This window comes from Astatotilapia calliptera, chromosome 3, assembly GCF_900246225.1.
Source record: "Astatotilapia calliptera chromosome 3, fAstCal1.2, whole genome shotgun sequence".
NCBI lineage: Eukaryota > Metazoa > Chordata > Actinopteri > Cichliformes > Cichlidae > Astatotilapia > Astatotilapia calliptera.
The window spans coordinates 27445769-27517857 of record NC_039304.1 but is presented as its reverse complement, the minus strand read 5'-3'; the positions used below and the strand labels follow the sequence as shown (position 1 = coordinate 27517857).

Here is a 72089-nt window from a genome sequence, read left to right as displayed (position 1 = left end):
TGAGCAGCCCTATCTCGATTTGTCACTATATGCAGGGATTAAAGACTGTGTGGAAAATGTAGAGGCTTTTGACTGTTGCCAAGTTACTAAAAGCAAAATAACAAAGTGTATGAACGGATGGAAATTACCCAAAAGAGCCTGAAGAACGCAAAGAGGACGAGACAGGAAAATAAACAGGATACTAAGGCAAGGACTGAGGGAAAGACGTCATTATTCATACAAAAAACAGTAATCATGGAGACAACAACAATGGGATAGAAGGAGAAGTAAAATTAAATGCAAAAGACAGGAAACAAATGTCTACCCATGTAAATCGGGGAATGAATAACAACGCACTGAAAAAGAGACAGACAGGACATAAGTGAACTTAGCAGAGGGGAAGACAGAAGGATGAGATGGGGGGAGCTCTGTTAATGCTAATTAAACTCTATAAACACAACTGGTAACTAGTAACAAAGTATAATAAGAACTGATACTACAGAATACATCACAATCAAATCTATATATTAAACAAAAGGAGAGGCTAATGATAAACAAGAATTCAAACTGAACAGCAACAAGCACATATGTAACCCGTTCATGTGTTACGCCCGTCAATGCGTTGTGTTCTGGCATGAAAGTAAGAGGCAGGAGACAGTAAGGCAAGGCAAGGCAAGGCAAGGCAAGTTTATTTGTATAGCACAATTCAACAACAAGGTGATTACAGCAGTTTTTAGTGATTCTGGAAACACACCTGATAATAAAGAAAAGTTGACGATCTGTAACAGGTCTGACTCTAAAGTCTTTGAGACCTTTTTGAAAAAACTTGTTGGCAGGACATCTAAATAGCAGGAGGAGGAGTTCAGTTGACCTAAGATGTCCTCCAGGTCTTTGCTGTTAATAGGGTGAAACTGTTTCATGGTGTTTAAACAGTTTTTTGGTGGACACAGTACATATCCTGGATCTGCTGTTGATGTACCAATTGCTTGTCTAATTTTTTGGATTTTTTCTGTGAAGAATTTGGCAAAGTCATTGCAGGCCATGGTCGAATGAAGTTCAGCTGCCACTGGCACAGGAGGGTTTGTTAGCCTGTCAACTGTAGAAAATAAGACCCGAGCATTATGGCTGTTTTTAGTGATGATGTCAGAGAAGTAGGACCTCCTTGCACTCCTCAGTTGTAAATTATAATTGTGAAGTTTCTCTTTATAAATGTCATAATGAACCTGGAGGTTTGTTTTTCTCCATCTGCGCTCAGCTTTCCTACACTCTCTTTTTTCATTTTTCACCAGTGTGGAGTTTCTCCATGGAGACTTTTTCCTTCCAGAGATAACCTTCACCTTAATGGGAGCAATAGTGTCCATTACATTTAACATGTTAGCATTGAAGCTATTGACGAGCTCATTGACTGACCCTCTGGGCAGGTCAGGTGTTAATGGGAAGACCTGGTTAAAAATTGCACTACTGTGTTCAGTTATACACCGTTTTGTGATCACTGTTGTTGATATATTTGTGTGGGCTGAGATTTTACTTTCAAAGAAAACACAGTAATGATCAGACAGGCCCACATCAGACACAGTAACCTTTGAAATGCTCAGGCCTTTGGAGATCAGTAGGTCAAGGGTGTGTCCTCTATTATGTGTGGCCTCTGTTACATGCTGGGTCTTTGGCTCTTTACTGCACATCTGCAACACAGAAATACCGTATTTTCACGACCATAAGGTGCACTGTGCTAAAAGGCACAGTCTCAGTTATGTGTGCCATTACTGTATTTAACACACACATAAGGCGCACTGGACCATAGGGCGCATACAAGTACCGTATGCGTATTTAAAAATAAAGCGGGAGCAAACCTGAGTTCGGTACCTTACTCACATTTTTATTACCAATAATCGTCATCATCAACAACACACAAGCATACAAGTGTGCGTATTTAAAAATAAAGCAGGAGCAAAACAAAGTTTGGTACTCACATTTTTATCATCAATCAAACCCATCGAAGTCCTCATCCTCTGTGTCTGAATTGAACAGCTGCGCTAAATCTCCATCAAACATGCCAGGTTCACTGTCTTCACCGTCAGAGTCGCTTTCCGTGCCGTGCGGCTCCTCGGAAACGATGCCGGCTTTTGCGAAAGCTCGAACAACAGTGCCAGCAGACATGTTAGCCCAAGCATCTACAATCCATTGGCAAATTGTGGCGTAACTCGCCCGGCGCTGCCTTCCACTCTTAGTGAAACTGTGGTCTCCACCGGTCATCCATCGCTCCCAGGCCGCTCGCAGCCTTACTTTGAACGGGCGGTTCACACCGATGTCCAGCGGTTGGAGTTCCTTTGTCAGGCCTCCCGGAATGACAGCAAGCTCACAGTGCATTTGCTTCACAAGTTTTTTCACATCGGCTGTGAGATGGGCACGCATAGAGTCACAGATCAACAGCGATGGTGATGCGTGGAAAAAACCACCTGGTCTCCTTACATACACCTCCCTCAGCCACTCTTTCATCATTTCCTCATCCATCCAGCCCTTTTCATTTGCCTTAATGATGATTTCTGCTGGAAACTTCTCTTTAGGCAAAGTCTTTCGCTTAAAAATCACCATAGGCGGCAGTTTCTGACCATTAGCATGGCAGCCAAGCACAACAGTAAAAGAAGACTTTTCATACCCCGTTGTGCGTATCGCTACCGTGCTGGTCCCCTTCTTCTCCACAGTGTGACTCACCGGGATGTCAAAAGTGAGCGGGACCTCGTCCATGTTAGTGATGTGGCTGGGCTGGATGTTTTTGTCGCCGATGTGTTTGCTGCAGTAGGAGCGGAAGATGGCCAGCTTTTCGTAGTCCAGCTACCGTAGTCCTGGTCCTACCGTAGTCCTGGTCCGGATGGAAAAATGGCACCGTTTCATAAAACGAAAGCACCAAGACGGACCTCCTTGGAAATGTTCAATGTTCATCTCTTCAGCTAGTGAAACTGCTTTTAGCCGAATGGTGACCGTCGAAACGCTTCTCCCGCTCGCTCTTTGCTCGATGATCCACCGCTCGAGTCTTTCCTCCAACTCGGGCCACCTCGCCTTATGTCCGCGGAAACTCAGCTGCGTTTTCTTGACCTGCCGGAGCTTGTTTTCCAGCTTCCTCCATTTGCGAACCATCGATTCGTTAATCTTAAATTCTCTCGCCGCTGCTCGATTTCCATGTTCCTCCGCGTAGCTGATGGCCTTCAGTTTAAACTGTGCTTCGTAAGCGTGTCTCTTTGCCATTTTCAGGGTTGTTAAAACAACGATGTCCTGCATAATGCACATACCTGTTCTTTTATACAGGTATGTGCGATTGTCCCGGTATATACGATCAACGCCCACACTTCACCCTTTAACGTTCTCATGGTGTTCTCTACTACGTCCTCCTTACAACACATAGGGCGCACCGCGCTATAGGGCGCGCCGCACTTTTTGAAGAAAATCTAAGACTTTTAAGTGCGCCTTATGGTCGTGAAAATACGGTATGTGTCTGTTCTGTGTGTCACGCGACTGCCAGTACACCTCTCCTGACGAAGGAAAAAAAGAGTGCCGCGAGTACACTCACAAGCCTCTAGCGATCAGGCTAACTTAGCATGCTAGCATTTCAGCTGCGTTCTCGGCTAAAACTCATTATAAGTGTATATTAGCGAACTCCGCCCTCCACAAAACTTATCCCGAATGAGTCTCTTAATGACAAACAAAAACGCGGCGGTTCGGCTGTATTCACATGGCAGCTTGGGATCTGAACAAACTTTAATTAGCTGAGAGCAACGTGGCAGTGACTTACCTCCGGCCATGCTGAAAGGAGCTGTGACCGGGGCACACATGCACGCGCCTACGTCACCACGCAGCGCACACACACACACGAACGCACACAGACTCAGATCACACAGGTAGGAGATTGAGATGCAAAATGACATATTTAATCCAAAAAAATGTGTTTTGGGTGAAATTCAAAAGTATTTAACACATATGTTACACATACACAGTCATACAGTGTACAACATGTAGTGAAATGCTTGTGTCCAAGCTGCACACGTAGACGCACCGCTCCAGAGTTCGGCTTTTAGCATGGGGGGGTCAAGCCAGGACCCTTATTGGATACCGGGCGGGAATCGAACTTTTCATTACACTATCCAGCTCGGACCACCCACCAGTCATGACAGGGTTGGCCTAATTTCCAAATGAGCAAGTAAATTTTAATTATTTTACTTACCACATGATATGACTGTGTGATTAACCATGAACCCTTATACATTAACCTTGTAATAGGTGGAAATTGAATGTGTTTAAAAATGTGATTTTGTCACGGTTCTGGGTCGGTTCGACCCAGTAGTTTGAGTTCTGATGTTTTGGTTTATTTTTGTATGATCGTTGTGTTTTCGGGTGCTATTATTATTATTGTTATTAGATTTCTTTGTGTCTGTTTGTTCTTGTTTAAGGATTTGTTCTTCGGTCGTGTCTGCTTAGTATAGGTCTAGTTCCATGTGTCATTTTTTTTAAGTCGTGTCTTCTGTCTTTGTAGTTGCTGGTCCGTCTGTGTATCTACCATGTTCCTTTCGTGTGTTCTCCCTGCTGTCGCCGTCATATACCATCTTCCGTCTTCCTTCATGTTCAGGTTCGTGTTCTTGTTCAGGTTCAGTAGTTTAGTTGTCCCAGTATAGTTTAGTTCTCCGTTTGCCGTTTGCCCATTCTTATTTTTGTGTTCACTATTTACATATTTACATAGCTGCGGGGAGACAAATTGCAAACAAGAAAAAAATATAAAGACGGTGTATGTTTTTGTGTTCTGCCAACACTTCCCCTACATTTTTCACTTATATTTGAATATCCTATAGATACTGACAGTTAACCATATTACACAATGTTCAACTTTTTTAATTCAGCTGATGTTTGCTGTTAATATTTTATGCACATTAGTCCAATAATAGTTTTACGCGTGCTGAGGTGTTTTCGTAGTGTTTTATTGTTTCTTTTCTAAAGGGAATGGTTTGAAAATGCTTCCACCACTTGTTATTTTCAGCTCTGTGTTTGCGTGTGTACTGGGAAAAATTCACCGCATGCCACTGTGTCAATTTCCAATATCCACTGTCAATGTCCACGCACAGCCAATCACATAGTTTTCCTTTTTGAGTCATTTAGTTAATCAGTAATCAAAAACAGTAATTTAATTTTCTACTGATGCTTTTTACCTGATGGAGAGCTTTTATTTAAAAAGTCAGTGTCCTCAAAGACTGGTACGTTCTTTGATTTGGTATATTGTTTGTGATGGGAAGGTCACACATCAGCCTGTGGGTGTCACAAACAAGGATGCAGTGGACTCAAGAGCAGACTCAATTGCTCGTACTATGTACAATTTATTGAAAGGAAAAGGAACTTAAACAAGACTGGGTCTAACAGAAATCATTCGCAGGAACTGAGGGAGGCCCGAGGGCGGAGAAACGGACGTAGAACACAGGGAGAACACGGGCGGGAACTTCTGCAAACACAGGAGAAGGGTTTTACTGAATGGGAACCAATTAAAGGGCAGAGGTGAGTGGTACTAGAGGAGAGTCTTGTGCTTACTTGAAAACACCGGCTATTAGGCGGGGAAGGGGTTGCCGTGGGAGCGTTCCAGGGATGGTTGAGAGTGTGGGGAGGCTGGTCCAGGTTCCAAGGTGTCCAGGGAAGTTGAAGTATGGGCTGGAGGGCAGGCTGAGAAGAAGATGTGGTCCTAGGGTTCTGGGCAGACTGTACAACGGGACGGAAACAGAACCAGCGCTGCTGGTGAGTACGACGGGTGATGAATCTGGAGAATACAGGAGACGGAGAACACATTAACCCACGATCCAGGCACACAGAGTCCGAGCACAGAGGAGGCCAAGTTTACCACGGGTGGTAGCAGGACGAACTGGCGAGGAGTGGCAGGCAGTGCTGGCTTAAAAACCCTCTAGATGGAGCCCGGGAAATTGGAAGCAGGTGATGAGCAGGCCAACTCCACCCCAGGGGACGGACAACAGGAACCTGGACCACACCCGACCCGACACTCCCACAGCATATGACAGTGGGTGGAGCTTGGCATGTGGTTATTTGAATTTAATAAGTCAAATTAAATCAGGTGTGGTTAGAAATGGCTCTCCAACTGTTTGTCTCCTGTTTCTCTGTGGTAACTATTCTTTTATGCAAAGGTGAGAAAGAAGTTTTATTTTTATTTAATATTTTCTCATTGTGTCGTTTATTACAAGTTCAACTGCACCTCTTTAAAGACTATTGCAGATAAAAATGTGTTCTTTAGATACAAACAAACTTGTGAACCTGCTTGTAGGCTGACACAACATGGGAATGTGAGTCAAAATGGATCAAAGAAGGAACTCTCATTTAAATCCACCTGACCAGGTCAAAGAATTAAATACATTATTATTACAATGCATTAATTTTCTTTTACGTAGTCTAAGTTAAAGTCAAATTTATTTATATAGCTCATTTAAAACAACTATTGACCAAGGTGCAGTACATTTAAGATAACAAAAAGAGGAAGGAAGACATGATTTAAAAAAAAAACATTGAAATTTGAAAAATTAAGAAAAATAAGCATTAAATGAGAAGATTTGAGTAGGAAATAAGACAAATAAAAGCGGTACAAGCTCATTGTGATTTAAAGGCCAAGGAAAAAAAGTAATACATATTACTTTAAAAAGACAAAATAAAACAAGTAATAGTGTTTTTATACTGACAAATAGAAAGTCAGTAGAAAGCAACTACCTTGTGACTGGCAGTGCTGAATTCAATAACACTTTATTAATCAATAGTAACAATAATGAGGACGTTTTAGTTTACCTTTAACAATATCTACTAAACTGGTTAATAACAGGTTTGTTGGCCAGTGAAATTATCTGGATCATAACTGTAAAGTTGTCCCTGGTGTTTATAAAACTTTCTCAATGGTTACTAATGTTCACTGCAGCTATAATATTGTTATAATGTTGAAACTGGTCATTATAGTACTACATGTTTTAAACTTAGTGTACACAGTCAGGTGGTGTAAATCATAAAACTCCTTTTTCACTAAATGTTTAGATTTGTTTCCTCTTGCTGTTTGGTTAGTAAGAAACCAAAATGTGTTGACAAATTCCACATCACTATACCGTATTTTCACGACCATAAGACGCACTGTGCTAAAAGGCGCAGTCTCAGTTATGTGTGCCATTACTGTATTTAACACACACATAAGGCGCACTGGATCATAGGGCGCATACAAGTACCGTATGCGTATTTAAAAATAAAGCGGGAGCAAACCTGAGTTCGGTACCTTACTCACATTTTTATTACCAGTAATCGTCATCATCAACAACACACAAGCATACAAGTGTGCGTATTTAAAAATAAAGCAGGAGCAAAACAAAGTTTGGTACTCACATTTTTATCATCAATCAAACCCATCGAAGTCCTCATCCTCTGTGTCTGAATTGAACAGCTGCGCTAAATCTTCATCAAACATGCCAGGTTCACTTTCTTCACTGTCAGAGTCACTTTCCGTGCCGTGCGGCTCCTCGGAAATGATGCCGGCTTTTGCGAAAGCTCGAACAACAGTGCCAGCAGACATGTTAGCCCAAGCATCTACAATCCATTGGCAAATTGTGGCGTAACTCGCCCGGCGCTGGTTTCCACTCTTGGTTAAATTGTGGTCTCCATCGGTCATCCATCGCTGGATGTGTTTGTCGCCGATGTGTTTGCTGCAGTAGGAGCGGAAGATGGCCAGCTTTTCCTTATAATCCGCTGGAAGTTGCTGCGCTACCGTAGTCCTGGTCCGGATGGAAAAATGGCACCGTTTCATAAAAAGTGAAAGTGAAACTGCTTTTAGCCGAATGGTGACCGTCAAAACGCTTCTCCCGCTCGTTCTTTGCTTGATGATCGCCTTATGTCCGCGGAAACTCAGCTGCGTCTTCTTGACCTGCCGGAGCTTGTTTTCCAGCTTCCTCCACTTGCGAACCATCGATTCATTAATCTTAAATTCTCTCGCCGCTGCTCGATTTCCATGTTCCTCCGCGTAGCTGATGGCCTTCAGTTTAAACTGTGCTTAGTAAGCGTGTCTCTTTGCCATTTTCAGGGTTGTTAAAACAACGATGTCCTGCATAACGCACATACCTGTTCTTTTATACAGGTATGTGCAATAAAGTCAACGCACACACTTCACCCTTTAGCGTTCTCATGGTGTTCTCTACTACGTCCTCCTTACAACACACAGGGCGCACTGCGCTATAGGGCGCGCCGCACTTTTTGAAGAAAATCTAAGACTTTTAAGTGCGCCTTATGGTCGTGAAAATACGGTAATCTGAACCTTTCACCAAAATGTTCACATCAGCAATTCTGAAAGTGCCGAGACATAAATGATTAGAGAACAGATCCAAGTTGAACTTTCACATATTTCCGTTCTCTTTGAAACACGCTTCCTAATGCAAACCAGTCCCTGGTTTAACATATTTATTTTATGTTCCACTTTGCAGATGGTCATTCACAGCTGTTTGGTAAGTATCCAAGAACAATTTAACAACTTCAAGTTTCAAGTTTGATTTCAACCCTGTTTGTTTCCTCTGAGCTACACAATAAATAGATTCAGTTTGACTCAATTCTATTTTATTCATATAGTGCTAAATCCCAACAACAGTTGGCTCGAGACACTTTTATATATAAGCTATATATAAAAAAGCTATTATAAAGGTAATAGATAGCACTGTCCTCATTTGTGCCACGCATTGCTTATTTAAATTTCTGTACTACTTGGAAAAGAAGAAAACTTTTCTCTCCTCCTTTTGTGTTTCTCTCTCACACACACACACACGTTTTCTTAGTTCTCTCCAGGTTTGCATTTAAGCATGCGATTAAAGTACACATGAAAAACTTATAAGCTAATTTACATCATGGACCCTTGTAACACTGTCTGCATAAATGGATTTAAGAAATAAGTCTTTAAACTTGAAGTTTTTAGAACATGTTCGGCACCATCTTCTGTCAGTGCAGAATGTAACGTCACCATATTCGTTGGTCAGCTGTGGTCAATAGGTCTACATTTGTTTATGATAGCTAATAGCAGAACCAATAACTCCAAAATAAGAGAGTGAAAGTAGACACTACATCCTTGTTTTTTGACAGAAAAACTGTTATGTCTTAAATCCAGGTTCACAGACAGAATTGCATCCATGTCAGTTTTTGAGGGCAGGGCTCAATGGCGTAAATTAGCCTTTATACATGTAGTGTTTTAAGTCCACTTTGAATCATCTGTCATAATTCAGATTTAGAAGTTTTCGGTTTTGTGATTCAGAATTAAACTCTTTTTCTGTCTGACTTAGTTTTTAGGGCTATTTTTAAAATGTTGCTTTTAAATAAAAAATATCAATAAAATTACTTTTAATTTTATGATAAAACAAATAAATAATTTGTAAATCTAATACACCCAAATTGTATTTACAATAGAATGTAGAAAACGCATGAGTGGTGTGATTTGGCCCTAACATTGCATTAAATTGAATTGAAGTGTGGATTCGTCTCTGATTCATACAGCTTTAACTCGCATTTGTGGATGGAGAACTCTGTTCACAGAGAAAGATGTCAAAGTTCAAATATTTCTGAGCTCATGAAGTGTTTTCCATGATCCCTGCTTTTAATGAAGCGCTGCCTGAAGGACCTAAGATTACAGGCATTGTTAAATTGCATTTTCATTTACATTTTACACAGGATCTTTGCTGGAATTGGATTAGCAACAAGTATTAATAATCTGTCAGACTATAGTTTTTATCAGTCATCACCAGCCACAATTACTGTAAATCTTCTCCTTTTCATAGATGTTATAGTAGGGACATGTTTAAATTACCAAACATTACAGAAAAATCATGTAAAGTTACCTGATAGTGATGGGTGACGTTTGTAGCTAAACAGGTCCTGTAGCAGCACCGTTTCCAAAACACTAGTTTTGGGAGTGTCACCTGCAGAGATGGGCAGTAACGCGTTACTTGTAATGCATTACTGTAATCTGATTACTTTTTTCAAGTAACGAGTAAAGTAAGGGATTACTATTGCAAAATCGGTAATTAGATTACCGTTACTTTCCCGTAGGAACGCTGCGTTACTGCGTTACTAAAACTGTGATTTTTTGCGAGAATGTCTCATGACAGTGATGTAACCGAGTGCGCCGTTGGTGACAACAGCTGTGTGCAGATCAACAATGGATCATATATCGATTGTGGGAGAGAGTATGAGCATGCAACGTTTAAAGCGTGGAAGTACTGACCTTACTTTGAGTTTGATTCCATAAAAAGTGACAAAAACATTAGCGTCCGTTGTGCGTGGGAAGAAAACTTATTTTTACAGCGAAAAAAACCCCTAAACATCTGTAACGCAATCTGTACTTACGCCAAACCTTTAATGCGTGGAAATCAGGACTGTTGACCTTGGGCAGTTCACTAGGTGTCAGTGTCATCAATTTCACCCCGATGTTTAACCCAGAATCACAGTTTCTCTAAAAATAGGTTACAAGAAATCAAATGTATCCCAAATACCTGTATCCTGTCAGAAGCTAGTTTCGTAAAGGAGATTGGTAGTAGCTGCTCCACCACAGGAACAATAAGGCTTCCAGCACACAATGGACACCACACTTACTTAGCATAAACACATTTATTTGACACAATTTTAAATAATAAACCCCTTTTTTTGTAGTGTCTTTCCACTCAGTGTCATAAGAAAAATAAAACAAATAAATAAACAAATATGTATCCTTTAAGGTCCTTTGGCCAAAAGAAAATCACCTGAGCTCAGGGAAAAATAAAGCGCATCGTTGGGGCCCTTTGAATTGTTCCTACCGCTCTGTTGGAACGGTGTAGCATCCAATAATAGCATCCAGCAAGCAGCAACGACCATCTATTTGCCAGGACGGTTCGGCAGAGTCATCAGATGAGGACTTCCACAAGGCAGTTCATCCAGTAGGATCCAGGGCACCAAAAGGGCAAACAAACCAGCCTACACACAAGTGTGCAGAAGAATTAACTGAAATGTTCATAAGTCTCAGTACCACTGACTCAGTGTCCATGTCACTAACGGCTTATTTAACAGACTTACCATTATAATAATACAGGTTTGTCAAAATAAAAATATAACAGAACATAAATGCAGTTAACAATGCTTATTAATGCTGTTCTCTTAGGCATAACATAATAACACTGTAACTGACCTCGTGTCGGCCGCCATTTCAGGACATTAGCTAGGCTCACTTAACGGCTAGCTTGCTAACAGTCAGCCAATAACACACGTTATGCAATATTTAGCCTCTTTCTTAACAACATGACAGCGGTAGATTTGATACCTCGCTGCAGTATAATAAGGCACAAAACATTTCATACGAACATGAGCTGCACGCTAACTCACCAGAGGAGTTCGTGTAATGGCGAATGCTGTCGGACTCAGCTCCGCTTCACGTTTGTAACCGCTACAAGACTTTTTCCTAACAACATATTAAATCATTAGCTTCACATATAAAGGTTTTTTAAAACTATTTACAGCAACTCAAATGTCTACTGTACCCGAATTTCCAGCTCGTAGAGGGCACGAGAGCAGCATGCGCCTCATCGGACGAACGGAAGGAAAAACTCTGTAGCTGGACTAGAGAGTGGCTATGCGCACGGCACAGTGGTGCGTTCAGTGACCACAAATAATCAGAAATCCCATACTCAAACAATGATCTGGGTTACACATCCAAGCAAGCACCGAGTGCGCAACGACGTAATGGGAAATTCACAGAGAAACTCGCGGATTCTTCAACTGACCGCGGCACACCTGCACCAGGGTAAACCTCCGCCTACTCCAGTCCTGCTGTCCAGGTGAAAATAGAGCAACAGGACCGCTAGTCTGTGACTTTATTTATTTTCTGCTGTGTTTTACTTGCATCTATTTGAAAGAGTGAGTGTAAACACAAAAAATATTTTATTTTATGTGCTGGAATGTGCAGAAAATAAGTTTAAATGTTAAACTAATTTATTCAAGTCAGAGAATGTTGCATATAATTAAATTTTTGCTTGATGCATAAAGTTAAAAGATTACAACTGATAAAACAAGTTAAAAAAAGAGACTTTTCCATTTGATTACATTTTGTATGATGGATTATGCAGAAAAAGTAGAATTGGGCTGAAAGATCTATCGCTTTATCACCTCTTCAGATTGTAAATCGTGTTTTTAAAAAGTAACTAAGTAATTAATTACTTTTGAAAATAAGTAATCAGTAAAGAAACAGGATTACTTTTTTGGGGAAGTAATCAGTAATTAGTTACTGATTACTTTTTTCAAGTAACTTGACCAACACTGGTCACCTGTACCGAAGTTTAGGTGTTGCATTATTATTTAGTTTTGCTTTGTGATCTATGGCTCCTTAAAAAAATCTTCAACACAGGACACTTTCATTTGTATAACAAATTGTTAGAAAATGCATACAAATTTAGTTTTGTCATCAAGGATGCTGAGAAGTAAATGTTTTCTTTCTTTTTTTTCTAATTGTGTGGTTGTGGTTTGTTAACAGAATTAAATGTTGACAACAGGAAATTAGGGTGTCCTGATTGTTTAAGAGTTGTCATTGTGAAATTTTAAGTCTTAACATTTTATCATTTGTATGATATAAACATAGTTACAGAGGACAAATAATTCCCAGTGTAATCCTGTGTTAAAGCTGTTTGTAACATTTTTTTTAAAGAAAAAGCTAATATCTCAATGAGTGTAAATGTTTCGATGTTTCTATTCATAAAAATGTGTGATTTAACATTAAATCACATCTGAATCCTCAGTTTGTACTTGACAGAATTTATGATACATGCAATAAGGATTGTCTGGAGATTGTTTTACCACTTTAACAATAAAGGCGTGTTAGCTATACAAAATATGCACATTAAACAAAATGCCATCAAAATTATGGGTAGACTGTTGTACTTTTAAAAACTTCATACTGTTAGAAACGTTCGCTTTTAGAGTGTGATTTTCCTTTTCTATAATTCAGTTATGTGTCCTGTATGTTCTCTCAACAATCTGTGGTCTCTGTGTTTTGTTTTCAGACATCAGATTAGCCGGGTCTGGATTGACTCAGTGCTCTGGCAGAGTTGAAATCTATCACAATAACATCTGGGGAACAGTCTGTGATGATCGCTGGGACTTAAATGATACTGAGGTGGTTTGCAGACAGTTAAACTGTGGACCGGCACTAGCAGCTCCTCAGAAGGCTTACTTTGGTGCAGGAAGTGGACAGATTTGGCTTGATGAAGTGACCTGTTCAGGCAGTGAAGACTTTCTGACTGACTGTCCCAACAGTGGATTTGGCAACCACAACTGTGACCATTCTGAGGACGCTAGTGTCATCTGTTCAGGTGAGATATATTCTTGGTCATTCACAAGATGTCAAATACTGTAAAGAAAACTTATTTTTACATCAAACGATACAGACTTAAAATGTAAAGGGCAAATGAGTTAAAACAGGTACAAACAGAAGGTTAAATAGTTTGTGTTAAATAGCCAAGAACGGCATCTAACTTTAAATCTGTGACAAATCAATTACATGCATATCTGTCTTCGGTGGAAACTCTTTGAGTCGTTAAAAGTAGCTGCAGTTATATTATAATATACTATAGTAGTGCAACCAATATATATGTAGCCTGGCTAAATTAACCAGCCCAGAACACAGATTATCTTTTAATCTGAATGATAAAGTAAGCGCTCAGAAGAAAATAAAAAAGGTTGTAAAAATAAAGAAATAAAATTGTTACAGACAGTTCTTATCCAGTAACAGCTTTGTGCACTGGTAACCCACTGCTACTGCAGGTTATTTCCCCAACTTTATCAGCATCTGGAACTCAAGGACGTCTAGCGTCATTTTGTGTCTGATATAAACCCATACATAAATAAAACAAACTTAGCAGTGCAAAAATAACTGTAGTGGCTTCTCAGTGCATTAATTCAGCAGAAAGCGGAATATAGATCCCTCTGAGATGAACGGCGAAGTTGGTTGCAGCAACTCCTGGTGTCTTAACTGTTCCACACTTTGCATTTAAAACAGATCACGCAGCGAAAAAAGGCATTGCACACCCACATAAAACCAATGCAAGCTAGCACTCCCGTGAATGTCTCTGTAGATCCCCATGATCCCTTGAGCTCTCAGGGGTACCCCAAAAGAAACAGCGCCATCCAGTGGCATGTCCCACAATATCGACCTTCCACCTGGCTACATTCTCCCCTGCTTAAGAGTCAACGTCCCCGGTGACTCAATTGGTATATCTCAACTCATGCACTGCTTCTTTAAAGAGGGCAGTACCCATATTAGTCAACAACTGAGACAGTATCTCCGGGCTCAAAGTGATGGCATGACATGCTGATACAGGGACATGTTAAGGGTTTGAATGCACTCCAGCATTAGCTCTTTGACTCCGACGGGGCACTGGTGTTGGTGTAATGACCCCAATATCCCTGTTGGTTTCAGTAGCAACTGTCTCTGGTGTGGACACCTGCTCAGAGGCAGACGGTGCAGTAACACGAGCATCATCAGTGTTTACAGACTCTGAAATGCCACTGCTTTGAACTGCTTCCCTGTCTTCATCAGACCCCTGCTCTGCAATTGGGTATGAGGTTTCTTCGAACAACACATACTCAGGATCTGAATCTGAACAGCCTGTTTTCTCTTCTGTCATAGGACCCGCTACCACAGGGGATTCATTATTTTTCTTTTTCCTGGGTGCAGGAATTGGGCCAATACAAGGTCTAAGGTTAGCTCTGTGAACCCGTTTTACTGGCCCACCCTCCACAGGCTCCACCGCATGTGTGCTGCCCTGGACTTCGACAACCCTATAAACCCCAGGGCTCCAGGCGTCTTGAATTTTGTTCCTGCCTTGGGGCCAGTGTTGCAGATAAACTAACTGACCTACTTCAACAGGGGGGCAATAGACCCGGGTTTTGTCCAGCTCAAGCCTTTCTGCTGCTTTCTGCTCCGTGTACTGCCTTGCTCTGTTATGTGCTTCATTTAAGCGCTGCTGATGCACAACCAGCCAGTCATGTCTCTCATCAAGCACCTGCTCCTGACCTAGTAAAGCATCTACAGGAAGGTGGGGGTGCACTCCAAACATGAGGTAATACGGCGAGTGACCTGTGGTGGCATGGGGAGTCACATTGTATGCATAGACCAACTCTGCCAAATACTCAGGCCAACGGCGTTTCTTGTCTGGTGGGAGGGTACGCAATAGGTCATGAAGTGTCCTATTGAAACGTTCACATTGTGCATTACCTTGGGGATGATGTGGTGTAGTACGGCTTTTTTAACCCCATATAACTTGCACAGTTCATGAATCACATCACTTTCAAAATTTCTGCCCTGATCAGAATGTAACCTCTCTGGTACACCATACCTCATGAACCACTCTCTGAGCAAAATCTTAGTAGTTGTATCAGCTTTCTGGTCGCGTGTGGGGAAAGCTTGTGTGAACTTGGTGAAAACATCTGTAACCACCAACACATTTTCCCGTCCATCTGAGGCTGGCTCCAACACGCTAAAATCTACTGCAACCACTTCAAGAGGTCTAGTGGCCAGAAAGGACTTGACAGGGGCATGAATCTTGGGTTGTGGCAACTTAGTAAGCACACATCTGTAGCATTTCTTAATCCACTGGTCCACTTCTTCATACATACCAACCCAAAAACATCTCTGTCATAACAGATTCTGGGTCCGCTCCACCCCCTGATGCCCCATCTGATCATGCACACTCCCCAGTACAGCTTCTCTTAAACAAGCTGGCAAAAGGAGCTGCTGACACCTCCCCAAATGTCCATCCTCAATGACCCGATACAACAATCCAATAAACTCTATGATACGTGACCACTGCCGGAGCAGAGAAATCACAGACTTAGCCAAACCTTTCCTCTGCTGGTGTGTGGGTTTCTTCTTTTTGTCCCAAAACTGCCTAAAGGACTTGATAGTAGGGTCAGAGCTCTGAAACTGTCGCAACTCTTCCTTAGAATACCCTGGCAGAGTGGGTGTATTCCCTTGGGAATCAGTAAAATGGGTGTCTTGCTCAATTGCTGTGACCCGGGCCTGCCTCACCTGACAACATTTTACACCTGCACTTACTAAGTCCAGGCCTAGCGTTGTCCCTCTGATGACTAGGTTACAGATGCATATGCATCCATCAAACTCCTCCTCACCTCCTGCAGGCTGGGGCTCCCCTGCTAATGGCTGTCTAGAGAGGGTATCGGCTGCTGTGTTACACCGACCAGGACGATACTGCACCTCAAAGTCAAATGGCGCTAACTGGGCAACCCAGCGCTGTTCAATGGCTCCCAGCTTTGCTGAGTTCAGGTGGCAGAGGGGGTTGTTATCTGTCACAACTGTGAATTTGGAGCCTAAGAGATACCCCCTAAACTTCTCAGACAAAGCCCATTTAAGGGCGAGGAGCTCTAATTTCATAATTTCTGTCATTTCTCTCTGCATTTCTCAACCTTCGGCTGGCGTATGCTATAACACGTTTCCTGCCACCCTGCAGCTGATAAAGAACTACTCCCAGTCCTAAACTGCTGGCATCTGTCTCAACAACAAATGGCAGTGAGAAATCAGCATAAGCAAGTAGGGGGGCACTTGTGAGCTTCTCTTTCAGCTGTTCAAATGACTCTTGACAAGATGGCGTCCACACACTTTCAAGCAATTTTTTATATTTAGCTAGACTGTCCTCCTTGGCCCATGCATTAATCAGATCGTGCAAAGGACCTGCCAGCTGCGAAAATCCATGGAGAAATCTCCTGTAATAACTGCAAAATCCCAGGAAGGATCTCAGCTCTTTAACTGTGGTGGGTACTGGCCACTGCCTCACTGCAGCTATCTTGTCTGGGTCCATACCCTTCAGCTGAGATCTGGTGACCCAAAAAGCGTACACTAGATTGGAGAAAACGACATTTCTCCACCTTAACCTTCAGCCCAGTTTCCCTGAGTCTCTGCAACAGTGTCTGAAGATGTGCCAAATGGTCTTCAAAAGTTGATGAGTAGACTAATATGTCATCTAGGTACACAAACATAATCTGAAGGATTAAGTCACTCATAGTGGCCTGCATGAGTCTTTGGAAAGTGGCTGGACCATTACACACACCAAAGGGCAATCTGGTATATTCAAACAACCCAAATGGGGTTGTAAAAGCAGTCTTGTGCCTCTTCCTTTCGTGAACTGCCACTTGATGATAGCCACATGCCAGGTCGATAGTCGAGAAAAACCTTGCACCATGTAATGCATCAAAGGATTAATCTCTTTAGAGTGTGATTTTCCTTTTCTATAATTCAGTTATGTGTCCTGTATGTTCTCTCAACAATCTGTGGTCTCTGTGTTTTGTTTTCAGACATCAGATTAGCCGGGTCTGGATTGACTCAGTGCTCTGGCAGAGTAGAAATCTATCACAATAACATCTGGGGAACAATCTGCGGTGATGGCTGGGACTTAAATGATGCTGAGGTGGTTTGCAGACAGTTAAACTGTGGACCGGCACTAGGAGCTCCTCAGATGGCTTACTTTGGTGCAGGAAGTGGACAGATTTGGCTTGATAATGTGGGCTGTTCAGGAAGTGAAAGTTCTCTAACTGAGTGTCAAAACAGTGGATGGGGAACAAACACCTGTGCACACGATCAGGATGCTGGTGTCATCTGTACAGGTGAGAAACTTTTAGATGCTGAAGATATTTTAGGTCATTATGTTTTTGTGTCTCATGCAAGAGTTATATGCCGCACAACACTGTGAACATAATCAGGATATTTTTGGTCATCAACAAGATGTCAGATACTGTAAATAAAACTTCTTTTTACAACTACTGATACAGTCTTCAAATGCAAAGGCCAAATGAGTTCAAAAAGATAAAACAGAAGTTAAATGGTTTGTGTTTGAGACTGGGAGGGCAGATAAATCCATGTTTGTAGTCCTGGTGTCCACTCCAAGCCCAGAGAAAAAGGGCAGGATGAAATCCTCCCACTTTACTACAACAACCTCACATAATTTGAAGTTTTGTCATTAAAAATGTTGATAAAAGGGGGCCATTGTTTTCTGTTGTTGTCTGTTTATTAACTTAATCCAGCGTTAACAAAAGTAAGGAAGCGTGTCAACCATAGTGTAAGAGGACAAACATTTCCTTGTAGTTTTACATTTTTGGAGGAATGCTAGCTGATAAGTATTGCCAGACAGGTAAATCATACCTGTCTGATCGCACTCAGTTTATTCAACTCAAATCCTTTACTTCTCAGCCCTTTCCTCTGACCAGGCGTGCCCCAGGGATCTGTCCTGGGGCCCCTTCTTTTCATTATCTACCTTCTTCCGCTTGGACACATTTTCCATAAATACAATATCCAGTTTCACTGTTATGCCGATGACACCCAGCTTTATCTGTCCACTAAACCTGATTCTGCTCTTCCCCCATCCTCCCTCACCCTCTGCTTAGCCAAACTAAATTCATGGTTCTCTTCTAATTTTCTCAAACTCAACAGTAACAAATCCGAGCTCCTCATGGTAGGCACTAAGTCAACATTATCCAGAAACCAACAGTTTCTCTGTTACTATCAATAACTCGCCGGTCTTCGTTTCTTCCTCTGTGAAAAGTTTGGGTGTCATCCTCCACAGTACTCTATCTTTCAATTCACACATTAATAATGTCACTCGGTCTGCATATTTTTAATTGTGCAACATTAATCGTCTCCGTCCTTTTCTCACCCCACATGCCACTGCCATTCTTGTCCACAGCCTTGTTACGTCCCGGATCGATTACTGTAATTCATTTCTTTTTGGTCTTACTCAAAAGTCCATCCACAAGCTTCAACGCGTCCAGAACTCTGCGGCCTGTATCATCTCCAGGACCCCTTCTATCCACCACATCACTCCTGTCTTGCAGCAGCTTCATTGGCTCCCGGTCGAATATCGTATCAATTTCAAAATACTCTTGTACACATTTAAGGCTATTCATCATCTCTCTCCTCCATATCTCTCTCATCTGGTTCAGATCACCAGCCCATCTCGGTGTCTCAGATCTTCTTCTTCCCTTTCTCTCTTTGTCCCCTCCCCCTGTCTTGCCACCATGGGGAGCAGGGCTTTCAGCTGCTCTGCTCCTCGACTCTGGAATTCCCTACCTCCTGATTTAAGAAATATCACTTCCTTCTCTCTCTTTAAGTCCCAACTCAGAACTCACTTGTTCAAAATGGCTTATCCCACATAACCTCTCCACTCTGCTATTTTAAATTTGTTTTATGTCTTATGCTTTTATGATTGTGTATGACTGTTTGTTTTTATGTTGCTTTTATTTTTCTACTGTGTACAGTGTCCTTGAGTGTTCTGAAAGGCGTGATTTAACATTAAATCACATCTGAATCCTCAGTTTGTACTTGACAGAATTTATGATACATGCAATAAGGATTGTCTGGAGATTGTTTTACCACTTTAACAATAAAGGCGTGTTAGCTATACAAAATATGCACATTAAACAAAATGCCATCAAAATTATGGGTAGACTGTTGTACTTTTAAAAACTTCATACTGTTAGAAACGTTCGCTTTTAGAGTGTGATTTTCCTTTTCTATAATTCAGTTATGTGTCCTGTATGTTCTCTCAACAATCTGTGGTCTCTGTGTTTTGTTTTCAGACATCAGATTAGCCGGGTCTGGATTGACTCAGTGCTCTGGCAGAGTTGAAATCTATCACAATAACATCTGGGGAACAGTCTGTGATGATGGCTGGGACTTAAATGCTGCTGAGGTGGTTTGCAGACAGTTAAACTGTGGACCGGCACTGGAAGCTCCTCAGAACGCTTCCTTTGGTGAAGGAACTGGAGAAATATGGCTTGATGAAGTGACCTGTTCAGGCAGTGAAGACTTTCTGACTGACTGTCCCAACAGTGGATTTGGCAACCACGACTGTGACCATTCTGAGGACGCTAGTGTCATCTGTTCAGGTGAGATATATTCTTGGTCATTCACAAGATGTCAAATACTGTAAAGAAAACTTATTTTTACATCAAACGATACAGACTTAAAATGTAAAGGGCAAATGAGTTAAAACAGGTACAATCAGAAGGTTAAATAGTTTGTGTTAAATAGCCAAGAACGGCATCTAACTTTAAATCTGTGACAAATCAATTACATGCATATCTGTCTTCGGTGGAAACTCTTTGAGTCGTTAAAAGTAGCTGCAGTTATATTACAATATACTATAGTAGTGCAACCAAATATATAGAACAAGTGCAAAACAAAATGCACACACTTTATTGTTATTTTAAAATGACTGGTTGCTAGTTTTGAGTCTGAGGCATCCACATTTATGATCATCGCTGTTAGAACTCGAAGTGGCCGTGTTTTGGTGTTCATGATGATGATGGAAATGATGATGGGAATGTTTACAGATATTAACTAAAATTAAAGAGGACTCCATAATATTACCAGCTCTGTCGGAAAGTAAAGTAAATTAAGGTTCGAATGTGATGGAATTTTCTACGTTAGGATTAACACAGAAAAGAAAATGTAACGAAGTGATTTTGAAGTTTAAAGTTTGTTTTAAATTATGGATGTGGAAAAGTCAGACAGCTAGAGAGAGGAGGATAAAGTGTGAGAGGGCATGGGCTGATTAGATGTTAACAGTGTGATTGGATGTCCCCATGTTTGAGGCCAGATGCCCTCTCCGAAGGTGTGACACCCAGTGAGAAAGTAGGAAGTTGGAGGAAGCTCTTGGTGAAAGTGAATCTGGCTGCTGTCGACTCCTCCGTGGACATGAAAGACCCAGCTGTGATGGAGTCCATCATGAATTCGGTAACTTATGTTAAGAAATCTTAGTAAAGTGTCTTTACTGTTTTTTAAGGAAAAAACCTTCCAGATGTTTTTAAGACAGTCTTAGATGATTAATATTCCCAGAAAAAAATGCTTTATTTGCATTTTTCTGTGTCTCTTTCATGTCAAATTTCATTTAAAATGTAACTATAACAGTCTATAATTTGTGGTGTAATCAGTAAATTCTCTTTTCTGTTGTGCAGATCAAAAATGAGTTGGGAAGTACGGCTGACGACCTAAAAATGAGCTGGTGGAAACGTCCAGAAAAGAAAGATATCAAAAAACAAGAGGCGTGTACTCCATAGTTCACACTGTTTGTTTCAATAGCTGGATAAAGGCGGCTTACGGCCTGTAAAACTGATGTGATTCATTTAATCTTTACTTTTCACATGATATCTGTGTGACTGCTTGCTTTCTGTTGTGGTTCATAATCTCTCTTGTTTGATGACTTATTTCTCTGATGATTTTCCAAAGAAGACGAGCTCTGTTGGTGCCTTCAGAGAAATATTACAGTCAAATATGAAATTTAACATTTGCTTTGAATTGAGGTCAAGTGAAGTGATTTTCAAGGTAAGGAAGTTATATTTCCCTGTGGTTTGCATCATGAAAAACAATATGGAAATATATCTTCCTTGACCTTCCTTGCCCATAATGAATTGTTCTTTGTCTCTCACAAAGTTAAATTCAAACCAATTTATCTGAGATGTTTTGAAGTGATTGATAAATTTCATCCGTGTGTTTTACCAGGACGCATTTCACATCAAACCTGCATATTAACTGAAGCTTCAAATATTTTTGTCTATGTTAGTGAAAAAAGCATTTCTTTTTAATTCTTGGTTTTATTGCATAATGAATTTACATTGCATGATCGCTTGAGTTAACCTACTCTTCCCTTTTCCGTGGTTTTATTTCATGAGTGTTCTGAGATGTGCATTACTGCGCAAAAGTCTTTGGCCATCCCTTCTTTTTTATATTTTGTGTGAGAAATGGAAGATAGAATCATTTAATTAAAACGTGCAAAACTCTATATATAGATGTATTTTTGCTTGAATAATTCATACCAGTGTTATGTGGCTTATCAAATAAAAAAATCAAAAGCATTCCACTGGAAATGGTCTGGTTGAAGGGCTGGATTGAAAATAAATGAAAAAGCAGCCAATTTCCAGAGAATAACTCAGAAAGCCTTGAAAACTGTTGCTCAAGAGCACTTTAAAAATTAGAAGAAAGTCTGTTTCCTTGGAAGTAATATATAGAGAAATGAGGGATGACTACACTTTTTTCACAGTACTGTAATTATGTTTTGTTTAGTTGGTTGAATTTATATGTGTCTTGAATGCTGTAGCCATGTTACTAACACTATTATAAATCATCAATAATGTATCATTATTATGTGTGAGAATAAAAGGTTCTTGATTCAAAAATACTCGGTGAGCCTTTTGTGTTACTCCAGTTGCAGCCTGCGACCACTAGAAGCAACAGTCTTGTTTCCCCGCTTAAGACGGTTGTACGCATGCTCGTACGTCAGGAAGGAAGGAGTATCCTCTCTCCAAGATGGCAGCGATCATAGACAACAGCAATGCCGTAGGGGCGACAAAGAGAAAGCACCTCGGTATCCCAGAAGCGGTTTTTGTGGTGGGTAAACCCGGACATTTCTCGCTGTGTCGCTGGTTTGACTTGTTATTACTCCGCTGAAGACACACTTGTAGCTGTAGCTTCCGGTGTGCGGGTGCAGCATGCTGGCTAACAGCTAAGCTAACAGATAATCCTGCTGTGTGTGCAGGCTGGGCGGCAGCTCGTTTCCATCTATGGACATCACTGCATTATTGTCACTATGCCTCGTTTCCTCTTTAGGCTTTAGGTCAGTTCATCCAGCCACACATCAGTCTAACTGGAGGCTGCTTTGGTGACATTAGCCTCATCCGTGCATAATCAGACAGTAAGATAAGCACATTTAGATTTAAGGTGTATAGTGAATACGTCCGAACATGTATGAGCTACTGCTCTCAGGTGTCCTGTCTCCTGACAGTTGCAAATACAGCAGAAAGTTAAGCGTCACGTGATCTGCAGGTTATTTTTCTCCTTTAGGATGGGCATTATATCACAGGGCCCACTGCCGTGTCTTCAACGTGTTTGTTTCATGAGGTCAGCAGTTCAAAGCTCCACCGAAACTAGAAAATATTGATCTTCATTTACTTAGAAGCACCTTAGGTGATTCGTTTTCAGTAATTCATCACTTATTTCACTGCTAATCTTCACTCATGTATGTCCTTTGGCCTTTGCTGAGCAAATACATACAATTAAAACTAGAGTTGGTCTGTCGCTTACAGGTTGAGTCACACATATACCTACATGCATGTGCATGTCAGAGCACAGTGCAGATTAATGTAGTCTCCATCGCCACCTGTCAGCCACCACGTCCAGCTTTGCTTCCTGGATGTGTAATCTCTCTGTTTCTGCTCCCTCTATCCCTCACTCACCTGTAAGGAGCACATGTACATTTCTAATCAAAAGCTGAACATCAGATTCACAGATATTATAAATGTGATTTTAAAATGTGTTTGTTTCAGATTTTTATGGTAGAAACAGTTTGAGCTGTTGCAAGTCCCAACAGATCTTTGACAATAAAAGCCTCGTCAAGAAATGAAGTGTTTCTGACCAGTAAGAGTCTAAGAGGCCTTTAATTTGAAAGATATGGTACTATGAGATCTTTAAGATACATGGGCCCCGATTATTAAACATCTTGACAGTGTAATAAAGTAATTTCTAAAGTTATAATGTTGTTCTTTCTGTAGAGTTGCCTTTTATTTGTCCTCATTGACGTCCAAATCACCAGCTATTCCATAACGTACAATGTTTTTTGTTACAGAAGAGTTGACGTCATAAGTTTCTTAACATTAACTTACTGAAAACGTGGCACGAAGATGCCGTTCGAAAAATTTATTCTGAAATGATTCTGCAATTTGTAGACTGTTGAGCCTCTGCCTGTATTTAACCCTGAGGAAATCTGCCTCTCCAAAATGCTTCTTTTATACCCAATCTTGTGACTGACGTGTTGCCAGTAAACCTAATTAGTTGGAAAACTTTCTTTCTAGTAGAGCAGGGCGATATGGCCAAAAATATTTATCACGATATATATTTGAAAATTTGCGATAACGATATAACCGACGATATAATTGATGCGAGACAAAATACAACTCCACAACATTACTAGTGCAAAAAGACAACCTTCCATTTATTTTCACATAAACAAGAAGCTGGTTTTTATGTACATTAAAGCTTTATAAAAATGTAACAATGCAAATGCAAATTCCTTGCTGAAAGTTTAACCAAAAGGCATTTCCAGTAGAAATGGGCTGACATATCCTGAGCATAACCATGTATAATATCCACTGAAGTTAAAAAGAGGTGCTTTGCAACATTAAACTGCAGTGTGCAGTACGCATTTTTCGGACCATAAGGTGCACAGGATTATAAGGCACATTAAGCGAAACAAAGCAGTCAGATAAATCAAACTTTATTAAACTCATTCTTCTTGCTTCCTCCACTTCTGTACCATTGATTCATTAATGTTGAATTCTCTGGCAGCTGCTCTATTCCCATGTTGTTGCAGTATATTAATGACTAACCTCGTATTGTGGATGGATTATCTCAGTTGTTCTCCTGACTGAAGTTTGGTCCGTTTACAGCATCCTGCCATGCGATTGCATTTGTCTCTAACCATGAAGAACCTTCACGTTAACTTTTATAAGTGGAAAAGTGTTAGTGTTCGTCCTCCAGCTTCACTGTTTATGTTATGCTAACATAGCTGTGTCGCTAGCGATCACGTAGCACATCATTATATACCAGCTAGCCCAACTTCAGTAACCCTACAAACATCACTGCTGTTTAGTTTCCTGTCTTCATTTATGTTGGAAGTGATAGCAGAGCTGTACGTTTGATTTTTTTCAGAAATCTCTCAGTCAGGACATGCAAGATCATGCTTAGGTAACTAGCGAAACTAGCGAGCTAACTTCCGCTAGCTTCCTGCTAACTTCTAACTCCGTTAAATGTAATAACTTTTGTTTTCATGGATGCCTGGAATTTAAACTTTATAGTTACACCTGGTAAAGCAGCAATGCTGATCGTTTTATTAAAGATGAAAGAATTTAGAGAGTTTTTAACTCTCAGTGATGCTGCAGTGTTGTTTGACCTGAAGCATACGGAGTTTAGGACCCAGATTACTCCCAGATTTAAGAGCATCTTAGTCCGACAAATATGACAATAACGACGGCCGCTTGCATGTTCTGCAAAAAAATGTGCTTTGTTGTGTATCTGACGGACAAACACCAAACCAGTTCCACATCACGGAAGTTGCACCATTTTTACAAACCAATTCTGGTTCATCTGTTTCACTCAACAATCGGCCATGTGCGTATGAAAACAAAGGCACTGCGCATGTGCGTTTTACTCATATTCTATCGCGATATTTCATTTTCCTATCGTTGCCTAACATTATACCGGTATTACCGTGAACGGTATAATATGGCCCAGCCCTACTTTCTAGTACCACTATTGTTGCCCTCATCCCAACTGTTTTGGAATTGAGGTAGTACATAATCTCTCCAGCGTGTGCTGGTGCCCAAATCACCTCGCTAATGAGGCATCCCAATCTGATGCCTAAACCAGCTCAACTATTTGCTTTCTGGTTTATTGTTATAGTTTAGTTCATTGTTAGTTAATCTTGCTTAATGCTTTCTTTCTCTCTTGCCTGGATTTTCAGGAGGATGTCGACTCTTTTATGAAGCAACCCGGCAATGAGACGGCGGACGCGGTGCTGAGGAGGCTGGACGAACAGTACCAGAAATATAAATACATGGAGCTCAACCTGTCTCAGAAGAAACTCAGGTGACACCAGTGAAGGAACACTTAACCTTGTTGTTATTGGCTTATACAGAGTTTGACAGAGGTCATTAGAGTTTGGTGCTAATATGGGACATCATCAGCTGGTGGACATAATTTCTGAGTGATAATCAAAGATTTGGACAGATATCCGGTCGTTAAGTAATGACGTGACGAATCCTACTTCCGGGCCTAAAGTAGTCTGCGTGTCTTGTCTGGCTTTTGTGTTGTTAACATGTTTAATGTTTTGTGTTTTCTTCTATTTGATCTCAAAAAGCTCCTAAAACAGTCAGTGATCACTGTTGACCTCCCTCGGCTTTTATTACCGCTAATCATTTATTTAAGCTCAGTTTTTAAAACCTTAGGATGTAACTACAGCCCAGCCCATGCAGCAGTATATGAATGACTAACCTCGTATTGTGGATGGATTATCTCAGTTGTTGTCCTGGCTGAAGTTTGGTCCTTTTACAGCATCCTGCCATGCGATTACATTTTTTCCTGACCACCGAGAACACTCACGTTAACTTTTATCGAGTGGAAAAAAAGTTAGCTTGTTTATATTATGCTAACATAGCTGTGTCGCTAGCGGTCACGTAGCACATCATTATATACCAGCTAGCCCAACTTCAGTAACCCTACAAACGTCACTGCTGTTTAGTTTTCTGTCTTCATTTATGTTGGAAGTGATAGCAGAGCTGTACGTTTTAATTTGTTTCCAAAACCCTGCAGTCAGGACATGCTATATTGTATTTAGATAGAAGCTAGCGAGCTAACTCCCTGCTAACTTCTAACTCCGTTAAATGTCATAAATTCCGTTTTCATGGATGCCTGGATATTAAACTCAATTGTTACACCTGGTAGAGCAGAACGCTGATCATTTTATTAAAGATGAAAGACTTTAGACAGTTTTTCAACTCTCAGTAATGCCATAGTGATTGTTTGATATATGGACCTGCAGCGGAGTTTAGGCCCAGACACGGCTAGTGACGTCAGACTTAACGACGGATTAAAGACATGTAGTGAGCTATTTAAAGGAGAGCATCAGCAGAATTTAGAAGAATAAGGACACACTCCACGCATGCTTCATAATAACATCCAAATCACATCTCTTTGCTCGCAGGTTGAAAAACCAGATCCCTCAAATCAGACAAACGCTAGAAATCCTACGACACATGCAGAAGAAGAAGGTGCGTACGGTTGTTGTGAACAACTTTAAAATGTTACCATTGTGTGACACCAGTGTAATTATGTGTTGAGCCTGTTGTAATTTGACTTGATGTTAAGTGAATCAAACAAATAATGGTTTGAATTCATTTATAGGGATGCCTGTCAGGTCAAAGGTTATTTCTGTAGCACATTTTAAACAACCTCAGTTGACCAAAGTGCTGTACAATTTATATAAAATGTACACTGTATACAACAGTCGCAAAATCAACAATAAGTATACACAGAAAAAATCTAAAACAAGTAAATTAGACTGCGTTTGCATGATTAAAGACGGAGTACTCTGCTCAACTAGACTCAAAAGCAAGTGAGAACAAATGGGTTTTTAAAAATGATGGGCAGCTAAAAGTTCTGTATCCACTGAGACTCTTAAAGCAACTGGATACTGAAATCGACTGGAAGCCGGTTTAAGGCGGCTAGTACAGGTGTAATGTGATCGATCAAAGTGAGCTGCTGCATTTTGTACAGCTTGTTTGATCAGAGCTAACATATAAGAGTTACAACAGTCTAGACGAGAGGTAATAGAAATGTCAAATATCACACCAAGGTTCCTTACAGGTTAGAGGTTAAGAGACCAATGGCACTGTCATACCCATCTTACAGGTTGGACTGTCCAATTAAAATAATTTCTGTTTCGCTTTTGTTCAGATTAATGAAGTTTCTCCAACCATGATTGTATAGCTGAGACAGTTCACCAGTGCCTGAATAGAAGCGTAGCTGCTGGTTTGTATAGGCGATGACCTACATAGCTGTAGGTTATCTGCAAAGCAATGAATAGAGATGTGGAAATGAAAGAAGATAGTGGGCCCCAGCACAGAACCCTGAGGTACCCGACAACTAAGTGTGGACACAGAGGAAACTCCCGTGTTGCAGATGTGACTGTATCCATTTAAGGGCTGTACGTTTAATACCAACACACAATTCAAGCCGTGACAGAAGAAATGCCATCATCTACAGAGACGCATCATATCGTCCATGATAACAACAGCATAGATTTTTATGCAATACAAAAATATTATCCTAGGATATCGTTGCTATAGCAACGCAATGCTTTTAAGTCCCCTAGTGAAAACGAGAATTGAGTGTCAGCATATATAAATTTTAAAAAGATCTACTTCAACAATAGAATAAAATAGAATAGCCCTTTATTGTATGTGTACAACGAAACTGTGGAAACCTCAAACAAAGCACAATACTGTGCAGAGTACGCAAGAAAACTGTCGCTGCTGAAGGTGGAAACCACAAACATGTTTCATCACTTCATGCAAAATCATACTATTGAGTACAGACATGTTACAAAGAAGGAGATACTATATATAAACAAATGGCTCAACCAAGTGTTGCTAACTGCTCTCCATATGAAAAAGGCAGAGGAAGCAGTGGCTGGAAATGACTGATGTTGTAACTTTGTGGAAAAGCAGAGCTTTAAGCAGCTGGTGAAAACGCTTGATCCAAGTCAAAAAGTCCCATGTAGAAAGTATTTTTAGCTTTACTGTGTGACAATGTTGTGCAGCTGCTGGAAATATTACACGGCTAAGTTACTTTAATTATTGTTAAACTAAAGATTGAAGCAATCATACTGCACTTTACATCCTTACATCACACATCAGCTCTACTGTTTACAAATGATCCAACGTGGTATTGATTATGTAAATTTCAAAGCCAAAATCTTAGCTGTTTAAAACATGACTTCATCAGTTCAAAAATTATGTAATTCAGTGTATAAAAATGTATCTTGTTAAAAAAATAATACTGTTTTTTTTTTTAAAGGACCAATCTGCACATATTTTATTACACTTGGTTAAATAATGAGCCAATAACTTAATATTTTATCACATTATCAATCAGGCCACTTAACACAGAAATAACTAAATCTTTTAGTGTTTGTCTGACTAAACCACAGAGACTTCTTCATTTAACTGTGAGATTGTCGAGTTCAAAGCGGTGGTGATGCTTGAAGGTCGGCCAAAGTTAAAGTGTGTGGCAGAGAAATTGATAGTGAAGCACCTTTAACCAGGTTTGCTTTCCTTCAGGAAACCACAGAGCCAATGGAGACACACTTCCTGTTGGCTGACAATGTTTACTGCAAGGCGTCAGTGCCACCCACTGACAAAGTCTGCCTATGGTTAGGGGTAAGTATTCTCAGTGAGCATTTTATTTCAAGGATAAAGCCAAAAAGTAATGAATCAAAAAGGGCTGTCTTGTGGACCTTATTCATAGAAGAGTTAATTAGATGAAGCTTAGCGTTTTCTTCCCACCCTGACGTTTTCTCCTCACAGGCAAACGTCATGTTAGAGTACGACATCGATGAAGCTCAGGCTCTGCTAGAGAAGAACCTCTCCACGGCGTCTCGCAACCTGGAGACGCTCGAGGAGGATCTGGACTTCCTGCGAGACCAGTTCACCACCACTGAAGTCAGTATCCTTCCGCAGCGTAGCCCGCCCAGACGGAGGTTACACCACTGATGGCACTGACAAAGCTCTCTGAAGCAAATATGGTTCACTTTTCAGTGAAAAACAGCGACATCTAGTGGCCAAACTACTGGTTTTCCATTTGTGTGAGTGGAGGGCATGACCTCACACTGTACTGCTGGTGTTGTTTCAGTGCAGCTTATTACACACAGGATTTCAGTTGTTATTTGGAAATGACTTAATGAGTATAAATGATTCACTGTTTAGAAGAAAAAGCATCGATTCTTGAGGTGCATTCACCATAAAGTGAAAGTAAGTTGCCTCTGTCAGCTTTCACTTAAAAAATAATGTCCAGACTTAAGACGGAGTGTAACAAACAAATCAACCCAGAGGTTTATTTGTTTGTTACACCAGAGCTGCAAAGATAATTTAATATACAGCTTAGGCTGCTCAGGCATGAGTCACTGCTCTCCGGTGTTTTTTAGACCAGACGATTCATTGAGTAACTTGTTTGAGTGATAAGCCAATGATTTAAAAAAAGAAAATAAATATTGGTTGATAAGAAACACAGCATGAAGTGGACCATGATAGATGATAAACTGCAGTTTTGCCCATTAAAAACTGAAAATAACCTTCAAGATGATCCTTTAAGGGAGTAAACCCATATGAATCGCTCCCTGGAAGTCCCTGCTGGTCACCAGCATCACTTCACTGGGTTCACTGATTTCTCTATCAAACTTTAATGAGAGGATAATGAGAGCTGGGTCTCTGGTTATGACCTTCAGTACACTTGAAGGAAGATCATCAGCTCATGACTGGAAGCTCCAGCTGTGTGAGTCAGACCAAAAAATGTATCCGGTTATTCGAGGTCTAACAGAAGTGTACAACACGACTGTTTACTGCTACTTGTAGTGATGGAAAACCCTGTTTGGTGCTGGGCCAGTCCCAGAGTCACAGCCTCTGAGACACAATCATAGTGAGTCTGTGCGTCTGGACGTTCCTGATGTTGCACTGTAAAGTGCACGGCCGACAGACGTTTAGATCTGCATCTCTGCAGACTTCGCTAAAGGCAATCAGCCACAGTTCATAGAGTGGAAGTTAAATGCCGTTATAGAGGACGCCTGCGATAAATATTACAAAATAATATTGTTCAAAATGAGCAACCAACCAAGCGGTAATAATTACATGAAGTCGAATGAGGGCAAGATGTACCTCTCATCTCCTCAGTTTACAGTCGACCTGACACAGCAGGTAAGGGTGACAATGTTTTGTAATGTTGGTTAACTATTTCACGACTCCAGATCAAAACATCAATCCAGACGAGCCCTCTGTTGCTCCTTAACTCGCTGCTCCCTCCAGATATGGCGCGAGTCTACAACTGGGACGTGAAGAGAAGGAGCAAAGAAAACCTCCTCAAATCAGCAGACAAGTCTTAATATCGACGGGACGGCGTCCACACCACCTTCTGCTGAATATCTCTCCTTAGTCAGTACTAAAAAGAAAAAAACTTTAAAAAAAACAAACCCCGTCCCCCAGACTCACGTGTATGTTCACCCCGGAGCTCGGCGCGTAGAGGGCGTGTTGGAAATCTTTCCTCGAGCTGCGGCTTTGAGTTGATTTCTGTGCCCTCTATGCAGCCAGCCTCCAACTTCCACCAGTACTGTTTTCTGTTGATTTGTTACTTTTTAAAGTATTTTTTCAAGTAAAAACTAACAAAAGCAACGAGGCAATTTTTGTATTCTTTTTAAAGATTTGAGTATGTTCCTGTCATTTTATTTGATTGTTTTTGGCAGATTGTGAGCGAGGGCTCTCTCACGTCATTTTCTCTTTGCATTTTCCCTCCTTACTGACCGGACTCTCCTGTTTTTTAGTTATTCTTTTTTGTTCCTCCTTCAGCAACATCTACATGCAGGACTTTAAGTTTCTAAAACCACGCTGTGAGTAGAATAAAGCTCTAAGAAAACCATCGTCTCCACAGGAGACGAACAACACAATAAAGTTAGTTTGGACTGTAGTCCTGCTTCACACCCACCACTGCTCCTCCTCCGTCCTTTGACCTTCCACACTCACCCATCTCCTCCTCCTCCTTTTTACCACTGTTCTGTCTGTATTTATTTGTCTCTCACTGTATTCATTAAACGATGAATGAAGTAAAAGGAGAACACTTGGGCAAAGAGATGAGACCTTGACCTGGTGCTGTGTGTATTTTTTCAGCAGAGAAAGAAAGTGTGTAAATAAGTGCAGTGAAACATGTACGGAGGCCAGCAGGAAGTGATGCAGGGAAACAAATGAGTGTCTGCGTTTATTATAGTGAGCTGCTTCTGTTAAAAGAAGCTTCAGGTAGACAATAGCTGCTCAAATAGTAGAGATCTTTTTAAATGGGGCTCATGTTGAATATGCGATAAACCTATAAGAAAGAACTCGAACAAAAACTAGTTGAAAATTGAGTTTTATGGATTTTTAGTGTGTGTAAACTTCCTGCATTGATATACCAGCATAAGTAGCCCCTCCCCCAAAATAATGTAGCATCTGCGCTGAAGCACAAGATTTAATGGAAAGGAAACAGAGCTGATAACATGCAGTCTGCTTACAACAAAAATATTTCACGTCACTGTTGGAATAAATAAGCTCTCACATACAGTGGGGCAAAATAGTATTTAGTCAGCCACCGATTGTGCAAGTTCCCCCACTTAAAATGATGACAGAGGTCAGTAATTTGCACCAGAGGTACACTTCAACTGTGAGAGACAGAATGTGAAAAAAAATCCATGAATTCACATGGTAGGATTTATAAAGAATTTATTCGTAAATCAGGGTGGAAAATAAGTATTTGGTCACCTCAAACATGGAAAATCTCTGGCTCTCACAGACCTGTAACGTCTTCTGTAAGACGCTTTTCTGTCCTGCACTCATTACCTGTATGAATGGCACCTGTTTGAACTCATCATCTGTATAAAAGACACCTGTCCACAGCCTCAAACAGTCAGACTCCAAACTCCGCCATGGCCAAGACCAAAGAGCTTTCGAAGGACACCAGGAAAAGTATGGTAGACCTGCACCAGACTGGGAAGAGTGAATCTACAATAGGCAAGCAGCTTGGTGTGAAAAAATCAACTGTGGGAGCAATCATCAGAAAATGGAAGACATACAAGACCACTGATAATCTCTCACGATCCGGGGCTCCACGCAAGATCTCATCCCGTGGGGTCAAAATGATCATGAGAACGGTGAGCAAAGATCCCAGAACCACACGGGGGGACCTGGTGAATGACCTGCAGAGAGCTGGGACCAAAGTAACAAAGGTCACCATCAGTAACACACTACAACGGCAGGGAATCAAATCCCGCAGTGCCAGACGTGTTTCGCTGCTGAAGCCAGTGCATGTCCAGGCCCGTCTGAAGTTTGCCAGAGAGCACATGGATGATACAGCAGAGGATTGGGAGAATGTCATGTGGTCAGATGAAACCAAAGTAGAACTTTTTGGTATAAACTCAACTCGTCGTGTTTGGAGGACGAAGAATACTGAGTTGCATCCCAAGAACACTATACCTACTGTGAAGCATGGGGGTGGAAACATCATGCTATGGGGCTGTTTTTCTGCCAAGGGGACAGGACGACTGATCCGTGTTAAGGACAGAATGAATGGGGCCATGTATCGTGAGATTTTGAGCCAAAACCTCCTTCCATCAGTGAGAACTTTGAAGATGAAACGAGGCTGGGTCTTCCAACATGACAATGATCCAAAACACACCGCCCGGGCAACAAAGGAGTGGCTCCGTAAGAAGCATTTGAAAGTCCTGGAGTGGCCTAGCCAGTCTCCAGACCTCAACCCCATAGAAAATCTGTGGCGGGAGTTGAAAGTCCGTGTTGCTCGGCGACAGCCCCAAAACATCACTGCTCTCGAGAAGATCTGCATGGAGGAATGGGCCAAAATACCAGCTACTGTGTGTGCAAACCTGGTAAAGACCTATAGTAAACGTTTGACCTCTGTTATTGCCAACAAAGGTTATGTTACAAAGTATTGAGTTGTATTTGTGTTATTGACCAAATACTTATTTTCCACCCTGATTTATGAATAAATTCTTTACAAATCCTACCATGTGGATTCATGGATTTGTTTTTCACATTCTGTCTCTCACAGTTGAAGTGTACCTCTGGTGCAAATTACTGACCTCTGTCATCATTTTAGGTGGGGGAACTTGCACAATCGGTGGCTGACTAAATACTTTTTTGCCCCACTGTAAATTGTTTACACTTCTCGAAGTACAGGACTGAGAGCAGTAGATGGTGGACGAATCCACAATGAGATACATGAGGTTGTTTTCTGTCTGTAGATAAACCAGTAGCTTACACTGCTGTATACCAGTGCATAGTCTTTCAGTCTCATCCACAAGACAAGGCAGGTAAGGCTTTCCAAGTTCCAAAATTATTTACCTCAGATGAATGAAAACAGATGACACGTTACATGGTGTAATCACAAATAGTCTATTAAAGTATTTAACAACTAAGAACTCTTCGCTCCCTCTATAGGCGTTGAGAGGTAGGTGCTGCTAAATTAAATACACTTTATAAATGCAGATGTCTCAGCAGGTTGCTGGTCTGGAGCATTATTCCTGACAATGAAACGCGTCAATAATCTTTAAAAAAAGCAAATGTTGCTGCCTATCAGTCTGGTAAAGCTTTTAAGGCCAATTCCAAACTGTTTGAAGTTCATCATTCTGCAGTGAGAAAGGTTATTCACAAATGCAAAACATTAAAGAGTTGCCACAATCATTCAGGAGTGGACATCCGTGCAGTTTCACCTCAAAGTTAGACCGTGCAATGCTCAGAGAAACTGCAGAAAACACCAGCCCTACATTTCAGTCTCTAAATTTCATGACGGCACAATTAGAAAAAGACTGACAGAGAATGGCCTGTTTGGAAGGGTCTTCTCTCTGAAAAGAAGCAGCACACCTGCTAGTGGACAGATGAGCCCAAGGTGGAGATGTCTGGCTCTAAAGCACAGCTACATGTGAGTCAACCGTGAACTTTTGTGTACAAAGTGTTCGAGAGTCAAATGTGAGGCCATCCGTCTAACTGAGTGATGCAACACGGCAATGATCCCGAGCACAGCAGCAAACAGATGAATGCCTGCAAACCTCAATGGACTGAAGCAGCAGTGCAAAGAAGAGTGGGTTAAAAGTCCCACAATGATGTGAGACAGACAAAGTCATACTTCAAGTTACTGCTACCAAAGGTGGTTTTACTACTGTATCAAAGGGTTTATGTAGTATATCACACTGATTAGGTTTTGTGACATAAACGATGATATGCCGTGTTAATCTTAAGACCTCAATGTTTTTTAATGTCCTGATATATTATTTTTTAGAATTAAAAGATGGTGTGTTTTGTTTTTAAGACTGTAGTTTCATAAGTGCACAGAGACACTGAAGGGGTTAAACCAGTTTTTCACTGATTTGTATCGACGTCATCGCCATCGATTATATGTTGCTGACAAAAATCAGTTACCATCCACATCCTTGTAGTAATAAAATAAAACATTGTAGAAAGATCTGACTTTTAGGTGTAACTGTTCAAACCCTGTAAAATAAACCCTGTTAAAAAATTCAGATTTGTGTATCATGCGTAGCAATGAATTTCTTGTTGCTTTTCTTTGCTATTGCCCTCCTGCACTGGCTTCACTTTTCACCTCTTTTATGCATCTATATATTGTCTGTGTACAACACATGTTCTGTCCTTGCAATACAAGGTTGAAAACAACAAGGTTGCAACAAAATGACAGTGGAGATAAAAAGCTTTCAGCCCCTGTAAGGCTACAGCCGTGGTGACATCAGTGTTTTGTATTCAGTGTGAAAGCAGCCTCAGTGAAACCAAAGCCAAGGATCCTGGCAGAAAACGGTGCAGTGTTTCCTCTTGGATAAGAGCCCTAAAGGAGATTGCTTTGCTGTCAGCATGAACCTACTTTCCATCATATGAAAGACATCTCACAAAATACTTTCCCTTGGTCACTTCACAGGTCCTGAGGTGACTTTGTCGGCACCCTTGAATGTTTCTTTTTGTTTCCTGCCGAGTCAAGATTCAGAGCCTTTCAAGGCCAAGGAGGTTTTTCTGTAAGGGGGGAAAGGACCAGTTGACAGAGTGTATCTTTCGAGATCAGCAAGTTCATGTGACTTTCTGTGGAGTGTGTGTCGGAGCCGGAAAAGGAAAGTAAATTACTTCACTCACAGGCTGCAGGTCAAACTAGCACTGAAACATTAAAAAACACTTCCAGACCACAAGAGCCTTGTGGACTTCTAGGAAAGAAGAGGCTACTAACATAAAGCCTGTGTTACTGCTTATTTCACACACTAGCGTATGTTTTACCGGAAAATGACTTCTCTTTGGGAGTAATGACTAAATTTGAACGTGCCTTTTTGGTCTTTATTACACATTTTTGTCCTTCTATTGAAAAGAAACAGTTTTAGAGGTAAAGAGCGTCGATGCTCTTTTCAGCTGTAAGCCTACAATAACCTTCAACATTTAGAAAGTCTCACATGTTAAAAGACCACAAATGTGGAGCATGAAAAAGAAATTACAGTAGATTTCACACTTTCTGCAAGTTAAGAATGAAAAAAATGAATTTTATTGTAAAAGGTTTTGTCCAGCATAGGAAGTGAGAAAAATTTGTCCACCCAGGAGGGTTTGGTTGTATTTTTGAAGACACATTGATTAAACTGGACAGTGAAGATGATCTTAAAGGGTTCCCCCATAAAGACTGGAAACAGGATGGGCTGAGTTGGTAAGAAGAGGGTGTGTTTTGTCACCAGGCGTATCAAAGTCAGGCCAAATTTAATCTTAAGAGGTCCAGACAGCTAAAACTATGTCTAATAAGTTTACTGGGAAGAAGTTCAGCTGTACATTAAATATAATAAACCACCTATTTAAAAACTGATTGTGAACAGCATGAAGCTTCTTAAGAAAAATGTGCACAGCTTCAAAAATGCATCACAGTTGTTCCACAGTTATAACGCTGCTGTTGTAAAAGTCAGAGCCACTCTTTTGGCTTAATTGTAGAAAAAGTGCAGGCAGCTCTTATCCAGACTTTGTCCTATAATTACAAAATATAAAATTTATTTTATTTTGCAAAATAACTTGTGCTGTGAATCTACAGAAAACCGTAATAAAATTCAATAGTATATAGTGAAAAAACTGGATGTTTTTTGTTATATAACAGAATAGTGTTTTTTCTTCAATGAGAACTGCAAATCTGAGGAAAATATAGCTAAAAGTCCAAAATGTATGCTCTCTCTCTTTTTTCTTTCTTTCTTTGGAAATTTTCACATTTTCACAAAGCTTGGGCTCTTTTTGGCTCCCAGGCTATCAGACATTATTCAGTAAAGCCCAGCAACATTTGTATTATATATAATTGATTTAATTGACATGTTTCATCTTCATGAAGATCATCGTGAGAGTATAAGACAAACTGTGCTGGAGCTGTAACCTGCAGACTTTATGCTCTTCTTCATGTGGAAGTAGATGAAAACCTGTACTCTGTCTCTCCAGTCATGCCGGTCTAAAAGCTAGACAGCATCTGCTGACGAAGCTTTCGGCACCCATGAGGAGGAGCAGCACACACAGGAGACTAAAACCCACGAAAACCTTCTAAACTGTCGACTCAATGAAATCCTCTTGGGAACTTTGAGCATAATACAACACAAACTCTCGTAGAGGATACAAAGGCAGAGCGATACATGTTTTGAAATGACAAGTAGCGGGCGCATCTAGTACACGCAGAGCCTCCACAAAAAAATACATACAAGCAAAGCACAGCGGCCAGTGCCACGCTAATTTTGGCGCAGTGCATGCATGTCCGATGTGAAAGGGCCTTTACTCTGTAAAGAGTAAAGGTCTTAATGATGATGTAATAACATAAGAGTAGACCCCACATACCAACACAAATCCCTAATGAGGACACACATCTCTAAGATCTTTCTCTTAGTAGAAGAGAAAAGATCTGCGAACAGGAATCAGCTGATCATGGCAAGAGTGCAAGAACCAATATGTGGGAACGATAGAAAGGCAGACTTGGACTACTGGGAACCAGTTTTCTACAAGAACCGGTTCTCAATTCCAGTCCCTAATGATTCAGCAAGGCAGAGGAAGGAAACACTTCTTAAAGCGGTTGTGAGATGAAACATTTCAAAAACAGGAGGACATCAGGGAGAGAGCGCTCAGGCGTTTTTTATTATTCCTGTAAGGACTTTTCTGAAGATCGATCTTTTCCGTCTGGCGACAGCTTTTCACTCACTTCAATGAGGAATAATGCAGTGTGTATAGCTGTGGAAATGGGTTATTATAATTAGAATAGTTTCTCATAAACTCTCAAAACATGTACATCACTTTTCAAAGCTTTCAGAGGAGTGTTTTGCTTTGACTCGAAATTATTACTCTAATAGGACAACTCAGTGTAAAATCCCCCTTAACGATACATTCATGTAAAAATAAAATGACAGACACAAAACTCTTTGGAAACACTTAAAAAGAAGGCATACAATGTGAGAAAATGAAGACATATACTTATCCTCACTGGCCGACAGAGGACTGTAATGCTCATTCATTTAAAAAACAAAAGAAAAAGAATAATCAGTGCTGTGATCATAGCAGGAATGTATATCTGGTTACAGACAACCAGAGTAAAACATTTAATCAAACCATAAGTTTCCTACATCTACAGCAGCATCCTAGTTACACAGAAGAGACAGAGAGGGGAAAAAAATGGAAATTTTTCAAAATGATATATAGATATCTACATGTACACCAAACAATCCAGGTTCTTTAGATGAGTATTTTAAGGTACATTTAATTGCTAAGAACCCTATAACCATCTATATGTTCCTTCTCCGTGTTTAAAATGGCTTTAATTACACTCATATACACTCACCAGCCACTTTATTGGGTACACCTCCCTAGTTTTAATTCTTCGTGGCATAGATTCAACAAGGTGCTGGAAACAGTACTCAGAGATTTTGGTTCAACATGACAGCATCACACAGTTGCTGCAGATTTGTCGTCTGCAAATCCATAATGAGAATCCACCACATCCCAAAGGAGCTCTGTTGGGCTGAAATCTGGAGACTATGGAGGCCATTTGAGTGCAGTGAACTCATTGAAATGTTCAAGAAACCAGTTTGAGATGAACTGATCTTTGTGACATGGTGTGTTATCCTGTTGGAAGCAGCCATCAGAAGATGGGACATAAAGAGATGGTCATGGTCAGTAACAGTATTCAGGTGGGCCGTGGTGTTCCATCCCCCCTACTACTACTTCCCTCTGTTAATACTATCCATATGTATATAGCGCTGCAGAACTGTGTCCCCCCCCCCCCCCCCCCCCCCCCCAGCATGTTTGCACTGAGTAGGAGATGCTCTGTATCTCATTGTACAACTCTAAGAAAATATCCCCCACACCATTACACGACGACCAGTCTGAACCGTTAAAACAAGGCAGGGTGGATCCATGCTTTCCTGTCATTTATGGCAAATTGGGACCCTAACATACGGATCTCACAAAGATATAAAGACTCATCAGACCAGGTAGCAGTTTTCGAATTTTCTATCATCTAACTTTGCCTGTGTGGATTGTAACCTTATCTTACTGTTCTTAGTCTACAAAAATGGCAGCCAGTGTGGTCTTCTGCTGCTGTACTCCACACTGATCATTTAGAGATGGTCTTCTGCATCCTTTGGTTGTACCGGGTGGTTTACTGTTGAATTCCTGTGAGCTCGAAGCAGTCTGTCCATTTTCCTCTGAGCTCTGACTTCAACAAGGCATTTTCACTCAAGCTCACTGGATATTTTCTCTTTTTCTCATTGTGGCGGTGCGTCCGCCTCCTCTGCACGGCACCGCAGGCCACGCCCCGCCACACTCATCAATCTCTATAAACTCAGTAGAGCAACAGAAATAATCAGATGGTCTACATGGCAGCAACAACTATGCCATGTTCAAAGTCAAATTAACTTTCTCTCCCATTCTCATAGTGCACACTAAAGGCAGTCTAACATGTAACTCCAACCCTATGTTGGGATCAGATATCTTTATTTTATTAACACACTCAGTTTATACTTTAGCAGGTTGTCTTGACCGTGTCTACACACCTAAAATGCATTGCATTTTGGCAACACAATTGGCTGGTTAAATATTTTCATTAACGGGTATCTGAACAAGTGTACCTAACAAAGTGACTGGTGTGGGTATGTAGGTCAGGGTAAGCAGAGTATTATATTTAGTCCAGTGCTGATTTCTGCAGAACATGTCATATAAATGGCAAAAAGGTTACCTGCTGATTTTCTCTACTCACTGTTTTGTTTGTTGTCTGGTATTTAAAAAAAAAACTAATAGTGTAAAATAATAATATTAATTTAAGAGTAAAATTACTTTAAAAGCAATCGGTTTTTTTGCAGAATATGTTCAGTCAAAGGACCGATGAGGCTAGCAGCTGTTAGCTTAGCTTAGCAGTCAAAATAGGGTGAAAGCTAGTCTCTGTGCAAAACGTTAACATCTTATTTCTCGCTTAAGTTGTACAAAAATGTGCAGAAATAAAAATTTGTTATTGTAGTTAGGTCAGTATTTCCATTCATGGCAAAGTAGCTGTACCTCTGGTCTTAATGATGATGTAATTATTTATTATTTAAGCCTTTTAAAGAAATTTACTAAAGGTATCCCTCAAAAATAAATATAACATAAAGCAGACAGCTGTGATTTAATCATTCAAGTAACCCACAAATACTGAATTTTGCATCAAGATTAAAATTATAGTAAAATTGGGCTAAATGTGGCTAAAACTTCACGTTCTTAAACCTCTAGGTCACACATAAACATATTTTAACAACATTTGAATGATTATATATCCACATTCAAATTCAGACTGTTTGAAATATAGTCATTTGAGATCTCAAATGTTCCCCTTTGTTTTAAATCTACCCTCATGGCCATCTTATAAATAGTATAACTCAAGTAATCATGGCAGTGACATCCACTTGAAGCTTTGTGTTAAATTAAAAACAAAAGTTAGATATGATACACTTACCCACACACATTAAAAAAATTGTATACTACTTGCTCAGAAAAAAAAAATAGTATCCCCTGTATTAGAAGCTTCAGTTCTGTCTGTCTCGTCTTGCATTGTGGGTAATGTGGTTCTTTTGTGGAGTCCATTTCCCTTCAATGCATCTCTTTCCAATGTATCTGTTTCTTTTGCCTAGGTCGCTTGTTTTCCTTCTTCAAATGCCCCAAATGGTACCACATTTAAGACGAACTTGGTTACTAAGGTGCTGTTTGGCTCCATTTCACTCCTGTTAATCCACCATTAAAAAGTGTCTCATTGAAAGGTAAACCAGCACAAAATTTTTACAAGAATCCACCTGGGTTACACAGCTGTACACGTTGACTTTTCTTGCTTGAGGAGTCCATTAGAAACTGGATGTGCAGTATGGTGTTTAGCAAAATGATAGTGGATGTAACCATGTAGTCAATGTCACTGAGCTTACAGGAGGCCTAAACTGCTTCAAAGTCAAATAAAATAGCAACAAAATCACGTTTTATATATTTAGGACCTCCAGGACGTCTCCATTGAGCTTTGATGGTTGAAAGTGGAGATAGAGTAATGTGCAGAAATCTTGAGTAGCCTCTCATTTCTCTATGTTTTGCTTTCATGGAGCCAGATTTTCTTGTCATTTTTTTATGTGGTCTCGAGCAATAGTTGTCCAGCCTTTCTGAAGGTCTTTCAGGGGTGGGGGGGTTGTTGTTAAGCCACTGAACTATTGACCATTGAATCCAAATTTCACATTTTTGGTTCAAATTCTCACATGTGCAAAGGACATCAGTAGAGAAGTACAACAGTGAGTGCCAAGAGCCATCAGTAAAACATGATGGAGGCTCTGCCATGGTTTGGGGCTGCAGTTCAGCCAGTGGTGTTGGAGATTTTTTCAAAATAAATGCTATGATCCACCACTCAATATCATCTGGAAAGCATCTGCATTTTCAGCATGACAATGATCCCAAAAGCACTTCCTATGCAGTACAAATATACCCGGATAGAAAAGTACACAGTGGAGCAATATCAGTCATGGACTGGCCTCCCCAGAGCACGGATCTTAACATAACTGAAGCAGAGTGGGATAGTCTTGGGATTGTGTATTTGCACATTTTAGGACATTATTGCAACTATTTCCTATTTTCCAAACACAATATTTAAAACATTAGGCTGACTCAAGATTTTGGCACAGTACTGTAGATGCTAATCAAATAATCAATGAGGTTGAATCTAAGTACACTACACTGAAAATGCTGAAAAAGATGTTGGACACTAACGTAGGAGTGATAGCTTTCAGTGCGATCGTGTAATTGCATATTGAGAGGAGAAGGCTAGGGAGCAGAGAGGTGACCGAAGACTTAAACGGAGGAAGAAACATGAAATGGATCATCTTTCTAAGGCTTTTGCAAGGGAGGTTTATTCAGGAAAGAAGCCCAAAACAAAAGAAAAGGGAGCCCTCAAATGAGCATCTTTAATGGGCGCAACCATTTTTAGTCTTACACCCACATTCAAGGTGTTCTTCTCCATGATCTACCAGCCTTTTTGTTAAAATATGCCAAACATCCCTTTCTGTGTCTTTTCTAAGAAAGAACAACGAGGGTTACCACCAGTTTTCAGTCAGAGGGCTGACACCTCAGTCCGTCAGCTACCCCTCTCTGATCCACTTCACTCCCCTATCTTCAGTCTTCCCAGATCAACAGAGACAGCGGCGGTCACTCTTGGTCACTTCCTCGGATGAGTGAACCACATTGGGCACAAACCCACTCTTCACACCCTCCCAGCCCTCCTGGATGGTGATGTCACCAGACCGAACCAGGGCGAAGATGTCTCTGGTCAGCTCAGTGAAGGCGTGTTCCACATTGATGGCGTCACGGGCTGACGTCTCAACATAGCGCATCCCATACGCCCCAGCCAGTTTCTCTGCTTCTTGGCGGGTCACCTACAAGATCAAATGAGCTAAGTGAGTTAATGACGCTATCTCCTGTAGTGGCTGTAAAACACATTTGAGTGCCACGACAGCAATTCAACAACAAATGGTCTTATCAGGAAGTGCAAGGACTAAGAAGACAAGCTGTAGGTTTTTATTGGATTGGACTGCCATTCGCACACAAAGTCAAATTTGAGTGACTACTTCAGCTGCATATTTCCACATCAAGACATTATTATGCATCATATTGTGACATGCCCTAAGCTAACCCAGCACAACTAAAAATCCCAAACCAATAAGAGGCTAAAACACTCCTTGAACTTGAGCGCACTGATATTGCATATTGCACAGAACAGTTTAAATTTTTAATTTTACATGTAACATCTATTTCACTCCAAAGGTCACAGAGTCTCCAGTTACTCTGAAGTGTGTTATTCTGCTGATAGGCCTGATTCCACACTCACAGATAATGACTGTTCAGTCCTGTTACAAAATAAAGCTGAAGCATTATTGACCAATTTATGATGGCAACTGAAAAGCTGGTAAACGAGCCCTCTAACACAAAGTTATGAAAGTGGGCAGATCAAGATAGGGGTAAGTGGCTAATATGGGAAATGTTGCATAATTTCCTCGTTCATTTCATTTTATTCCTGCTCTCACGATGGTGGGATATTAATGTAGATGTGGTGTTATGCTGTCTAATTTTCAGAGGGGATATATTTTTATTTCTGTCTGCCTACTGACCCAAGACAATAAACTGTGCCTCTGAACAAAATAAGTGCAAACAAAAACAAATAAATAAATGTGAACAAAAAAGTTATTTTCAAAACTGTGACTTTGTTGTATTGCATAGTGCGTAACCTTTCACAACAGGGGAAAGTGCTTGTTTTGATCCAGTTTTAATCTACTTTACAGTGTACACACCTGCCGCTGTGCCTCCAGATCACACTTGTGGCCCACCAATAGAAATACGATGCTATGTGGCTGGACATGACTACGAGCCTCCTCCAGCCAGTCATGGACATTCTGGAAAGATCGGCGATTGGTGATGTCAAAGAGGAGAAGCCCACCCACAGAGTTACGGTAGTAAGCCCTGGTAATAGACCTGGAAAGGACATAAAATAGAGGGAAGCATTTAACATAATCCTACATGCAGTTATTTCACCAACTATAATAAACGCACAAGAATTTGATTATAGGAAGTTAAACAGATAAAGCAGTGGCCAGTGGATATACTTTCTGTTTGCAAAGAACATGTATGAAGTTCACAAAGAAAATAAATCGAGTTCTGTTGGTCAAGCAAAGCAAGTTCTGCTTGTCCAGCAAAATTTACAAATAAATAAAAATGTAAAAATCTATTTTCATCTCTGTGTTTTCTCATAAGTCTTGTATTCAACTGTATCCAATCCTAAAATCACTGCGATCTTGTGGTCGAAGCTGGTAATCATCTCTGGAAGCAGGATTAACTCTGCTTGCAGTCAAGCTATTGTAGTCAGTAGCAGCTTACAGTTGCATATTGTGGATAAACCTCTGGTCTTCGACAGGAAAGTGACAGGAGTTCTTAGAGCAGTTACAATCTGCTTTGCATGGAAACAGAGCTAGCATTAGCATGCAAACAAGCCATTTATAATCACTTTAACAGATAAGTTTTCTCTTGCTAACCATTTTGATCACATGTGTGATGCAGATGAGTTAAGAGTAAAATGAGAAATAGTCTTAATAACTACATTTATTACATTCACAAAGCCTTGATGATGGAGAGGAGACATCAAATCTGGTTTCAACAGCATTTAACTTTCTTAGTGCAAAAAATATATGTAATTTTTTAATAGACTGTGAGTCAGGATCATTGTTGTGTACAGAAATCACTTCAACACCAGTTGTGACCGAGGGTGTAACATCACTGTTTCAGCAAATTGTTTTAAACACTGATTGTAATTTTAATAAATGAGGCTAAATTTAGAAACTGTAGCAAGTTAGTTATTTAAGCACCTTTTAGCTCCGTGGATTTATTAAACACTAAATTACATTTTAATGTTTTCAGCAGATTTATTTTAAAATAGCTTTGTAGGTAGGCCTACAGAAGACTGCTGTATCCTGGCTCGCCTGTTAGCTAACATGGTTGCCTGTAGTTTTGCTCGAAGGTACCAATTTGTTTGCAAACGTTCACCATTTACTCCCCAAGCTGTAGTGAAACTTAGAAATTCATCATTCAAATAAAAGTTTTTCCTTCAAATTTACTGCAGCACACTTTTCACAGTTTCCCCTGCATGGTGAGTAGAGTCTTCCATGCAAACTACAGGCAACCACAGCAATCAGGTGGTGACCAAAGCAGCTGCAAGGAGGATTTCGGTGCAGCACTACATACCAATTTTGCACTACTGTACCTGCAAAACAACCTCCAACAACTACTCACAGCCGGTCGGGGAATCTCTGGGTCTGTGTAAGCAACTAAAGTATTAATATATTGTTAAACTATTTTTATTAAAAAGTTTCAACAGAAAAAAACTAATAACAGACAGGACATATTGGATAACTCATCTTGGGTAACACTGTCCTTAGTTTGGATTGTATAAACATTTGTAGTGAACTGCTAAAAATCCAGAACTACTGTGTGAAATACATTAATTACAAATTATTCCTGCAGCGATTTTTCGTCTACCTCAAAAAACATTAAAAGTCTTTGATGCAGCAGTTAAGCTGGTTAGCCAGACACGCAGCTTGTACATCACAAACACCCTGCACTTTATACATTTTTCTCTTGATTTTAAAAATAAACATACCCATTATATGTTCAGGATGAATAGAAAAATAAGCCATATTAGTAATAAAACAGATAAACCTAACGAAAGGAGGTGTGAACGCAGAGGAAGATGGAGGTGTCATTAGGGTATCATTTTAATACCAAGTGGAAACTGGATTTGTGGTTTATATAACTGTAACTCCTCTACGCAATCTGACAGGGAGGAAAAGTGCTGCTAGATTTTGACGAGATGCGACAACCTGCATGCACGCAGGGACACATCGACTGCCTCATGACGTCTCTCTCTCTTCCTCACAGACTGCATGCGAATATAAATATAACTGGAAGGACAATTAGAGGCTTAAGCTGGAGACGGAAAGAGAGACGTGTCTTGAAAGAGGAAGAAGGGAGGAGTTGCTGACAGAGAGGAGACAGTAAGAGAGGAGTGGATAGCAGAAAAACCTGAGCCGGAGAGTGATTCATTTGATCGGACACACACATAGTTTATATGTATTTTTAGAAGCAAGAACCACGCAGATGAAACAACAATGACTAAGAGATCTGCATCGCTGGTGGAGAAGAAGTGAACAGAGGACTGTGTGGTGGATTAAAACAAGCAAGGACTGCTGCGTCACAAGTTCCCAAAATAGTGGCTTTTAAATATTTTCCTAAAACAGCTACTTTAGTCAACCATAGTGTAATAACTGAAGGATTATCTGGGTGCAGTCTGTGCCACTGATAACCAGACAAACAAGTGACAAATGAATAAATTTATGATTAAATTCTTGTTTGCTGCATGTAGATAAATTATTAGGCTGATAATGTCCTCTATTTCTGTTATTACCAACAATTATAGGGGAAAACAAAGGAAACAGTTCATCTGTCCATCTCCTCTGTTCATAGTTTTCAGCCTCAAGCCTCTTTGTACCTACTGATGTTATAAATGTTGGCAGATACACAGTGCTATAAAATTAATATTACCATCTGATTAATACACCTTTAGTAAGTACAGTATGCATGTGGGCTCATGTGGGTGACTTGTTCCAATGTAATGACATTTTCCATACTTAAAGAGAGAGATAAAGAGTGAGTGATAAGGTGGGGCTGAAGATCAGTGAATCTTATGTAAACACCTGATTGGTTGACTAGTTATTATAGAGAGAAGTGGAGTGAGTGGGCACTTGACAAAGAATAAACTGGGATGCCAGGAGGCGTTCTGGGTCCGTCTCTGGCGCCCTGCGAGATGAGCAGTTCCAGAAGTTCACCGTTGGAAATTCCAGCAGAAGCGCTATGGTGGACTGGACTTACAGATCGGACTTGGATTTGGCTTTATTTCTGCTCATCATCATCTTTGCCATGTTGGATTATAATTCTGTGAAGGATTTGGACTTTAATCATTTTCCAAGTGGATTGTAGATTCTCAAGACTTTCAAGGTTTCCTCTGTGAAGATGTGGGACTTATCAAGGAATCCTGCATTCCTGATTATTACCATTAACAGAGCACTAAGCACATCTTCAGTGCTGGAAGTGTCCATCTCACCACCAACCTCTGTTCCAAAGATAGGAACAACATGAACATTAGCTTAGAGTGAGTTACTTCAATAAGTAGAATTCATGTAATCTGAATGTAATTCTCTTTTTTGTGTGCTTTTCCTTTGCCAAGACTCAAAGGAAATTCCTGATAAATTTGACCTGCAAGGCTACTTGAGTTTTTTCATACCAGGACAAGCAGGGAAGACACCTGCTTGTTCAAGGCAGTCAGGCTGGACGAGTCCCTTCATCCACATCAGCTGAAGAACCCTGCATTATCTACTGGGAAAGACTCACAGGATCCGGGATCAAGACTTTTCTTTATCAGAGCGCCGAAATCAACTTCCTGTATAGGGGTTTTGTGGGTCTACCAATTGACAGGCTTCAACAAGTGCATTAAAGTCAGGTTCAATATCTGAGTTGGATCCTTGTGGGAAAACATCACTGAGAGAGGATCTATATCTCGATTTATAAAACTTCTTCAAGGAGAACATGAAGCATCTTCACTGTTGGCATGTGAATAAAAATGCTGTTCTCCAACTAGCTTTGAAGAAGCTACAACCTCGTCATGAGCATTTCAAATGCAAATATGGTTTTTAGGTCTTTAGTCTTTCCATTCTGCATTTGAGCTCTAGGATGTCTTTGACTTTCTTCTTCTCAACAAACTCTTGAAATTCTGCTCTCAGTTTCCACACTCTTTGCTCAGGCTGAGCCACCTGACAGCTGTGTGGCAGCCTATGTCACCATGTTCAGTCTCCTCCCCCATCAAAAGTGTAACAAACTATCTTTTATTCAGTGCCGTATTCAGTTGTTAATCACTTTATCTTGCACCCAACTCAAATTGTTGGACATTTTTCCCAGATTTATAGACATATTGATCATAACACCTGCCAGTTATCCTATTGCAGCCCAAGCCTATCTAAGCCTGGACTTAGCCCCATTAACAAATCACTTCCTGTTGTTGTCTCTTTCACTGAGTGCACTGCTGCCAGCTCCTCCACGACTTTAAAGTTTTTCAATATCCTAAGTTGAAAGATAATCAACTAGGTTGTGTCACGGACATCACAGCTCTCATCCAAAAACCAATAACACAAAGTCAAAATTGTCCATATTCTCAAATGCTGTTCTTTTTTCTCACCAAAGACACTTTCATAAACCTGTCAGAGAATGGCTTACTGTTTTTTATTATATTATATTAAATTATATTATATTATATTATATTATATTATATTATATTATATTATATTATATTAAATTATATTATATTATATTATATTATATTAGAGAAAATCTGATTGCTAGCATACGAAACTAAAAAATGATTTCATGATACATAAATTCAAAGGAAATCATCTGAGAAGTGAAGTGCTACTTATCTGTGTGAAGTGCTTCTAAGAAAAGTCACTGTATCACAGATTTATTTCTAGGAAAAGGCCTTGTGGTGTTCGGGCTGAAAAAGGTCTGAGACATCCTTCGTTCTCGGAGGGACTTGCTGCGGTTGCTATAGAGATTTTCATCATGGTGACAGGTGAGACCGGTCCTCTTCTGTTAGGATGATGAGCTGTGCTGTGTGTGTGCGTGCATGTGTGAAAGTGCTTTCCCGCTATGAGGCATACATTATTATAGCTATGAGTTACCCTTTTTTACCCTTCATGTACTCTAGGTTCTGTTCTGATGGAGAAACATCTTTAATCTAACATATTAAATCAGCATTTTGATCAATTAGCTTGGCACACAGACATTTGAAAGATGATGTGACAGTTCAAATGAACACTAGAAAACTTCAGAGTGTGCATGAGAAATAAAAACACTTAAAAATATAAAGATTTTAATAAAATGAGTAAATTGAAATGATTGAAATAAAAATTTAAATTGGTCATCGCATTTCAGCTACAACAGACTTGCTGATCGCTTGATTCCTTAAATAAAATAAATAAGTGCATACTTGTTTACAAATTGACTTAATAACCAAAAGCTCCCTGGTTCACTTTGGGCTTGTGTCAGGACATTCAGCATGAAAATCTCAGCTTTAATCGCAGGATGCATATTAAACGCTGGCTTCCTAGTCAGTTACATATTTTTACATGTACATTTTACATGACATACTTGGCATTTCAAAGACTCCCATTTAATAAAATGTGTGTTTAACTCTTTCATTAGTTAAAAATAATTTCCCTATCTCAATCAGTCTGAGAGAGGTTTAATACTTTGGTGTTAAATCTAGGTCATAACTGCAAACCCCTACACTGGCATGCTCTCTGAAAATACGCAGCAAAGTACAGTTATGCAGTCTGCAACTACTGTGATTGACCTGTTCAGTCCTGTTGATTCCTCCTGTGCATTTCTGGGTATTTTCTCATCACAGTTTTTGAACTTATCAGTGAAAGAACAACAACAGCAGCCTCGCTGTTGTCAGCAATTTCCTGGAAGGGGATTGTCGAAACTATTGGACGTGCGGGAATGTAAAAAAGAAATCGACAAATGTGTTTTTCTGGAAAAAAATGACCACAACAGGGATTGGGAACTAAGGAGGGGATACTGGGACACGACAACAACAGCCACTATTTGCATTTCTGTATGTGATTGCACCTCTGGAAGTAGTTTGCAGCACTGTGGGACCTGTGTTAACTACTAAACTACTCTTTGTTCTTTCTCCTTTATTACACCTTTATTACACCATTTTACACACCATAGGTTTGTGTAATCTGACTATGACCATGTAAACACACCATCTGAAAAAAAACTGAGAGCTTTTTTTCTCTGTAAAGGCAGTTCACTTCACTTCAGAGTCGCCTGGAGCACCAAAATGACGACTATCAGGTTTTAGCAACACCTGCAACTGTTTTCTTTTTAGAAACAAACGCTCTGGTTGTTTTCTCTGAGCACATGACCCTGGAGCTCATTTGAATGCCTGCTTTCCCTGTGCAAATTATTGCTGATTCACGTTCTGAGACATCCAGGCTGTGTTTGTCTAGTTCTGAGCGCTTACATGGTTCTTAATTACCCAAAACGACACAAACCACAACACTGATAGCTCCTGACACACCCTGCACACATGTCACTATTTCTGCTGCATATAAACGCATCCTCTCCTGCTAAACAAATATTCTTAAATTACCATGCGTCACCTCCAGTAAATTTAAATAATATTTCCATAAAGATGTAAAGGAAATAACACCACATTAAATGCAGACTCGTTGTAAAGCTCCAGACACACACTTACCTGAAGCGCTCCTGACCAGCGGTGTCCCAGATCTGCAGCTTGATCCTCTTGCCCGGCTCGATCTCCACCAGGCGGGAGAAGAAGTCCACCCCGACGGTCGGGTCGGACACTTGGGCGAAGCGACCCTCCGTGAACCGCCGGATCAGACATGATTTTCCCACCGTGGAGTCCCCGATGACGATCAGCCGGAACTGATAGAGCCATATTGCCTCCATGACTTAGCTTGGTCTGCAGCTCTCCCCGGTGCGCTTGTAAGTGTTGGTCTACTTGCTGTGGTACGAGCTGTTGGTGCACAAACATGAGAGAGAGACAGAGGGAGGGAGAGAGAGAGGGAGGGAGGGAGGAGGCGAGGGAAGAGAGGAATCAACAAACAACATTAGATTGTTTGTTTAAGTGCACATCTTACTGTTCTTCTTGGTTTAAGCGTGGTTGTTTCTTTGCAAACCAAATGCTACCATCTGACCCTTCACTTCCTGTTCTTTGAGCTGCAATGTCCAAGCTCCCACAGGGTGACAAAATAATGAGTTTTGGAGGGTTTTTGCAGACCAGCCTGGATACTTAGAAATACCCGGACTCCCTTGATGAAAAGTCGATGGGATTTTTGGGGATAATCACAAGAAATAATCACTAAAATTAATAAAAGGTTGCGATATTTACAAGTCTCATTCTGCAGGATTATCTTCACAAACTCACACAGCTATAATTTTTGAAGCCTTAATCCAAGCGCAGGAAGTAAGATGACTTTTACTTTTACTTCTGTGGCCACATATGATGTAAATGGACGTCCAGTGGTGTTTTTTTTAATTGTTCATTTGTAGACTTTTTATATTATAACCTGGTATTTTTCACTTTCCACGTTTAATATGAACAAACTCAAGAGGATTGTAAACATCTGTTTTAAGATTGCAGGCCCAGAAACATGTTTCTGGGCTTTAGGGCTCATTTCTGCAGCACTGAGTGAGAGGCAATGAGCACATAAGATAAGATTAGATGAGAAACAGCAGAGTGGACAGAGCAGGAATAAACAAATAGAAACATAAGCTAACAATATCAATACTGTTGATATTGTTAGCTATTGTCGCTACCTTCGACTGGTAATTTGCTCACATGCCTGTGTGATATGATTAACACCACAGGGTATAAGGAGGAATCCTCTTACGCTTCTTTAGTCACTTGATGGCATCAACTGTTGATTTAATCAAAGCCTGCTTTTTTCAGAGGGGGGGGGATATAATTACAAATATAACCAACTGCTTTGATTGGACTGATTTTTCTTGCAGCTATAATTAAACCAGTCACAGGTAACTAACTACATTTAAGTTCTTCAGTTATAGATGGGGTTTTGAAATGTGCCCAATGTTTCCAATAGTTCGTGTGACTTTATTTTGACTCCTCTACCTTTCAAATGTAATTATCTGCTCTTTGCTCCATGCCACTTCTCATACAAAATAATTCTTCGATCCAAATTCGATTCTGATTGCTACACAATAACAAATACCACTCTAAACAGGTGGTGACATGTTAAAGCATGTCTTAAAATAATATAATAAATATATTAATGTAACAATCTGACTACTAAAGGGACCAAAGGGTGTCAAGAAAACATCCAGCACACCATTACATCACCATCATCCAAAACTGGTGATCCAAGCTGTGATGGATCCATACTTTCATGTTGTCTGCACCAAATTCTGACCTTATTATTTGAATGTCAAAGCATAAAAATGAAGACACAAAGCAGAGAACATCTTTTCAATCTTCTATTGTCCCTGTCTTCTGTTGTTTGTGTGACTGTGTGGATTTCAGCCTCAGTTTTCTGCTCTTAGCTGTAAGGAGTGACATCCAATGTGGTCTTCTGCTGCTGTAGACCATTCAGAGAAGCTTTTCTGCTCGCAACGTGTGGTTATTTGAGCATTCTGATCATTCTCCTCTGACCAACATGGCATTTTCACGCAGACAACTGCCGCTGCTCTGTAAACCCTAAAGATGGCTGTGTGGGAAAATCCCAGCAGTTTCTGAAATACTCAAACATCAGGCACGAGCAACACCACCATGTTCAAAGTCGCTTAAATCCCCTTTCTTTCTCTTTCTGATGCTCAGTCTGACCTTCGGCCGGTTGTCTTGACCACGTCTACATGCTTGAATGCACTGAGCTGCTGCTGGTTAGATATTCTTGTTAATGTGCCAGTTGAACAGGTATATATTTACTCATGCATATTCTGCACATGGTATACGACATTAAATATATCAGATCATTAAGGGTTTGCAGAAAAATGTAAACTGAAATAGTAATTCAATCCTGAACTATGTTTATTTAGTCCATTCAGCTCTGTGTTTTCTCTTTTAAGAGGCAAAACGTCTCCTGAAATATGTGACTTAAGGGATTTGATAACATAAGCTATGCTGCTCTCTGTACAGCAGCCCTGTCCCCTACTGATCCTCACAATACAGCTGTTCCCGACCAGGCCATCAGGCGAGCACGCGGCCTCCCATCACCCCATGCGCGTCTCTGTGGAGTCAGGTTGCGTAGCTCGGGAGGTATGCAAACATTAGAGGCTGAATCCCTGCTGAATAGCAGCCTGATGGGCTCTCGCGCCGGGATGGGCAGCTCGTGGGTTCGACACGACACGCAGGGTTTCACATATCCGGCATTTACAGATGGCTGCGGTTCAGACTGACATGATTACATGCGTAGGGGGGTGGGGGTTGTTATTGATCCCATTGCTTCATTTATTTATTTGCGTAAATTTATCCGTGTTTGAGGTGAGTTTGTGCGCAAAATCACGACTTATCATCGATTTGATGTTGTTTATCAAACAACAGACAACGATGTTTCTTCCAAAGGCGACTTTTCTTGCTATTATGAATTTCAATCACATCCATGCAAAGCAATCTAAAGGCCTGGAAATAGTCATTTCGGTTTAATCAGCCATCGCTTTTATCGCGACACCACAAAGACACGGAGATAAAACAGTAGAGGAAAACAGCCTACTTGGAGCAGCAGTGGAGTGCTTCGGGACAGAATGGTCGCTCTTGTCACGCTGTTCAGGCTGCTGAGGGCTCCATGATACAGGCTAGTCCGGGGGATCGATGCTCAGGGAGCCGCAAAAACAACCCAAAAGCGGCGAAACCTCGATGTTTGTGTGGAAGCTGGATCACAGAGGCTGGTGAGCGGCAGGCCCCTGAGGACTCAGGGCTGACTTCCTCCTTAATGTCAGGCCCGATTGAGTGCTGAAAGGAGAAAAACGCATCCAAGTGCAGGTGCGACCAGAAAAAAGGGATCTTGCGCTTTCGCTCGGAGCCGCGAATAAACTGCGAGCAGGCCTCTGTACTCTGTTTCGAGCCTCCGAGCTGAGAGGATGTCTACGAGGCTGTGAGAGGGAAATCCCGCGGTATCGTTTCTGTGTTTGCTCGGGGTTTGGAGGCTTTCGCTGCTGATGAAATGGCAGCAGCATCATATAGCCTGACTCATCCCGCATCAGTACCACTACCGTAAAGGAGCGCGCAGAGGCGCAACACCGGGAGGCGGCACGGCTTTTAGAGGGGAGGGCACATAACAGTAAACCTCCATGTATCATAATATTAACGCCCAGAAGCTGCATTATGCCTCTGTAAGAGAGCATCCTACTTATATGTAGGGAAAACTGGATTTATGTACTGTAACAGTCTGCTGACGTCATCAAAGTAACGGATAATAAAACACACAAAGACTAATTTTATTTGCACAGTTTAAAGACCAAAAAAAAAAAAAAACCCTGAATATTGAAAAAACTTACAGAAGTTAGTTTCTCTAACAACATTTTGACCAAAAAGTCAAAATGTTTGGTTGTTAGATCGTAATTGTGAGGAAACTAACTGAAAATATGACTTATGGATGAGGAAAAACAAACAATACTGTGAGTATTTTCATTATTATTATTAATAATTTATTTGTTTATTGAAGAATATTGCCACCAGATGGAAGCTGCACACTCACTGCGCTGTCTATGTGCCACTGCGCAGTCACGGAACAGCCTGTGAGAAGCTCCAGCACCTGGGAGTTGTAGTTTTAAGCAATAACAAATAGAACGCCCTCTCTCTCGGTGTGTGTGTGTGTGTGTGTGTGTGTGTGTGTGTGTGTGTGTGTGTGTGTGTGTGTGTGTGTGTGTGTGTGTTACTCATGCTTCTGCTGTGGGGACATAAATAAATAATAAACAAACAATAAAAATAAACCTGTTATAAAGTCAGATATCACTCAGAGAATCCACAATGTAACTCATTCACATGAAATGTTCTCTGTATTACTTTTTTAAATCTGTGCTTAAGCACTTTCACCTAACCCTCACACACTTACACTCCAATGGACATTCAGTATTTTGTCCAACGATACTTCGGCGTGTAGACTAGAGGAGTTGAGGCTCAAACCATGGAGCTTCGAGTTAGCAGGCGACCTGCTGAGCCACAGCAGCTGATTTAAAGAGTGATTGTGCTGCGTGGGTCAGGTGCTTTTTAAATGTGGGCACAGAAAACAAAAGGGAAAATGTGATAGAGGTCTGACTGAAATGTCACAGAGCTGATGTGGGATAGTGAAGACGGGAGTCCTCGTGGCTAGGAGATGTAAACAACAGCTCACCTGCTGACTGTAGAGAGACGCAGCTTGACTGGATAGTTACTCACACACTGCCTTTCTACTCAGTTGGGTGCAAAGTGATTTCTACTGCAAGTCCCATTCATACAGTGTTTTTAATCCATGGCTTTATCCAACATTCACACACACACTCAAACTCTGATTGATGCTTCAGGGGAAACTCGGGGTTCAGTATCTTTCCCAAGAATTCTTCAATGTGACCATCAGTCATCAGGGATCCGCTGACCTTCTGCTTGTTAGATGATCGGCTCTTCCACCCGAGGCACAGCTGACCGGTGATCAAGCAGAATAAACTGAGACAGGCTGAGCCTCCAGTTATCTGGGATCCTTAAACTAACTACCTGCTAAACACAGAAAATACTACAAGTGTTTCCCAAACCTGTGTGACAAATCAGCCCAGTCACCCAATCAGCCCCCAGAAACCCAGAGCTGCTGTCCCATGGTAGACTCCAGTCAGCAGAGGGAGCACAGCATGTTAAGTAACGCACTGGTTTGTGTTTGGCTCGGAGGATTTATAATTTATTTCAAACATGTTTCCGTGCAAAAAAGGATCTAAGTGATCTGCAAGCACAAAAAGAATTCAGCCTGAAGCGACACTAACACAGGAGAACGATGCACCTGTAACCCCGGACTCTGCTGACTTAAAGCCAAACCTACTCATAGAAAACAAAGTCAAGCTGATGAAAACCCTCAGCCCTGGATCTGAAAGTTTCCTCTGCTCACTCCTCGTCTCATACTTTTGCACTGTCCCATCCACCAAGCTTTTAACACACTGCCTGCACCCTGTGAACTTGTTCGCTGTATTTTCTGCTGGTTTACTGAGTCATTTTAAGTAAATAGCACTTCATGTAAAACCACTGAGCTCCCCTGAGCAAAGACCAACAGATAGGGCGAGTACAATGACAGCAGAGGAAACTAAACTTAGACCGAAGAAGGTGTCAGAGTACCTCAGAACTGTTCCTGTTTGTGTGTCCATCCTCTGCACATCACAGCGTTTAATATGCGCGCTGTGCGTTTGAAAAGTACACACACACACACACACACACACACTGGCAGTATGTGGGCGTGACTTTATAAGACAGTGAGCTGCTGTCAGAAACGCAGTTTGTTCTCTGAAGTCGTGGCAGTAGAGCAAACTGCTGCAGAAGCGCGCACAGACCGCAGACTCATCAGATAACAGCGCCTCGTTTTTTCTCGTCCTTATCTCATCAGAGTTTTACGTAAAGCGTGATCTTCTTCTTTTCCATTTCACTGTTTAAATTGTGAAACAGCTCGTGGGTGTTTGGCCGGGACATAGAGCGGCCACGGAGATGTGAGCACCAGCGTCCCGGGACGTCATCGAGGTCAGCAGTCATCAGCTGTGGACTGTTACATGAGATCACTCCTGTGCCGCCTCCCCTTGTGCATCTGCGGCTCTCGGGCACACTCGCTTTCATTTATAACTTTTAACATGAACATTAAGATATGCGCACTTGTTGTCATTTGCGCCTGATCTACTTTAATAGCGCGTTCTGTTTTATTTATTTGCGAAAACCTGTTTTAAAAACCTTATTGCGCTTCAAAGTTGCTCTCGGGGAGTTCTCGATGGTGTTTGTTTTCCTGCGAGAATCCACTATTTAAAAGCGTGACACTCTTCGCAGTTTTTGCACGTCTCGTTCACGCGGAATTCGTAACCGGGGTCTTCAGTAATCATGCAGCGCGAACGCCTGCTCAAAGTTTTGGTGATCGGCGACCTGGGAGTTGGCAAAACGTCCATCATAAAGCGCTACGTCCACCAGGTGTTCTCCCAGCATTACCGGGCCACCATCGGAGTGGACTTCGCACTCAAAGTGCTCAACTGGGACCACAAAACAGTGGTGAGGCTGCAGCTGTGGGACATCGCCGGTACGTGAATCATACTGTTATTGTTTTGTGATTGGAATGACACACCGCTGTTTGGCTTAGATGTACCTGCACAGGTTAATGCTCACTCACTCACCCACTCAAGAAACACTATCACGAAAGGTTTTTAGTAGTAGATGCAGATGACAACTCTCCACTCAACCAAACCCAACGTAAATATCTGGATATTTTTCCAAAACACGTCAGATCCACACCAAATTTTATCGAGCTGTTCCTTTGCGCATGCACCATGTTGCTACAAAGTTGCATGAAAATCGGCTCCTAATGACCTCAGCAAACCAATAAAAAGTTAACTCCACCTTGTGGCGTTGTGTTTTAAAAAAAAAAAGGGGGGGGGGGGGGACTCTGTGTCCCTCAGAATTATGCAAGCTTCAAACGTCCATCGAGGCTCAAAGGTCAAAGCTCTATATCAGTAATGCCAAGTGAACTCTACTGTCAACTCAGCCACATACAAGTACACAGAGAGACGAAAATATGAAGCTCAGGGTCCGTGGTGCACACAAAGTGCAGTTAGAACAAGAAATAGAGACCAGTGCAAGTATGGACAACAAGTAAGGAGGTAATAAACCAGGAGAGTTGGGCTGCATGCATTATCTGTAATATAGCGTTGCTCGACCTACAGCGACTATAGAAAGATGTAACCAGTAATGTGCAACGTATACAGGACCCGCATTTCATAAGGACTTCCTTTACAAATCCTCCGAAGAACCTGTTGCTCCACAGGCATGCAGACAAATAGCACTGAAAACATGACCTTGGCCGAGTTCCCCTTTCACCAGCTGCAACAGCAGACTGATGTTTACTCAGAACTGCATCAGTACTTGTAACCCAATAATACGAGCCCACGAATCTGAAGGCGTACTGCTGCAGTGAAAGCAAAGGGACTGACCATGTCACGTCATCCACCACTGAATAAACATGACATAGAGATAGAGAGAGCAGTGTGAGGGTCATAGTCACGTGCAGCCGTCTTCATCCATAAGCTTGGGGGTCATTTTGGGACAGTCGGGTCAGGATTACTTACAGTAGAGTGTCTTGAACACAGCACACGGCAGGACACACAAGACGTTAGCTGCTGCCGTCGCACCCAAGAAGAGTCTGGTACACAGATTCTTCAACCTGCCAGCTTCCTCACCTCTTCCTGTTCCTCATCATCGTGTGGATGTGAGGAATTTGGCAGGTTAAAGATGTCTAATAGGACTGCACTGGATACGTGCACCTGTTCTGGGTAAATTCTAGGGAAAAAAACATCTTTAGGAAAGTTCAAGACTGTAAACAATGTGTATAAGACAGAGACACAGTTAGAGAGACAAGACCGAGATGGTTTGGACATGTGCAGGAGAGGGACACTGGATATACTGGACGAAGCAGGAGGTCCACAGAGGAGTTTCATGGATGTGATGAAGGAGGATCATTGTAATAGATGAGGATGCAGATTATCTATTGTAACAACAGAAGAAGAAGATGGGTTTTGTTACTTAATCAATAATCTTAGAATATTTCCGAACTTGCAGTGTGCATTTTTTTTTGTCCTGCATGATTATCACGCAGTCAAACTCCACTCCTGTGTAAGACACATGCACTGTGTTGCTTTGTGGAAAACTTTCTTTTAAAATGGCACAAATGTCAAAACGTACTCCCGTACAAAGATGCACTCTTTATAAGCAGACGTCTTCCATTCATAATAAGTACAGATATCTTCAACGAGTCCCTCAAACACATTTATTAGGTGAATTACATGTTTCACTTCTGGTTCTGCAACATGTCATGTTGTAGATGGTTGAGGGGGAGATAACTGTGTTTACTTCCCCTGTGAATTTAGAGACACTTTCCTCTGACATCAGAAGCATAATGCAGCATAAAAGTAACAGAATCTTAAAGTCAAGTTGAGTAAATTCCCAGAAGCTCGGAGATCACAGAGTGGTCAGTGGTATGCTGCTCCTGGAGCTGTGGCGTATGCCAATGCTGCAAGAGTAAGCCAACATGTGACAGCGTCAGGCATCTGTTAGAAAGTACTTTGTAAAAGTAAAGTACCACTATAATATAAACAAACTCGCTCAAAGTTAAGCAAATGCATCTGTACTGTGCTCAATGCAAGTAAGCAGTAAACCCCAGAACAAACGTGCAGTAATCTGCATTTTCACACTCTTCAGCTGCTTTTTGCTGATGCATCTAACAATTATGTTGCACAATTTGAGAAGTGGCCTTGAAAAAAAAATGTGGTCAGCCATCATTCCTGCAGAGGCACATAACAAGCTCTCTGTATTCAGCTTATAAAACCCTCCCATGTGTCTCTTTAATTGCATGTAATTAGATTTTTTTTGGGAACTCCTTTCTTTCCGGTCTCACTGCTGTCTCCCTCTCACACACACAGACACACAAAGACACACACACTGTGTGTGCTGAGTGACGTGCCAGCTGATAAGAGTTATCATTTAAATGAAAAGGTCCGGCTGAGGCTGTTTTCTAGGCGGACTTTAGCAGCGAGGCAGGTCACGACTTGCTGCTAAACGACAATGAAGCTGCTGCGGTCACACAAACAGCCGGCATGTTGTCCTCACGGTGTGGATGTGGTGACCGTACAGCTGTTCTGTGCTGGCTTTTCTTAATATAGGGAAGCCGGTTGTTCAGGGTCACGAGGAGCATTTTCAAGTCACAAAGTTTTTGCATTTTCCCATTTGAATGTTTTATAGTTACAAATGTCAAGATAAAAAAATGTGAGTTGGTGTACGTTCTTTTTAGGTCAGCCTTCACAGAGTGCTTTTACATAGATGTTCTCTCTGTATAGTCATTTTTTTAAATAAGTTATAATCTCTTCTTTTTGTGTTTTCGTTTCTGATATGGTGACATCACGACTTCCCTCACCCACAAAAAAACATGGTGTTTATTACTTTAACATAGTAGGCGTTGTGTGTGATAGACAGATGTTATTATTGTTGTTGTCTTTGTTTTGTTTTTAGTTGTCATGTTTGCTTTCCATGCTGGTTCCAATCCATAGGAGCCAACAATCAGATGACACCCCCATGATCTAGCATTTTGGCAACAGAAGGAAAGAAAAACTCCCTTTTAACAAGAAGAAATGTCCAGCAGAACCAGACTCAGGGACCGGCGGCCATCTGCTGGGGGTGAGGGGGAAGGCGGGGAAAAGACACGCTGTGGAAGAGATTTAGATATTAATGATAACGCTGATTAAATGCAGAGGGGTGTATGAGCTGCCTGTTGGGTGGAGCTCTCACGTGGTGTTGACTCTGCCTGTCGCATTATACACATAGGATGCAAGAGCGATGTCAGTCTCGTAGGAGCACAACAACAAAAAATAAAAGGATATTACACATGTTCTGGTCTATGTACATAAACTGTTATATACAAAAAATAATGATCATGTGTACATTTACCTTTGAGTGAACACGGTCTCCTGGTTTTTAGATTGCCGGACTTGCTTATTTTAAATTCTGAAAACATTGGTCATTGGTGGTGTTGACCTTTGACCTCATACTATTAGTACTGATCAGATGGTGTGCAGAAAAAAAGGGAAAGGTACCATCTGCTTTTAGGAGACAGTTTGTGTGCTCAGTGTTCGGGCGCATGCGCAGGGTTGTGTGTCTGTGTGTGTCAGATGCTCCACTGCTGATTCACCGGTATATTGGGATCATGTGGAGCAAGTTAGTTTCCAGGATAGAGACTTAAATGTTCACACACATGCTTCTCTTATTTGCAACATTTTTTTAACAATTGTGTGTGTGTCTGTCAGCAGTGAGAAGAACATATGCAGTTCCTGTATACAAAAAAAAAAGTGTCTTATTGTGCTGGGAAACTAGGGCTAAATGTTTGATACTGACAAAGATGTTAGTTATTATTATGAAAAGTGACCAGCTTTGGTATTAATGGTGTGACCCTCAGAAACTGATGTGATCACCCAAGCTATCATCACTTTAGATGGCTTGGTGCTGTGGCGTATGTCAAACTCTGGCTGGTCTGTTGTGCTTTTTTGTCTTCATTGTTGGTTGAGTGAGGTGCTCGTGCTGGGCTTTGAGAAATCCAGCTGGACTACTCTTTGCAGTGGGGGAGACGGGCGCTGGCCTGCTGTGTGGGGTTCCAGTCAACATGAGTCCCGGATCTGCTGTTCCTCGCCTCCTCGAAATGGGGGGTGCTTTGCTGGCTCTCTCCTCCAGGCCTAGTCCTCTCCTTCCCCCGCTTCCTCTGACAACACATCACTCACACAAATAGGACGGGTTGGACCATTCAAGTGGCTTTGCTGGGTGTGGTGTGCGGTCATCTGTTTCTCCCTTTTTAATGACACCATAGTCATTACATCTCACCACACATCACCGTACATGTAGGATCTTTGGAGGCAGGAGCACTACCCAGAGGTAGGTAGGCGGGGCTGCGTGGCAGCGCAGACTGCCTTTCAATTTTACGTAAAACTTAGAGACCAAGGCTTTTAGGGATAAGCATTGATAAGCACGGTCTCTGGCTCATGTCACATTTCTCCCCTCTAGTTTTACTCACTTTCTACCTCTCTGCTAGGTGCGGGTCTGTAACATTGCGATCTCTCAAACTCATTTTTCAAGTATGGTCTGTGTCAAACACACAGTCACTCATATCCTATCATATGCTGCGAACACATAGCAAAATTGTATATTTGTTTATGTACCTCCCTCTGTTTTGTCTTTTTTGGCGCTGTGTGCTTTCTTACAGAAGCAGCGTTGTCTGTTCACCGTTGCTCCCGTTCTTCTCTCCTTTTTTTTCTATTTTTCTGCTTTAAATTTTTTTTTTAAAAAGTCTCGTCTGTAAATTAACATTGGCCTGGGTTTGTCTTCTGTTTTCTTTAAAAAGGGCAGGAACGATATGGCAACATGACCCGTGTGTACTACAGAGAGGCCGTGGGTGCGCTCGTCGTCTTCGACATGACCCGGCTGTCCACGTTTCAGGCCATCCTTAAATGGAAAGGAGACCTGGACTCAAAGGTAAAAAATCAGAGATGAAGGAGGTGGAGAATTGAGAAGAGGAGTGTGGTGGGAATTAGGGCTGCCACAAACGATTATTTTGATAGTCGACTAGTCACCGATTATTTTTGCGATTAGTCGACTAATCAGATCATGCGTCTATTGGACGTAAAACTACAGCTTATTGCACCAGCAGCATCTGCTCTTAGATAACTATCATTAGCTTACAGCTTTAAGTGTTTAAGGTACAGTATGTGCTAACTAAAAATAAAGACAAGATGATAGTTTATTAAAGTTTAACGAAATTTGCAGATTGTCTCGGTGGAGTTTAATAAACTCGGCCGTCTGTTCTTTCCATGTAAAGTATAACAGGACACTGGAGTAAATTCTCTCCCATCTCACACTTCTGTTTAATCAGTTCTCTGTTTGACGTTTATTCAGCTGTGTAAAACTATAACTTTAATCTCAGCCAAACCGATTTACTGAGGAACAAATAAAACACTGAAAAAAGCCAAACAATAACATTTTTAAATTATCTGAGTGCATATCATGTTCAACCTGAGTAGCGAAACACCGCGGGGGGGTTGAAAATGATGTGCTGGGAGTCCGGTGTTCTCACCAGCTCTAGTGACCCTTGAACCCTCTAGCTGTCGAGCTGGTGGGTAACAGACGTCTCTGAAAACGTCGGAGCGCTTTTGCAGATATGTGGTGTCTTGATAAACCGAGCAGATATTTGAAGTTTGCACAGCTACATTCTCGCCTGAAAATATGTTAAAAGTTTATTTTGTGAAGCAGAAAGAATAATAGGGCTTAGGAGTTGACGTCACGTCGCAATGTATTGTGGGAGCGCGGTGCCATTTTCCGGGTCCATAAATCAAAACAAACGCAGTGTGTTGGAACAACGACAACAAGAAACATGCTTAAAAGCAGCTCAAAAGAAAACGGATGGTATAGAGACCTATTACGTCCAGAGTGCATCGCAAATGTGGACCCATATGAAATATGGCAGTGGAATAAAGACCCAGACGACTTACCGCCACTGTCCTACCCCGATATCTTCACATATCTTGTTTGTGGAGTAAGCGCTTACACTGCGAACCAGTTTTGTAATTACAAATCGCTGGAGTGCATCGAGTGTAATGGCCATGGTTCACCCCCTACCACAGTTGATGTTATACATTTATCAATGAACTGCTAAAATCTCGTTGTCATATTATGTGCCCACAATTGTAAAGTTGATGCAAACTACCACATTGATAATCGGGCAAGATATTACAGCCATTTCATAGGCAGGCTTCCCAAAAGTTGTGAGAAAGAATTAGCAAATCGTTACATAGCACGTATGTCTGCAAAGTCACTCCATTCGATGTTTGTTCGCAATTTCTATAACCTCCGAGACCACCAACGATCATATTATTAAGCTATAAAGAGTGATATGAACATATATAGAACTTACCGGAATGAAATTGTCCGGTAAGTTAAGTGATATCTGGACATGGAAGCGAACTGGATACCAGCTCGTCTCACGGCTGCTATCCAGGCTAGATGCCTTCGTTTGGTAAGGTCCGCTATATGAGCTGCCTCATGTTGCTTCCAGGTTGGGAAAGAATAAAAAGACAAACCCTTTTTAAGCTTATTCTCTTGCCGGTTGTGCGATCGAACATTGCAGCTGACCACGCAGCAAGTACGAACCATGGCTGTTGTGTGTGCTTTCGCTCCTTTGTCGCTTGCGCTTTGTTTGGACCGGGAAAATGGCGCATCAGGCCAAAATCCTTTCCACGCCCACCCCCGTGACATCACGCTCCAAAGCCCTATAAGAGTAATATTAAAACTAACTAAACTTGTTAGTTATCTTAGCTAAATTTTATTTTCACAAATGCAAATACAGTAACAAAAAACCTAATTTTAAACATTACTATAATGATGTTTTATGTTACATAAAATTGATTAGTGGATCACTTAACAAAAAGGCTATGAAAACTATTACTATTTGTAGTAATTACAAATTATTTGAATGTATGTAATTCTTTGTATTACACCCCCTGGCATATGTTAATTTTGTTCTGATTGTATACATGTTCTGTATACGGTTTCTTAATAAAGTTTAACATTTAAAAAAAAAAAAAAGAGAAAAAAAAATATATTAAAACTAACTAGCTGCCGCCATTGTTGAAAACTGGAATTGGCTGGGCCGCGCTATGAATTCTGGGATTGTTTGGGCCACGAAGCATACACCCGACCCATCCTTCATAACTGGAGAAATGAAGGACGCATTTTTGGGCCGTGTTTGGGGGAGTCTTCGAATTTGGGCATGCTTCGCCGTGTTGCTGTAACGTAATTGGCCTACAAATGCGGCCTCCGAAGGATGCGGCCGCTAAATTTGGACACAGCTATGAAACCGGACACTGCTTCTTCTTCTTTGGGGTTTAATGGCAGCGGGCATCCCTGGACATGCAGTGCTGCCATCTTCTTTTTCAGTCCATTATTACATTCTTAAATCCTACTACTTATCCCTGCATCTTTTGGGATCTTACAAAGCTTCAAACGACGTGTCGACTATTAAATTAGTCGTAATCGTGACTAATCGACTAATCGTGGCAGCCCTAGTGGGAATAAGGCACGTTGAGTCCACAGGTCATAGTTTTGAGCCATCTTTATTGACCGCGGCTGCAGCTCTCAGCTGTCAGCCGCAGATGCATCACACCACAATACACCACCACTCGCACTTGTTGTAGTCAGCGGGCATGTTTGCGGATGCCACGCAGGTGCGTCCGTCCTCCCTGCATGGCACAGCAAGCCACGCCCCACCACAAGGATTTTGTGAAGGAGGAAATGAGTGCAGTTTAAAAAGTTTTAAGAAATGTATTTCTTTGCTCTGAATAAAAATCTACAAACTTGGGGCTGAGGCAAATAAATTTGCATGAATCAGGGTGAAAAATCTAATATTGTTGTAGGATTGAAGTAAATCAGACTTTCTGAAAAAGTTGGAACATTTTAAAATGTTAATAAAAACAACAGCAAAACAAAGAAAAACCCATGAACCTCTGCTCATATTTACTTCTGAAAAACTCTGCCTCTTTTTTCTACTCAATCATGTGACCAACCTGTTGGCAGCAAACCTAATTAGCTGCAAAATATTCCTTCAGCTCTTCCTTTCTAGTCTTTTGCTGCACACATCCCAACTTTTTCGAGACATGTTGCTGCCACCGGATTCACAATAAGCAAATCTTTTTACACAGCATCCCTACTTTTTGGAATTTGGGTTGTACATAATCTTAATGTAGTTTATTAACCAGAGTCTAGCATAACTAATGGTTTGTTTGGGGGCTCATGCTCAACAGGTTAAACGGACAAGCCCAGATCAAGTCACTAGGCTTTGTTTCCTCTTTCTCTAATAATTAAACATGTGATACTGGAATGCGCACAATCATGCACACTGGAGAGACCTTACTTAAAAAAAGGCACCTTATAGCTTTCACTAGAAGCTTATATTATATGAAAAATAAATAAGAAAAATTTTTTTTTCATGTTTTTCTTTTAACTTAAGATGATAAATCACAGAAGCTTGTTTACTTGCTAGTCTTGGTTCTATTTCACTTTGCAGATTGTAACTGATCTTAGATCAGTGAAAGCAGAGTTAGAGGCAGCACATCAGGTCAAAGTGAAAGACCAACATTTCTCCACAGTATGCATGTGCTTTGTCTCGCAGCTTGAAAACCTCTAGCCATTGTTGGCAGGATACCTATGCCTGTAAAACTGATGCACTGCATATTTCATATTTCAGTGGAACCTAAGCCAAGCAGAGTTGAGCCTGCTTCCAGAGACTGTGGTCAACTGTGCCAACAAGATGTCAACAATTTAAACGATAGATGCAAACAAGCGACAGGAGAAGCTTTATGACAGAGCACTGTCTGAGATAGAAGAGTGGTCACTTTACTTTGGCTTTAATTGATGTCTATTTTTATATTTTACTGAACAATTGCCTGCCTTGTTTGCGTTGGTGGAAAGCCACTGCTTAAAGTTAAATGTTGTGTTTTCATCCTGATTTAGCCAAAAAAAAAAAAAAAAGTGGTTTCTCAATAGTTGTGCATCCCCTTTTCTGTTTTCCTGTTGTTGGTGGTGGAGGTTTTTTTTGTTTTGTTTTTTACCTCACTTTTCCTTGTTTAATTCATTTTGGAAGTACTGTATTCAGGATAGCTAGCCTAGTTTGTGACTCAGCAATGTCAGGGAGAACGCAGCAGGTGGGATAAAGACAGTTGTATTCTACACATATCATTTTGTTACGATATATATGTTTTGATAATATATGTATTCAAGATCTAAAAATAATGGGAAATAAACTTTTGTACATTTTTGTGTGTTCATTTTTTATTTAGTTTTTTCTTGATTTCCTCTAATCCCCAGAATCCCCGTTTGCTAATCTGGGCTATTTTCCAGTTTGGTCATGAGGAAGCAGTCCTCAAATGACCAGCTTACTGTCAGCTTAGTATCAAATGACAGACAGCTGACTGACTGACTGATTTCATTTGCCACTTCAAAGCAGTAGAAGTACTTTACACAAAAGTGAAGTTGTTTTGTTTTCTTTTACACATCCAGCAGTTAAAGAGTTATATTTGGAGGTGTATTTCTTTTTTTAATCTTATTTTTAAAATACTTTTCACTGAAAAAGAAGAGACCTCAATAAAGACATTAAGGAGAAGAAAAACAAGTATAAAACAAAGACCACAAGTCAAGGCTATATATAGTGTGTGCATATGTGTGTTTCCTTGTGAGAAATGTCTCCTTTATTACCGACAGTGTTTTTCCAGCTTGATGCTAACTATGTTCAAAGATCTTCGGTGAGGCTTAGAGCTTCTTCTTAACAAATACAAATTATGCTTTGAGGGCTATAAGATTGACGAAAAGCACATTTGCATACATTACAGCTTAACATTGAAACATTGAGCTGAAACTGTAATGCTCAGCAGGGGCTGCAGACAGAGGCCCATCCCTGCAAGCAATCCGTTTTATATTGTCATCTTACTCTCAGTGCCCTCTGCCTATCAACTATGTAATAGATAGCCAAATCAGTATTTATTTTTTTTATCACTGTATTACAAGCCTGATGCCTCTCTGATATCAATATAGATAAATAAATAGGCATAACATAACAGACAGATGCCATCACTTGATGCTGCTGTATCCCTTCACAAACTGCAGATTACAGTGAAGCACGTCAAATTGAGGCTCATCTACTGGAAGCTTCGACAGGTCTTTGTTGCTTCATCATGAATTACTTTTGTAAATTTTCATTGCATTTCTTTTTCCATCTTCCTCTGGGATTCATTAGGTTGCCCTCAGCAATGGGAGGCCAGTTCCAGCTGTTCTGTTGGCCAACAAATGTGACCAGCGGCATCATGGTTTGTGCCCCAAGCTGCCCAAACTGGAGAACTTCTCCAAAGAGTACGGATTTGTCGACTGGTATGAAACCTCTGCCAAGGCAAGATGAGATTATTTTCTGTTTCTGTCTTCCTGTCAGCATTTAATGGGTGTTAGATTTGGTCACAATAAACAAGCCACACCCCCTGTCTTACTGTAATGCTTATAGTTTAGCATGTGTATATATGTCTGTGTGTATCGCTTCCACAACTGGTGTGCCAATCTTAACAAAACTTTGTATGATTATCATCACATATACAGTTATTATTCTCATTATCATTCTGATGATTATGATCAAGTTTTTTTTAAAAAGAAAGGAAAAAAATGTTTTCTTATATCCCAATTCTTCAGATTTCCATATTCATCACTCGCCTGCAAATCTGATGTCACGTTCTCTGTTTGCATTTGTTTCACATGTCACGATCAGCGTATGTCCCCATTTGTAACTTAACGGTCACCAAAGTTTGTATCCAGGGGAAAATTTTGTTTTTTGACCAATAAATACTGAATGAGAAATTTAAAAAATGTTGTAGGCAGCTAGTAATGTAAGGCTGTAAAAATGTTTATTTCTGCTGCACGCATGTGCATTTTACCATGGGAGTCAATGGGGACCGACTCGCTTTTAGAGGCAGCCTCAAGTGGCCACTAGAGGAACTGCAGCATGTAGCACGCCTGCGATGGCTTCATTTTTTCTTAGCCCTGGTGTCATGAATCAAATGAGTGTTTGGAACCCAAATGGAGGTTGGTTTTAGGTAAAGCTTTATTTTGCATTGTTGAATTTCCACTAGAAAAGTCCACCAGAAACACAAACACGATCCAAAACTTAGTGGAAAATGCGCATAGAGGAAGCTAACAAACGCTGAAACAAAGACTAAGAGGAAGACTGTTATGTATTCGCAAGGGTGACAAGAGGCAGGAGACAGTAATCTAAGACAATGAGACAGAAGGGGAAGTAAAACTAAACACACTCTAGAGACAAGACAACTATTAATATAAAACAAGAAGTGAGAACTGTAACTAAACGGAGAACCACCGACAATTAGAAGAACTTCGCTGTGTTATCCAGGAAACATTCAGAATGAATAAAACTGAGGAATATATTTAATTAATTAAGAAAAAACAAAATACTAAAATACTCTAGAAAATATTAAGCTTAATACGCATGTGCTGCTGTAACAATTGAACAATTGGGATTAAAAAATTATCTATCAACCAAAGAAACAATTCAACCCCAAAGCTTCAAAAGCCCACAGTCTGACCTGGGGTGATGACACCCAGAGGGTACAAGGGTTGAAAACAGTGTTGTCAGCACCGTCTCATTTACATACTGGCCCCTTACAAATATAAAGCATGTCTTCTTCTAGGCTGTTAGAAGAAAAGAAGTTAGGTACATCAGGTTATAGTGAATGCCATGTTCACATAATATCCAGTTATATAAGTTTTCATGATTCAGTCACAGCTGGCTCTCGTAGCTGCCAACTCGCAGAATTCAATTAGTTTGTATCGGCTAAAAGTACCAACAGAAAAACTTGGAATTCAGTTAAATCTTAAAAGGAAAAAATAGTGAGAACACGGCGCTTACTGTGGCTCATCTGTTGATCCAATTTATTTAAATTAAAGGTGGAAGGCTGGAAGCACAGCTTTTCATTCTTCACCTTACAGAACCTTCAAAGCCTCATGTCCTCTTTTTACCCGTTACATAACAGAAACAAGTTGAGACACACACACACACACACACCACCTCAGGAAATGAGGAGCGCTCTAGTAGACTTTAGTGAGTTTCCTTTTTTAGTAGATGTTGTAGACAAAAAGAATATTTGATCAGTTATTTAAAGACGTTAATATTTGAAATATTTCACCTTTACGATGGAAAAATGATTAATATAGATGTTCAGCTGTAGCTGCTCCCATTAAAGATTATCAGAGTTTCAGGTAATGAAGTTTCAGTGTACGTGCCAAAAGCTCAGGATTCAGACAACCGTGAATGCTCCATTTTAATGTTTGTTTACTCTTTTACTCAACATCAGCAATAGCTGAAATCCCTAATACGGTCATCACAGGCACACATAAGCTCCACCCCCTGCTGTTCAAACCCTTTGTTTCCAGTGGGCACCCAATCAGAAAAAAGTTGCCTTAAAGAGACGGTGGTCTGAAAGAGAAAGGAGTTAAATGATTAGAACGAGAAGATCTTTATTGCCATTAAATGAACGAGCATACAGAAATATTTCATCCCCCTACAGTTCACAACACGCACAAGAAAATAGGAATTGCTGCTAAAGGGCTGCAATACAAACTCAAAAAAAGCAAATTGGTAATAAATAATAACAAAATGAGTTGGCATAAGAGGAACAGTGTGGCAACTTGTTAAAGCAATCACATGATTTTGTGTAGACTGATTTAACCCACAATAGTGTTTGTTATGGTAATTGTAGGATTTTGTACTGTTAGAGGGAAAGTTGTGAACAGAGAACGTACTGGGTAAGCGGTATCTCTCGAACTCAAGAAAGCTGCGTTTTAAAAAAAGAAGCCACGTGGTGATGGCTTAAATGAACACGTTCTCTATTGCACATCTTTGCATTGTTTGTTGTTGTTGTTGTTCGGGTCTGCAGGAAGTATATCTGTGTTTTCTTTGTGACTGCTAATGTGTCTCTTCCTTGTTAGATAATCTTTGCTGCACCAAGGCAACTGTAAATCATGCAAAGCAAATTTAGGACAAAATGAAGTTGAAGCTGTGGTTCCCAGTAGGTCACCATTCTATTGAAAATGCACCCTTTTCCAGCTGTTCTGGACTCTGCAGACATGTGCGCAGAGATGCCCAAACCTCCCTGTCCTCAGCCACCTCCTCCAGCTCTTAGAGACAAAGCACTGAGACATTCCCAAGCCGGTCCTGGGGTAGACCTAGGACACCAGTGTGTCCTAAGTCTACCCCGGGACATACAGGAAGTGGCTCACTTAGCTGGCTCCCTTTGACCAAAATGAAATGACCAAGTTCCTAACTCTATCAATAAGCTGAGCCCAGCCACCCTTCAGAGAAAGCTTGTTCCTGCTGCTTGTGTCCATTATCTCTTTCTTTGGGTCATTACCCAGAGCTCTTTTAAATCCAAACAAGACGAGTTTTAGTCATTCGTCCAAGTTTTTCCTGAGTGATTAAGCGCCTAAAGACAACCCTTAAATACTTAAATGGACAATATGGTGGATTTTACTGTTAAGACATTTCTCTATTTCTACCTCCATCGAAACTTCTTCAACCCTTCAGCTTCATCCTATCTCTCTCTCTTTCTCTCCCCAGGACAACACCAACATCGACGCTGCCATCACATGCTTGGTGAAAAGCATCATGTCTGTGGAAGAGGAGAGAGCGCTGGCTGAAGCCACCAGTGGCGCCTGTAAGGGCGATCCAGATGGCAGCGTTCTTGTTCTGCCTCGCTTTGACTACAACACAAAGGAGAAGGGACTCGGTGGATGTTCGGGGTGCCTGTCAATTAAACCGAAACAAGACCAGGACTGAAGGACTGTCTGAACCAAAAGACTGCAGGAACATGCAGAGGATGGTGTGGATGACTCTACTCTCCATCACTTTCTCCTCACTGACCTTTCCTGAGAGAATTTAATAGAATTGATGTTTCTGGGTTTTTGGGGTTTTTTTTTTTTAGATTTTTCAGGAAAAAAAATCCATCTAATATTTTTAACCAAATAATTAAGTTGTTGTGTTTTTATATCGGACTCTGATTCAAAATGAGTTCAGTCATTGCAGCAATCTCTTATTTGGAGAATGTGACCAATAGCACTTTTTATGGCTTTTAAAGGAAATTTGTCAAAATAATGTTTTCCCAAAATTTGTATTTATCTTATCTGCTATTTTTAAGGTTTGTTTTTTTTGTTTGTTTGTTTGTTTGGGGGTTTTTTGCATTGATGCTTCTATTGTAGCAGAGACAGTAGGTTTGTGAAATTTGCAACTTTGTCCAACAAGTGTTTTTTAGTTTTTAGTCTTTAAATTGCTTTGAGTTATGACTGCTTTGTAAGTTACTACTGTTTGCCTTAGAGCAGCGGTCCCCAACCCCCGGGCCTCGGACACGTGAGTCGTTTGGTACCGGGCCGCGAGAGTTGAGGCTCAGGTGTGAAATGTATGGTTTTCAGGGTTTTTATCGGTTTTCAGCGTTATTTTGTTATAGTTTTTATCATTAACTCAGTTTTCCTGGGTCTTTTCAGGTGTGTTATGAATAAATCTTCTTTTTTTCGGTACCGGTACTAGTTTTATTTCGTTGTATTTATCCGCGACACCTTAAAGGCCGGTCCGTGAAAATATTGTCGGGCATAAACCGGTCCGTGGTGCAAAAAAGGTTGGGGACCGCTGCCTTAGAGCAGTGCCAAGTAGCTCCTTATTGTTCATTTTTAATATTTAATTAAAAAGATTTGTTGTTCTGTATTTGATCTTTATTTGTTAAAAAAACAACTTTATGTATAAGATGGAGTATTTCTTAATGTTTATAGGGGGAAGTTGTGTTCAGCTAAAGGAGAGGAGTTTAAAGGCCGTTGTATATGCTTTTGACCACTAGTGGTGCTATAGATCAGTGGTTTTCTTTCTTTTTATATCTCAAGATCCTGTCTGTCTGAGATTGAGGAGGGTTATTTGAAGTGTGCTTTTCATGTAAGCTGTAATGTATAGCATATTATTAGCCAAGAAATATACCAAACTGTGACTTTTTATGGAGCTTAAGGAGCCACAGACATATTAAGAGTGGAATAGGGTTCATCTGTACTGACAATTTTTCTGCCATGATCGTCCACAATACTGCAACAAAATAGCATTTTCCATGTCAAACACCAGACTGTTGATAATTATTATTGATGGTGTGAATTTTGAATCTTTGAGTTGTCAGACCTCCCCAGCTCGTCTGAGACCAGCAAGGAAGCATAATGTTTATATATGTGCAACATGAATGCAAACCTGGAGCCCAAAAACTGAAATAGACTGGCAGTTTTTGAGTTTGGTGTCCACTTCACTTTAATACTAATGATCTATGCAGGTTTGAATTTGTTTGATGAGAAATAAACTGCACTGTTTTATACATCATACACAAGAAAGTATCGTGTCCCTGCAACACGGTTGTGTTTGTCTAAGGCAAAAGGTACAAGTCTTACCAAGGTTTTAATCCCTAACACTGTTCCATTCTAAAGATTTTCCCTTGTTTGCATCCATCCTTTAAATTACTGCTATCTTGTGGCTTCAGTGGCTGTTCTCTGCAGAAGCACGCTGGACTCTGCTTGACTTGAACCCCACTGAAATATGTAGCACCCGTTAATTTCATGGGGATGTGGGTTGGCAAGCTGAGAGACCGACAAATGTTTGTGGTTGTGTATTGTTGATAAATCAGACAAGCTGCTG

The 72089-nt window shown here is 40.8% G+C and overlaps 3 protein-coding genes and 2 long non-coding RNA genes across 5 annotated transcripts; 2 read left to right on the top strand and 3 right to left on the bottom strand.

The window, feature by feature from the left end:
* Positions 1-5320: 5320 nt before the first annotated feature.
* LOC113019109 (uncharacterized) lies at positions 5321-6269 on the bottom strand. Its single transcript, XR_003271945.1, has 2 exons — positions 5545-6269; positions 5321-5458 (listed from the first exon to the last, which is right to left on the bottom strand). It is a non-coding gene; the product is annotated as an uncharacterized LOC113019109 (long non-coding RNA).
* Positions 6270-10672: 4403 nt separating this feature from the next.
* Positions 10673-11692, bottom strand: LOC113019108 (uncharacterized). The gene is made up of 3 exons (XR_003271944.1): positions 11529-11692; positions 11374-11449; positions 10673-10968 (listed from the first exon to the last, which is right to left on the bottom strand). It is a non-coding gene; the product is annotated as an uncharacterized LOC113019108 (long non-coding RNA).
* Positions 11693-22294: 10602 nt separating this feature from the next.
* On the top strand, positions 22295-31505 carry vbp1 (von Hippel-Lindau binding protein 1). Its single transcript, XM_026162633.1, has 6 exons — positions 22295-22435; positions 25563-25687; positions 26802-26868; positions 28939-29037; positions 29185-29323; positions 30676-31505. The coding sequence occupies exons 1-6, from the start codon at positions 22355-22357 to the stop codon at positions 30750-30752; spliced, it is 588 nt and encodes a 195-aa protein (XP_026018418.1). The 5' UTR covers positions 22295-22354; the 3' UTR covers positions 30753-31505.
* A 10327-nt stretch (positions 31506-41832) lies between these two features.
* Positions 41833-53428, bottom strand: rab39bb (RAB39B, member RAS oncogene family b). The gene is made up of 4 exons (XM_026162632.1): positions 52803-53428; positions 49811-50092; positions 43239-43419; positions 41833-42326 (listed from the first exon to the last, which is right to left on the bottom strand). Exons 2-4 carry the CDS (start codon positions 50023-50025, stop codon positions 42081-42083), a joined length of 642 nt encoding a protein of 213 aa, XP_026018417.1. The 5' UTR covers positions 50026-50092; positions 52803-53428; the 3' UTR covers positions 41833-42080.
* Positions 53429-55536: 2108 nt separating this feature from the next.
* LOC113019103 (ras-related protein Rab-38) lies at positions 55537-70793 on the top strand. The gene is made up of 4 exons (XM_026162631.1): positions 55537-56321; positions 61176-61306; positions 66615-66764; positions 69993-70793. Exons 1-4 carry the CDS (start codon positions 56129-56131, stop codon positions 70209-70211), a joined length of 693 nt encoding a protein of 230 aa, XP_026018416.1. The 5' UTR covers positions 55537-56128; the 3' UTR covers positions 70212-70793.
* The last annotated feature ends 1296 nt before the right edge of the window (positions 70794-72089 follow it).

Bases quoted from the DNA above. Each gene is read 5' to 3' on its own strand.
- LOC113019103 (XM_026162631.1), top strand. From the start codon at position 56,129: ATGCAGCGCGAACGCCTGCTCAAAGTTTTGGTGATCGGCGACCTGGGA. The intron at 56,322-61,175 runs GTACGTGAATCA...TTCTTTAAAAAG, and splicing joins GCAGCTGTGGGACATCGCCG to GGCAGGAACGATATGGCAAC. The intron at 66,765-69,992 runs GCAAGATGAGAT...TTCTCTCCCCAG, and splicing joins GGTATGAAACCTCTGCCAAG to GACAACACCAACATCGACGC.
- vbp1 (XM_026162633.1), top strand. From the start codon at position 22,355: ATGGCAGCGATCATAGACAACAGCAATGCCGTAGGGGCGACAAAGAGA. The intron at 22,436-25,562 runs GTGGGTAAACCC...CTGGATTTTCAG, and splicing joins TCCCAGAAGCGGTTTTTGTG to GAGGATGTCGACTCTTTTAT. The intron at 29,324-30,675 runs GTATCCTTCCGC...TGCTCCCTCCAG, and splicing joins GTTCACCACCACTGAAGTCA to ATATGGCGCGAGTCTACAAC.
- rab39bb (XM_026162632.1), bottom strand. From the start codon at position 50,025: ATGGAGGCAATATGGCTCTATCAGTTCCGGCTGATCGTCATCGGGGAC. The intron at 43,420-49,810 runs GTAAGTGTGTGT...TGTCCTTTCCAG, and splicing joins GCTGGTCAGGAGCGCTTCAG to GTCTATTACCAGGGCTTACT. The intron at 42,327-43,238 runs GTGTGTACACTG...TTGATCTTGTAG, and splicing joins ATCTGGAGGCACAGCGGCAG to GTGACCCGCCAAGAAGCAGA.